The 60,948-nt window shown below is 43.8% G+C and overlaps 1 protein-coding gene across 1 annotated transcript; it reads left to right on the forward strand.

Moving 5' to 3' along the window:
- The first annotated feature begins 11,555 nt into the window (after positions 1 to 11,555).
- On the forward strand, positions 11,556 to 43,984 carry Ttc9 (tetratricopeptide repeat domain 9). The gene is made up of 3 exons (XM_047542449.1): positions 11,556 to 12,145; positions 38,384 to 38,566; positions 40,752 to 43,984. Exons 1-3 carry the CDS (start codon positions 11,740 to 11,742, stop codon positions 40,829 to 40,831), a joined length of 669 nt encoding a protein of 222 aa, XP_047398405.1. The 5' UTR covers positions 11,556 to 11,739; the 3' UTR covers positions 40,832 to 43,984.
- The last annotated feature ends 16,964 nt before the right edge of the window (positions 43,985 to 60,948 follow it).

Below are 60,948 nucleotides of genomic sequence, written 5' to 3' on the forward strand. Positions count from 1 at the left end.
ATAGTCTTTAAAATGAGTTGGGGAGTGGTTTTTTTTTTTTTTTTTTTTTTTGTATTAAGAAGAGATTTGTGGGAGTTAGGGCTGTGGTTCAGTGATAGAGTGCTTGCCTAGCATGTGTGAGGCACTCGGTTCGATTCTCAGCACCACATAAAAATAAATAAAATAAAGGTCCATCAACATCTAAAAAAATATTTTTTTATAAAAGAAGAGATTGTGTAAAGTCGTTGTTAATCATTTTCTAAATGATGGATAAAATTCAAAAGAAAACCATTTGGCCTAGGTACTTCATTGAGGGTAGATTTAAACTATTATTTCAATTTATTTAATGATTATAAAACTATTTCAGTTAACTTTCCACCTTGGTTGGCTTTTACAATTTGTAATTTTTAAAGAAATGGTCCATTTCATTTCATTTGTTGCATTTCTGAGCACAACATTGTTTATATTCTTTCATTATTACCCTTTTTGTTAATGTCAAGATGTATAGAGATATACCCTGTTTCACTCCTCAAAAAAAAAAAAAAAACTGTATACAGAATAACTTTCCTTCTAAAATGAAGAAAAGGAGTTGGGGACATAGCTTAGTGGTAGAGTGTTTCTTAGCAGGCACTGGGTTTGATCCCAGAGGCCCAGAGAGGCAAGGGGTGGGAGGAGAGGGGGCAGGCGGGAGAGATTGCGATTGATTAAGACTTTTCAGGGACCAAAAACTGAGGGAATTCATTACCAGTAGCCCTGCCTACAATAAAACTAAAGAAAGTCCTTCAAGTTGAATGAAAGGACAGTATGCAGCAACACAAAGCCATATTAAAGTATAAAGTTTTCTGATAAAGGTAAATACATAAACAGAGAAGCGTGTTATTGTGATTTTTTGCATAGAATATTAATAACCAAATACAAATCTATATTAATAAGTATACAATGTATAAAGTTATAATTTATAACATCAATAACTTCTGGGGAGGGTAGAATTGCAAGGATGTAGAATGTTTTCTGTATGCAGTTGAAGTTCTGAGTATGAGCTGTTATAAATTTAAAATGGAATCCTAAAACTTTATGATGTTTTTGTTGCAATGGTAATGCAAAGAAAATACCTTTAGCATATACACAAAAGTATATGAGAAAAGAATCAGAACATATCACCAACAAAAATAATCAACAAAACACAAAGGAAGAAAGTAAGAAGGGAAGAAGGAGGGACTGAAAGAGCTACAAGACACGCAGGAAACATTGAAAAAAAATTGTAAGTCCTTCCCTATCACTAATGACTTATATATGTATAATGGTATAAATGGATTGATCTCACCCACCAAAAAATGAAACAGTAAAACTCAACAAGAGTTTTTTTTAAAAAATCAACAAAATTAACAAATCCTTAGCTAGATGAAGGAAAAAATGGTAAAAGACCTAAACAACATAAAAAGTGAAAGGGGGAGCTATAAGCAATGCTACAGAAATGAAAAAGTTTATAAGATAACGCTGTGAACAATACATGCCAACAGATCAGATAGCCTAGAGGAATAGATAAATCCTAGAAATGCCCAATCTACCAAGATGGGGTCATGCATTAAAGGAGAATATGAAAGGCCAATAATAGAAAAGGAGATCAAATCAGTAATCAAAAACTTTCTAACAAAGAAAAGACCAGGACCAGAGGACTTCACTGTAGCATTTTACCAGACATTTGAAGAATCTAAAAAACTCCTCCTGAAACTCTTCTAAAAAATTGAAAATCAGAGAACACTTCCAATCTCATTCTATGAGACTAACAATACCCTGAGACCAAAGCCAAAGGGCGACTACCAGAAAAGAGAATTAAAGATTGAATTCTTGTCAAATTCCTTGACAAAATACTAGCAAATTGAATTCAACAGCACATTAAAAGGATTATATATCATGACCAAGTGGGGTTTATTTCTAAAATGTAAGGATAATTTAGCATATAAAAATAAAGCAATGTAAGATACCACATCAACAGAAGGCGGCCGGTGGGGGGTGTGGCGTATTATACTACTAATCAACATACAAAAGTCAGCTGTATTTCTGCATACTCATAATGGATGTACAATCAAAAAATAATGAAGAAAACAGTGCCATTTTTAACAGTATCAAAAACAGTACTTAAAAATAAAGTGAACCAAGGAGGGAAAAGACTTGTACACTGATAATTACATGAAGCACTGCAGAGAGAAACTAAAGATATAAATAAATAGAAAGACAACCCTTATTCATGGATCAGAAGACATAATATCACTTGGATGGTCATATCTGCAAAGAAATGTATAGAGTAGATGCAAACTCCATCAAAATCCCTAACAGTATTTTTTTTTTCAGAAATAGAAAAATTCATCCTAAAATTCATATGGAAACTCAAGGGACCTTGAGTAAGTCAGAATAATATATATTTTTTTAATTTTCTCTTTGTCAAAGAATCTTTATCTTCTTTATTTTTGTGTGGTGCTGGAATCAAACCCAGTACCTCACACATGCTAGGCAAGCGCTCTACCACTGAGCTACAACCCCAGTACCAGAATAATCTTTTAAAATAAAATAGCAGAGAACTCACTCTCTCTTCCTGATTTCAAACTACTACAAAGTGATGACTAAGCTATTTCAAAGCTACAGTAACCAAAATGGTAAGGTACTGGCATGCCAACAAATAGACCAATGGAATAATTCTGAAACAAATAAAACAAACAAAAAGTGGGTGGAGTTTCCTCAATAAATTAAAAATAGAACTACCATATGATCATAGTTCTGGGTATGTACCCTAAAGAATTGAAAGCAGGATCTCAAAGAGATATTTGTACACCCATGTTCACAGCAGCCAAGAGGCAGAAGCAACACAAGTGTTCATAAAGAAATGCACAGAGATGCAAAATGTGAATATTATTCAGCTCTTAAAAGGAAGGAAATCCTGTCATTTGTAGCAACATGGATGAACTTTGAGGACATTTTGTTAAGTCAAACAAACCAATCACAAAAAAAGAGAAATACTTACTGTATGATTCCCTTATATGAGGTATCTAGAGTAGTCAAATTTGAATAAAAACAGAAAGTAGAATGGTGGTTTCCAGGGGTTGGTGGGGGCAGAGAGAGGGGAGTTGTTTTTAATGGGTATAGAGGTTCACATTTGCAAAAAATTCTGGAGATCTGTTTCACAATAATGTGAATATACTTAATATAAGTGAGCTGTGCACTTAAAAATGGTAAATAAGGTAAATTTCATGTTATGTTTTTTATCACAATTTTTTTAAGGTTGCAAGTGTATGAGGGAAGATGGCGTTAGTGTTTAATGGTACAGAATTTCAATTTTGCAAGATTTTGGAGAGTTCTGGGGATGGATAGTGTTGACGGTTACACAATGATGTGAATGTACCTAATGCCAGTGAAATGTACACTTAAAAGAGGTTTTAAGATGGTAAATTTGACTTTGTGTATTTTAAGACCAAATAAAAAATAACCTGTGTCACCCTTAACCATAAATTCACTTTAATTCTAATTGTGTTCCACTTTTCTTGATGTAGCACCTTCAGACTCCATTACATAAAATATCCCCAAAGGTATGCCAATGTAAGTAAGTAAAATACAACAAAAGAGGTAGAGGCATGGGGCAGGTCAAGGAACCACCACAGGCTGGAAAACTAGATTTGAGACCACATACATAGGAACAATGCCCCAAATCATGTCATTAAATAAATCATAACCATTCATATGCCACTACCACCAGATGCTGTCACTAGCAATACTGTCAAAGCAGTCTGCAGTTCCCTCCTGCAAAAGATTAAAAATCAAAACAACATAATGTGGTAATAGACAGAACAGTCCAGTGGAAACTTCCTGTTATCAGAGTAACTTCAAAGAAAATTCCCAGGACCCAATAATATTTTAACATCTTAAAAATGCATTAATACTACTGTTAAACTTTAAAAACAAGAGATTAAATTTACAGAAAGACAAGAAACCTAAAGAGTGTTGTGTTCCAAATTCCTTTCAATGCCCTGAATTTCATCTGACTTTTGTAATAAAAATGCCTACTTTTATATGTTATTGTGATCACTGGTCAACTTATCTCCTTCTATTTTTCATTTGATGTTATACAAATGCCTTCTGAAGTTCTAGTATGTGGTTAGGTACAATGAAAAATATAATGCCTATTTTTCTCTTAAAAATAGCCAGCCTCTAAAATGCCCACCAATATTCCCCACCTTCTGGTACTCTGTGCAGTCTCCTACCAATGTGTACCCAGGTTGGTCTGCATGACCAAAATAATTCATCAGAAGTGATGATATGTCAGTTCTAAGACTGGGTTGTAGGATTATGGATCTCTGAGATCTTACTCTGCAGGAAACCAGGTACTGTGTTGTAAATACAGGAGACTGTGTTGAGGAACCAAATGAATATGTTCAGCCAATAGCAGGAACAGAGGCCTCCAGCAACAATGAGTGAATTTGGAACCGGACTATCCTTCAATAAAGCCTTCAAATACCTCCAGTTGCAGGTAACAGCTTGACTGAAACTTCTTAAAAGAACTATAGGCCTGGGCATATCACTCAGTAAGTACGTGCCTAGCATGCCCAAGGCCCTGGGTTTCACCCTAAGCAAAGCAAAAACAAACAAACTCACACAATTTTAGCTAGAATTACCCAAGTTAAAAGCTCCCACAGAATCTGTAGAATTGTTTTAAAAATAATAAATGATCATTTTAAGCTGCTAAGTTGGTGGGCAATGTGTTACACAGGTGAAGATAACTAATACATATCTCTACCACTTCTGGAGGAAAGAAAAGGAGAAGGAGAGAGAGAGAGAGAGAGAAGAGAGAGAGGGAGGGAGAGAAGAAAGAGAGGGAGGGAGAGAAGAGAGAGAGGGAGGGAGAGAGAGAGAGAGAGAGAGAGAGAGAGGAGAGAGAGAGAGAGAGAGAGGGAGAGAGAGAGAGAGAGCGCATATGTGCTGTTCATGCTATAAAATGTTAAATGCCTGCAGTCAGAAGCTGTAGCTCATCCTGTCAGAGGACCACAAAAATTTATGAGAAACAGAACGACAAAAAATCGACATGCTCACAACCTGACCTACTTCACCAGTCACCCCTGGCAGGAGTACCAAAAATTTCCAATGTAAAAGAACAAAAGAATGAGTGTTTTCTAGGTGGGGGGCATGATTGGTTATCAGTCACATGTGACAGCAGCCCACAGGGTTGCAGTAGGTACTGAATGAAAAAGGCAAATACCTGAAAAGGAACATATACGTCAATGTTTTTTGCATTATAAGCAATAGTTCAGAGTAGTTTCAGAATAAAGGTTAATTCTTTGGTTCACATACCTGGGACGTCCAAGGTTGTGCCTATCATTAAAAACCACTGGATCTTAGAAGTTAACTGATATTGCTGGAGCTCTGTCTCTCCCTCCCCTCTTTTTTGCTCTATTGTATTTAATTTTTTTTCAGATAGGCCTTCTCCAAGTGCTGAGCAAGATAGTTCCCATCTCACAGCCTCCCAACTTAATAACCTGAATGGAAAATAAACTTTCTCTCAATATCTGTGTATAAATCTCAGGGACAACTGTTTCTAGTCTGTTTCTAGTTGATTTGCCTGCCCCTCCCTGAACCAATCGTAATGGCACAGGAAGATGGAGGAACAGGATGGGTCTGAGCCTGGAATACGTCTAGTGAGTAGGAAATGGCAAGGGTGCAGGGAGTGGGCAGACAATTCCAGCCCCCATGGAAGAGGGGAACGAAGTGACCCCCAAGGAAGGGATGCTAGCAGGTCCAAATAACTAGCCCCCAAAGGGGAGTACAATTGACATTGGAGATGAGGGGCCTGGAGTGGTAAGATTGAGTAGGGAGAAACAAAGAGACCTTATTTTCTAAATAAGGCCAGGCTGGAGGGGCTCTGTAATTATAGAGATTTGTTGTTGGGGTGATGGGGGGAGATGGGATGGATTAAAATATGAGGCTCATATTCATGATACATCTATGTACCATGAAATAGTTTTAAATCTTCCACTGTAGAGGGCTATTTGAAGATTAAATATGAATAAAAATGGATGATGGGAGTGCTATAATTTTCTCACGTAAATCATGAAGTTCAGTGCCATTCGAAAAACATCCCCAAGATAGCTTTGATTTGGTTGGCATGTGACCATAGCCTGAAAAGCTTAGATCGTATCAAAGAAATTCAAATACATGTTTCGTGTATGCTCAAGAAGCTGAGCTGAAGGAAGAGACAAAGTAGCATCAGCCATCCGTTTAGGAGGTACGCAAGCTCCAGAGTGAATTGGGAAAGAAAGGGGACCTTCATCTCCTAAGATCAGTGGGCAGTGTGAGAGTCAGAGACTCCAAGAAACAGAAATGAGATCAAGAGCCAGGACAGATACAGTGCTTTAAACCCCTAAGTCCAGCAGGAACATCGTGCCTTCTGTCACTTACCACACAGCTCTTTCCTTCAAAATTGTCCCACGTGGTCTTCTCTAAGACACCCACCCACATAGCTCAGCAGTGAGAAGCTACCAGGAGTTGTGTGACCACCTTGGGATGCACTGCCATGAGTCAGGGGTTACCTGTTAGGAATGAAGGGAGAGGTTTTGAGGACCTTGGACCCAAATGAACACTAGACACCTGCTGGGACTCAATCCTCTTTAACGTCTGTGAGGTTCATGAGGAAGCAGCACATTCAAGACTCACTGAGATGAGAAATCAAAACACTATTTTATGTTCATCTGAATAAATGCCCAATTTATTGAGAGTGCAGGGGTCTAGGAAGCAAAGGTCTCCAAGGGTCTTTCTCTCCCTATGACACACCAGAATCATCTCACCCTGATCCTGCCACATTAGACAAGAAATACAGTCAAGCATGGTGATGCACACCTGTAATCCTAGCCGCTGCAGAGGCTAAGACAGGAGGAATGCAAATTTGAGGCCAGCCTGAACAAATTAGTAAGACCCTGTCTCAAAATGAAAAATAAAGGGGATGGGACTGGGGCCCAGTGGCAGAGTGCTTGCCTAGTATGTGTGAGGCACTGGGTTCCATCCTAAGCACTGCATTCAAAAATGAGCAAATAAAATAAAGCCATGCTGTCCATCTACAACTACAAAACAATTAAAAAGAAAAAGAAAAAGGGTTGGGATATAGCTTAGTGGCAGAGTGCCCTTCGGTTCAATTCCCAGTATGGTGGGCAGGGGCGAGAAAGAAAGAGATAAGAAAAAGATAAAATAAAGAAATGAAAGCAATAAAGCATGCTAGGCTATGTGTTTAGGGAAGAGAAAACAAGAGGCCACATTCTAAGAGGAGGCCCCGACTCAGCTTACCTGTTCCTGCGACATGAAGTAGAAGAGAAAGCTGAATTACTGCTCTTGTTAAGTTGGACCAATTTATTTCCTGGAATTTGACCAATCTGCTGAAAATTCCTCTGGGGGAAAAGGTAAAGACTTGAAGAGAATGGGAGACACAGACTTTCCTTTCCTCCAACACCAGCTCCTCCTAACAAGGGCCATGGACCCACAGTACCTGCATTGCCTGGTAGCTTGTTAGAAAGGCAGAGTCGTGGGCTGGAGCCTACACTGATGGAATTAGAGAACTGCCTTTTTAAGTGAGGTCTCAAGGCAATTCATACATATGTTGAAGTCTGAGAAGCACTGAGTTTCTGACTCTTAGACACATGCTCAAGTTTGCTGTCATTTGGATCTTTGATCAGGTCCTAAAACAGTGCTGTACATATGGTCAATAGATAATGAAAGAAGGTTTGGGAAATTCTCATTGGCGCTTATTTACTTCCATTTGAAGGGAAGAGATCATTTCTGAAGAGCTACAACACACTTACCCGTGAGTGGCTCAGAGACAGAAGTGTACTAAAAACAAGCAAATAAAACATTGTCAGACGCACACACGGCTCTGCCGAGTAGGACAGATGGGCATAGTAACTCTCCTCTCACTCCATCCTCCCGCCCATAATATTTCCCTCCCCTTTCCATTCGTGTTCTCCTTCATCTGAGCTAGTACTAAGCGCTGGTGTTGCATCTGCTTTGTACATAGTGTGGTACCACGTGGACTACCTGTCTCTTGCAGCCCTGTCCCTCAAAGTAAAACTCTCAGAATGAGGTACTGTACCACTGAGCCAGGACGTGGGGCGGGGGTGGGGGAATCTGTTGTGGCACATTGATACTTCTCACCTTTAATGATGGTGACCACCCGGTCATAGTAACCCGACTCATGTCTTATTTCCAACAGTACCAAATCCCAGGCCTGGATGCTCACCCAACATCTGTCTTCTGTGTCCCTTTCTACCTGAGTAACTTTGCACACTGGTAATGGTGAAGATTCAGAGCACCCAGCCCCCAGTTTCTTCTCTCTGCTCAACTTGATAGACTACTTAAAAGTCAAAAGGGCCAGGGGTTGGCAAACCTTTATGGATTAACTGGAGTCTGTCACAGCATTATTTTGGGATCCAAAGATGACAGAATTTAACCAGCAACAAAGTTACCACCTGTTGAACACTCACAAGGTGCTTGGCAACAACCCTATAGGTAAGAAGCATCCTCTACTTAAAAAGTGGAAAATTTTGAGGTTGTCTAAAGTTGAATAACTTGCCCAGGAAATAGCAAAGCTAGAATTCCAGCTCGCATCTGTCTGAGTCCAAAGCCTCTTAACCACTAAACTAAATGAGTGTCTCATTTGTCAGAAAGCACCACAGATTGGCTCTGTGAGTAGAGAATCATTTACCCTCTCTGGGGCTAATGTGAGGATCAAGTGGGATTAAAGATGTTAAAGCACTCAGAAAAGTAAGGTACTCAGAAAATGTAAAGTATGCTTTAGTGCATTAAGAGTGTGTCCAACTAAAAGCCCTCAGTTCTTTAAAAACAGCAACTACAATTGTGAAAAATATTCACCTGTACAGATATTCCAGTTAATCTGATAAACATTTTTGAGATATATATTTTTATTAATCAAATTAGAAAATATTTTTAACAGGTTCACCCTTTATATTGGTAACAATGCTGTGAACCTGTACACTACTAGCAGAAGCACAAGTTAGTACCACCTTTCAAAAAAGCAAACTGGTAATAGGTTTCAAGACTTTCTTGGTTGTCACAGTGTGTTTCCCAGATCTGCAGCATTAGCGTCACCTGGGAAAACTGTTAGAAATGTGAATTCTAGGGTCTCTCTCCAAACCGACTGCATCAGAAACTCTAGGAGTTGGGTACAGCAACTAGGACTTCCATAAGCCCTCTGATGGGTCAGATGCACTGCTCTAAAATCTTGCTACTCGAAGTGTAGGCCTTGGGTGAGTGGTGTCAACATCAATCAGAAGCCTGTTGGAAATGCAGAATCTACAAAATCCTCAACCTATTGACCTAGAAGGTGCATTTTAACAAGAATACCAAGTGATTCACATACCTATTAAAGTGTGAGATGCTGCACTGCTCTACAAGTTTTGAAAAAATAAGAGAAAAAGCACTCCAACCTCTACGTTGTCACATAGATGTATTCTTTATTAATACTTTGATATGATTCCTACCAATTGTTTATTATGTACCTGTATTTCTACAAAGTGTTCTAATAACAAACATCAGTGGTATGGGACAATACATATAATTTGTTCCTGTCTTTTAAAACTTTATACTAGATGTGATTGAATATCCCTGTAAATATTTTTTGTTGCTGTTGTTGTTGTTGTTTGGTACTGGAGATTGAACTCGGGACCCATGCTTGCTAAGCAAGGGGTAGTTCTACCACTGAGCTACACCCCAGCCCTTGAAGTCTCATTTTAATGACTGTATAATAGTCCATTGTATGTCTGTCCATATTATATGTAGTCAATTTTTTTATATCTAATCAGATTTTACTATTATGGATACCACATATAGAGTGCTTAATTTGTGTCAGGCACTGGATTAAGCAGTTCATCTATAATTATTAATTTAGTCCTCATAATGACCTTGTGAAATTGTGCTATCATCATCACTATTTTGAACAGCAAGTCACAGAGACTTGTCTAAGACCACACTGCTAGTAAGCAGTGTATCTGGGATTTAAATTCAAGCAATCTGGCCCCAGAATCTATGCTCTTAACTCTTTATATTTAAAAATTTGTTCTAATTTTTTTTCCTTATAAGCAATTGTCAATGTTTAAGAAAGTCCGTGTGTGTGTGTGTGTGTTGTGCGCGCGTGCGTTACTGGAGATGGAACCCAGGGCCTCATGTGTGTTAATTAACACTCCACCCCTGAGCTGGCATCCTGAAGGAAGGAAGGGCACTTAAAATATAGCTGCCTTCTTCACTCCCTACAAAATCAAATCCAAACTCCTCATCCAAAAGCCTCCATAAGGGATGGGGATAGTAGCTCAGCGATAGAGTGCTTTGCCTAGCCTGAGTGAGACCCTAGGTTCAATCCCCAGTACTGCAAAATAGCTCGATTAAAAATTAAATTAAAGTTTCCATAATTCATCAGAATCATTTCCCATTACTTAGGCCACAAAATCAAACCACTGTGTCCTAAATACACCTGAGATTTCAAACCTCATGATTCGTATGGGATTTCCTCACTCTGGTTGATATGTCACTCTCTTCTATTTTATGTCCAAATCCTACCCAGCTTTCAACGCCTCCAGATCCACCACTACTCAAAAAGCACCTCCCCCACTCCTCCTCAGAGGGCTGCACCCAGCACTGTCTATTCCTTCCCAGTGACACTTTTCAAACTCCAACTGGAGCAGTGACTACTGGTGGGTGGTGTATGTTCCCTAGTAGACAGGGAGTTTCTTGAGGGCAGGGGAGTAACCTGCCCATCTCCGTCTGCCTCTCCCAATCCCCAGCAGACAGCTGACCCTTGAGGATGACTAAAAGAAGGAAGGAAGGAAGTGAGCCTCCCAAGGAGGGGCACGGAACTGTCTAGTAATGGAAACTGGAACGGCAAACCCGCCAAGCCCGATGACCAACAGTAACAGGTGTTTCCATCTATGTGGTCTGTGATTCATTCTGCACAGCTGCGCACTCACAGAGCGTAAGCCTACAGCCTCCTGGAGTACAACGCCCCACACGCTGACGTGCACACCGTGTTCGGGCCGCCCCGAGACACACCTCGGCGACAACCTGGATCCACAAAAAACGAGGCCCTGCCCCCTTCAGATATTCATGCCTTACTGCAAAAACACCAAGAAGCTGTGGTTGTGTGTTGGGCTCACCGCTGCATCTTTTCGGTTTTTAAGGAATCTCTGGAGGGTGAGCCCGCATGCATCTCGTCGCTGCCCTCACACACACACACACACACACACACACACACACACACACCACCCTTCCCCCATTCCTCTTTCTGACTGGGCGCGCCTCCGATGGGTTGAATGGGAAAGAGCGAGGCCGTCTTTGTCACCAATTCTCCCCTCCTTGGAGCAAGCCAAGCTTCTTCCGGGTCAGTGGCAATCGCCGCCACCCCATCAAGCCCGCGGGTCCCCCAAACCGATTACCCCGGAGCGCGCGCGGGCCGGGTCGCCGCCGCCGGCAGGTTGCGGAGGGGAGGAGGGCGGGGAAGAGGGCGGGCTGCGCGCGTGGGGGAGGGAGGAAGGAGGGAAGCCGCCGAGGGGAGGAGGAGCAGCCTCGGCAGCTGACGAGGAGAATGGGAGTGCGGGGCGACCGACCGCCGCGGGCTGTCACGGCCGCTGAGGAGCCCGAGAGGCGCGGGGCCAGCGCCCGCCGCTTTTAAACCCGGGAGGGCGCGGCGGCGGGCGGATCGCGGCGCGCTCGGGCGGCGGCCGAATGGAGAGGAAGGGCTCGGCGGCCGGGGCCAAGGGGAACCCGAGCCCGCCCGCGGCCGGCGAGGGGCAGCGGCCGCCACCGCCACTGTGCGTCCCGGGAGGCAGCGGAGGAGCCCCCGCGCGGGGCCAGGCTGGGGCGGCGGCCGAGCCCGCCGAGCTCATCAGGCGCGCGCACGAGTTCAAGAGCCAAGGGGCGCAGTGCTACAAGGACAAGAAATTCCGCGAAGCCATCGGCAAATACCACCGGGCGTTGCTGGAGCTGAAGGGGCTGCTGCCGCCCCCCGGGGAACGGGAGCGGGACTCGCGCGCAGCCTCCCCAGCCGGGGCCCCCAAGCCCGGCCGCCTCACGGAGGAGCAGAGCAAGACGGTGGAAGCCATCGAGATCGACTGCTACAACAGCCTGGCAGGTGAGCCGCGCCGCGCCCCCGGCCCCTCCTCCGGCCGCCCGCGGGGTCTGAGGCCCGGGCCCCCGACCCAGCCTCTCGGGCGTCCGGACCGCTGCGGCGCACCGGCGGTGCAGCCTCCGGGCTGTGACCGTGCCGCTCTGGGAAGGAAGGAACCTGGGAGGGAGGCGCTTGGGAAAAAGTGTGACTTTCAAGATGATGCCTCCCAAAGGCCTTAGACATCTCGCGTCCTTTTCTTTGCATACATCGTTCATCTCGCATTTAAATGGCTGGACGGACAGAAGGCGACTCCGCTGGCTGGCGACGGCTGCTACTGCTTACCAGTGGACTTGGGTCCAAAATGCAGAAGCAGCGCCCTAGGTGGGGCCCCTGCAGCCACTGCTAGCCCAGCGTTTTCTTTTGAGTGGGTACTAAGGGTGGCCCACGCATCTGTCCACTCTCCTCAGGTATCACTGGCTCCAAAGTTGGCCCTCACCCTCCATCCCCAACTAACCGCATCCCTCTGGAGAAGGTCCTTCTCCAAGTTCTTTGACCCCAGCAGCAAAGGGGAGTTTGACAGGATGCCTTTCCAATCTTGAGCAAAATGGATTCCAAAATGCCACTTTCTTCTTTCTGAGCTCTGCTGGAGCTCCCGGTTGCCAGGTGAAGATAGAAGTCTCAAAGGAAACCTAGTTCATGGTTGGTCTTAAACTCTGCTGCATTCTTGCTCTCCTTTGGGCTAAGAATAGATGTACATCCAGAGTTCACTTTGGGGATGAGGTCAAAGTCAGGCATTAAAAAAAATTAATTTAGGCATAGAAAATTTTAAGTCTGTAAAACAAATCCAAAAAACAAACCAGAAAAACGAAGACCCTGGGTCTTCCCAAGGCCTTCTGTGATAAGGTGAGAGTTGTTGGAAGTGGCAACAGCTTTATATATGAATTACTCTCTCTTCTCCTACCCCTTTGGTAGGATTTTGTCATGGTCAAGCTTCTCTGACTAAATAAAAGTCCATTTCTCCTAGTTCCTGTCCCTTAAAGTTGCCTAAACTATCTAGCAACTGTTAGAATAGGGTAGCAGAGCTGTAATATGACTGGATGTGGCTGGAATGGTGGATGTGTCTGGGGGCAGGCACATGGGAGATGAAAATAAACAACTGCTAAGTCTGCTCTGTTCCCAAGTGCAGATCTGCTGTGTTCCCTTTGCAGTTTCTAGTACTCATCTACCTCTGCCTTCCCATAATGTCATGTGTAGTATCATCTTTAATCAGGTAAAACCCAGTCCAAGGAAGCACTTTGTAGTTTACAAATTTAAGGGATTAATAGCAATAGTAATAGTAGCAACTTGTAGAAATGGTGGTACTGATAGCATACTCCTACTAATAGCATCAAAGGAGTAGTATAGCAAAGATGGAATTTTTCAATCCATTACAAGATACAGCTTGACTCCTTTTATTTCCCATAAGTCTCTCGCATATTGGCTGCTGCCTGATGAATAGTTAAAGCGCAGAGCAGCTGTGGGTAAAGGAGAGGTGCTCTGGATCACTAATGCAGTGATTTCAAAGTAGTAATGGACCTTTATATTCAGTGTTATCCAGAATATTGCAGAACCATCTCTCACCCCTTATTTTTGGTTACCAGCCAGTGGTTACATTTCTATGGTGAAACCAAAGATGTGTCCTTGGTCAGGCCAGCCTAGCAGGGCGGGACTGATATCTGGACAGCTCCTCCACTTCCATCCCCACCCCCACGCACTTTGGAAAACTTCCGTGGTGAGAGAATGGAAAGCAGTAGTAGCAGATTTCCCCATCTGCTGCTTTTGCCAGTGCCCAAAAGTCTTCTTCAATGCCCACCACTTATTAATATTAATAATTTATTGTATGCACTACTAGATACCCTATACACATGGGCTTTTTAAATCTTTGTAATCTAAAAAGAAATACATGATCATCAGGTTTGCCTAGAAAACCCTGAGACTCCAGAATCATTCCACTCCAAAGGCAATCCTCTGGTCATCATAGACTGGTACACAATGTCAGTATTCTCTGGGCCCCTGTCTTCCATGAGCCCAGCCTCAGGTGGTCTGCTGAGCCCTTTACTTCAAAATTTCTTTGGTAGCTCTTAGCCCTGGTGACCAGAGAAAGAACTGCAGTACCTTGATTTCAAGGCTCTGTTTGGGCTACATACTTCCAAATGTTGTCATGTCTCACAAAGAATCACTTTTTGAGTTAATTTTTTGAGTGATTAAAAGATGAGCAATCTCGTCATCTGATATAGAGCCAATATCTGTGTCCTGTGTAGGAAATTCAGCAACTGGGAGGAAGATTCTGCAGAGAAGCAACTTTGGGTAGAATAGAAGCATGGTGTTGTTTTCCTTGGGGCGATGCATAAAATTGGTTACCACTATCTCAGAAACCCCCAGCTAATAGCAAAGTATCCTTCCTGTGGGATTATGGAAGTAATTTACAATATGTTTCCCTTTAGAAAATACCAAAAAGTTTAAAGAAGTAAATACAAAATTACTTCTAATCTCACCACCTAGAGAAATCCACTGTGGTATATTTCCTTCCTGTTTTTTTTTTTTTTTCTGCACATAAATGTAAGTTGTTTACAAAACTGAGAACCTCCTGTATGCACAATCATGTGTCCTGCTTTTAATCCCACTTAAATTATGTTAGAAGCATTTTTACATCTCATTAAAATATTTTCATAGTTTTAGATGACAACCTAAAAATTTTAAACGTGTTTACAGTTATTATTGGAGAGAAAGGAAGGAAAGATGATCACTGTTGCTAGAGGCGGAACAGTGCAGCCTGGCCCATGAGATATCTTTTCCCCTGTGTGCCTGCTAAAAAGAAGGGGACCAGCAACTGCAGGCTCATTTTGGCAGAAAGGCATCTGACCCTTCCATCAGGGCTGTGATGTCAGGTGGGAGCACATTGAAGGCTCTGTCCTCCTTCCACACAGAGCCATGGATAGAGGGAGAGGCTTAGGGTTTGGAAGGAACTTGAACTAACTCAGAAGTACCTGAAGAATTAGGCTGTGTTGCTAACGGCATCTGTGCTCCAACAAGAGGTAGCGTGAGGTTTCTGGAGGAAACTTAGCTTCAGTGAGCCCCTGTACTCTACCTGAAACCTCCGAAGGAATGGCAAGGGGGCAGCTAGAATGTACTAGGAGATGTTAGCCTAGAAACCCATCTGGTTGGCCTGAGTGGCCTGCATGAAACTGCAAGCAGTTTTCAAAAGGCCCCAGGTCATGATCTGCTCTAACTTGGATTTGTTTTTGGTGGGGAGGAATCCGGCTAGTTGTGCAAGACCCTTAGATGTGATTTTGCATGTCTTATTTTTAAGAACTTCAAGAAAAGAGATGGGAACCATTCTGTTCCCTGAGATTTTCATATGGTTCTGATGATTATTAGAGAAGATATTCTGAACTGTCTGGAGAGACTTAGGAATCTGTGCTTACCAAGGCCACAGAGGAAGCATGTATTGGCCTATTGAATGACTCTTGTTGACCTTGAACAAGAAAGAGGACTCCTCTGGGCCTTGGAACCCCTTGAAGGGCAGAGCCTTTTGCTGCACATCTGTTCCTGTGGTGGCCCCATCTGAGGTCTGATCAAAGGGATACAATGCATAATGACTTTGTTGGTGTCCTCCAGTGGTATTCAAGACTCAAATGCCAGCAGTAGAGATGGATGCCAACGGAGCATGACACTGAAACCAAAGGCTGGGACTTGTGCTTCTATCCCTGGCATGCCTTGTGACCTTGAATAAGCCCCTGCCTCTTTGTTTTACCCTTTTTTCTATCTATTTAGAGCTATGTCTGAGAGATTTTTCTTTTCTTGTTTATTTTACCAAAGGGGTAGAAAATACCCCTTGGTCTCAACTGAAACCCCAAGACGCGGGTATGACAGGGCCTTGAAAGAAATCCTCTGTCTGAAAAGGCCTGGGATGGTGCCTTCTGAAAAAAGCTTCATGGACAGAGCTTGAAGCCATTGGCCCTAGCATTAGGGCAAGTCATATAATTTGCAGGGCCCAGTGCAAAATGAAAACCTGAGACTCTTTGTTCAATAGTCAGGGAAACCATGTCATTAAAAGTCCTAAAAGATAAAACTTCTCTTTCCTTTCTTTCATGGTTTCTCTCTCTCTCATCTATTTTTTTATTTGCTCTTTAGCATCCCTACAAGTAAAGACAATTAAAATGTTAAATTATTGGCATGAATTTTACTATTCATCTGCATTTTGTGCACACGAGTTTCAAATGAAAATATCAGAACACTTGTATGTGGAATCATAACAATTACACAATTCATATTTTGTAGCTCATACACGTGTAAGTAATTTATTCTTACTAGGATAGTGAAAATGCTGCACCAAATGAACTCTTAAAATCTGTCTTCTCTGTATGCCTACTTTGTGGGCATATTTTATATGCACGCTTTCTGCCGGGCTTTCTGATGAGCAAGGAAAGGTAAAGGAGCTATAGGTTATCATACCCTTTCCTTTTGTCACAAGTGATGAACTAGTGTGGAAAAGTAACACAAATAAGGAAAGATGTGATGGGGATCTTGCGGGGGTTGTGTTTCTTAGGACACTGCATTTTCTTTCTGCATTTGAAGGAATTTCTGATTTAAAGGAAGAGTGTGCCCTCCTGCGACTGTCAGCATGTCCACTTACTTAGCTGTAGATAGAATACCTTTATCTTGAACTTCCACCGAGTCTTGAACTCTCATGCATCATGAGTCTACTGGAATTCTGTGTTCAGGGGGCGTTGTAAATGCATACTGAATGGGGCTACATTCACACCTGTTGCCTCTGCTCATGCCCATGTTTCACCATCCCATCACATTTCACACTCAAAACACAAGTTCAGTGATAAAATTACTAACAACTTCAAGAAGGCAACAGAAGTACATCAAACAGTAGAGAGCCCTTCCGAGTATGAGACCCTCTGCAGCCACATCTGTGGCCTACTCGTGAAGCCAGCCCTTTAGTGGGACACCAAAAAATGAATAAATGTCTACATCTGAGGTAGACAAAATGAGATACAGGTTCTGAGGCAGATTCCTAAAAACAAAGGGTACTCAACAGAAACTGGTATAGAACCAGAGAACCAAGCATGGAGATAGATGAATTACAAATGCAAAAACTCAGTATTGAAAAGAAAGTCAGAGCTAAAGGCAAGCAGTAGCCTTGTAGCTGGAAAATGAGTTTCTGGGGTCAAGATTGGTCAAAGGAAGTGCAAAAAAAAAGAAAGGGGGGTGGTGCTCTTACTTAGATGCTCATCCAGGATCCTGCCACTTGGAAGAGAGAGTTTGGCCAAGCATTGTTGATCCAGGACAGTTTCTTGGATAGTACCTTGGCCAATAAATCTTAAGGACCCTGTAAATGTAGCTTCAAAGACCATCTTCCAGGAAGGATGTGAACTCAAAACTTGGAGAATGCTTACTGGGAAGGTACTGGGAAGAGTATTTTGAGTTTAAACTTTGGCTGAGTTTCTGAATCATCTTAGTCCACCTCCAATGGCAACATATTAAGTGGCTTTTAGCCAGAAACTCTGTAGGACATCTCAGAATTAGACTCCCTACAGCCAAAATATCCAGGAGCACCCCATCCAAAATAAAAAGACTTGGCTGCAATGTAGACAGAGAGAATGACCAAGTTATGGAAAAGCCTAAATTTGCACCTAGAGCTTCTCAGGTTTTGAGTGATCTCCAGATACAAGTTCTCTCCATCCAGCTGTACTCTCTCACCACCAGTCTGTACTTACTCCAAAGAGCTAAGGTGAAAACAAAGCATTTTGAACAAACTACCAGAGAATTCCCAATTCCGTTTGGTATGTCAGATGTCCATGTTTGGAACAGAATTTTCCATTTTCACCCAAGTGATTAGGATGGATCAGTCCCAACCACTGAGCAGCAACACAAGTGCTAGCACAAACAATGGGATCAGACATTAAAAGACCAAAAAAAATACTACAGAAGATTAAAGCAGTTGAGCCTTTCTAATGAACTTGCACTACCTTGATATTGCACCCTTACCAGTGTAAAGTTCACTACCTGTCTCTTGTTCACATATACCGTTTCATGTCAGCATCAAAATGAGACCATGTCCAGTAGGACCCCCAACCAACAGTTCCTCAGTTGTTGTTGTAAGGGAGCAGGAGGTTAAGTGCCAAGAAGGGCTGACTTGATCTAGAAAAGTCCCACGTTGAAATAGATCCAAATGGACCTCCCCTTCACCTGTCTGTCTAAAGGACTTTAAAAAGAGCATCCCGATTTCACATAGGGCTTACACAGAGGAAACTGTAACACCACTGTTTCTCTTCCACGTCTTTTCTTCGTGGAAAGAACAAAAGTGCAATGTGGTGTTAACTAGTAGCTCAAATTATTAAAGTGAAAATTCTGATGGCAGATTTGGATATAATCCCAAACCTTACACAGGTGCATGATTTCCTTGTCAACATTGCCAGCTTGTCATCCAGCAAGAGCTAGGCATTTCCAGTAATAGGGGTACTCACCACCACCTAACGTGAACATTTGACAACCATCATTTCTAAAACAATAGCCATAAGAATAATAAAAGTAATAGTGATGACAGAAAAGACTACCATAACGACCTTGGCACATTATAGATATTCCACTAATGTGTTCGAAATGAATGAAAATGCCTATCTCCTGTTAAGGAGCCAATAAATCCATTAGTATTTATTGAGCACCTACCATGTGCTAGGTCCTGAGCTTGGGGACTGGACAGAGAGAAATGAAAATGATGGGCAAGGCCCCTGTCTTCAATGAGCTTACATATTTATAATTTCAAATTTCATTTGATCCATAGATCTTTGTAAGAGAGAAAGCTCAACCTTGGAACAGTTCAATCATTTGCCCATGGTCATGTAGTACCATGTGACAAACTGGGATTTCTTACCTGCTGGGTCTGTAATTCCAGAGCCTGCAATTTTAGCCATTTACCTCACAGCTCCTTTCTTAGGTACTAAGATTTTTCTCCTTGAAATTTCTCTTGATCCATATTCTCCCTCAGAAGCAACACGGAATACATCTGTTGCAAGGATGTATCACTGTTACGAGGACAAGCCTTGACATTTTGAGGACAGCTTCCTTGCCCATCATTTCTTCTGGAGATTAAACATTCCTTTACTGTGCTTGTGCCTTGTGGGATTAGGATTCCCATTCCATGGCCATCCTGGGTGGTTAAGTGTCCTGCATTCTGAAAACAGGGCATAGTGTCCCTAGGTTCTCCGCTGTCATTAAAAAGGTCACCTGAATTTGTGTGAATAAAGAAGAATGAGGAGCCATGAATCAGAACATTTAATGGGCATAGAAATTGCAGAAGCCCCAGCCACACCTTTCCCTCTTCCCTTCCTGCCTTGCTCCAGAGTGTGTGGATTCCAGTTGGGAAGACTTGAGAAATCTAAGTGGCAGTATGACGAGTAGGTGTTCATTTTAGCCATTAACCAAGGCACCACTGAGGAAATGCAAGGGAGTTGTTCTTTGAAGGTTGAAATTTCCCCCATTTTCTTCAAACATTCTCTCTCTTTCTCTCTCTCTCTCTCCCTCTCTTTCTCTCTCTGGTGCTGGGGATTGAACCCAGGGCCTTGTGCATGCCAGGCAGGCACTCTACCAACTGAGCTCTACCCCCAGCCCAAACATCCCCTTCTTTAAGAACACAGCAGAAGGGACTGGTGCTGTGGCTCAGTGGTAGAGCACTTGCCTAGCATGTGTGAGGCACTGGGTTCGATCCTCAGCACCACATAAATATAAACAAATAAAATAAAGGTATAAAAACACAATAACATAATTAAAAAAAAAAAAAAGAAAAAAGAAAAAAAAACACAGCAGAAGCCTGGCTTAGTATAAAGGGACCTGGACTACAAGTTCTGTCTTCGACTTGCTATGCGTCTCTGGTCTAGGAATTTTACCTCTTGGGCCGTGCATGCTTTTCTGATTTATAAAAGCCCAGGGTTGGATTCCAAGATCTCCAAGGTCCTTTACAGCTCTTAAAAGATAAATCCCCCATATTATTCTTTGCTGAACTATGTGACCATTACAGCATTACATAGAATGTAATTCTAGGTGTGCTTATAGAGACCAGTCTCTAAAACCTAATAGAACATAAAAAGGCAGAGTGCAGAACAGTGTTTGACATGACTTCCTTTACATAAAATTTAAAAAGAAAATAAATTTACATGCTATGACCCATATTTACATTAAAGAAGATTATCTGAATCATACCAGGGAAGCAGTTAATAGGTTGCCTTTGAAAAAAGAAACTGAACAAAGAACTGCTTTTTATTTTAAATCTTTCTGTCATGTTTGACTTTTCTCACTATATGCCACATGACTTCAATTTTTTAAAGAGAAATGATGACCTGGGTTGTCTATGTAGAGAAATTATGAGTGGTTTTTCTTTCTTTTTATTTACTTGAAGACAATCTAACTAATAAAAGCAATTTTGACTGCTATTCTGAGTCTTACCTAAGTCTTGACTATCCTTGTCAGACAGTAACAACAAATACGTCAAAGTTATCCCAGGACCGATAATAGGACTCACATCCTTTTCTGCAGTGCCCACCACCCCAAGCCACATACAGAGCTAGATCCTAGGAGCATGGTACCCCACAGAGCAGGGGATGCCCCCTCTGGGATTCCACTGCATATTAGCAACACTTTGAATCTACTGGTGAGGCAGGATAGAGAGTTAGGTCAGAGCCTGTGCTATAAACTGGTCCTGGACTTTACGATGTATCTCCAGTGTTTGGGAAAAAATGGTATGAGTGTCCATCCCTTGCACCAGCCCCTGCATCTAGGAGATCCTGCCTATAGGTAGCTCAGAAGGAGCAGCCAAGTCACCCAGAAAGAAGCTCACTTATGCACTGATCTTTACTGGACACTCGCCATGGCTCTCCACAGCCCAAACCTAAACCCCCTGTTCATCTCAAAACACAGAGTGGAGGCCAGAGTCAGGAGTCCAAGTTCTGCTGCTAACCTGCCCTGTAACTCAGCAAGTCACACCTCCCTGAGCTTCCTTTTCCCCATGGGTAAACACTGGGAGTTGAATCACATGATCTCCAAGTCCCCTTTCAGAAGCGTTGAACCATCCAGGATTTCAAAGGGCTTCTAACCTTTCTCCCTACTTTGACCTGTCTCTCAGGAAACAGTCAGATTCAGGGAGAGAATCTTCCAGTTTTGCTTGTGTGGTGACAAACAACAATTAAAAGACATCAACCGAGATCTCCAGCCCAACCCTTGCAAATCTGGGGCATAAACTAAAACCAGGACCTCACAACCTTCAATGATACTAGGATTGAACTTTAGGTTTCTGAGAAAACAACATAAAGGGGCTTCACTCAATATAAATTGTTATCTGAGCCCTGGAATCTAAATCAGTGACCCCAAATATTACCTATTGCTGTTATATCTTTCCACATGATTAAAAAATTCAGACTTTGACCAAGTAGTCATTCAGCATCAGAATCCTGGCAATACTGGCTACATTAGGCCAGGAAGTCCCGGTGGCAAGGAAAGAAAAATAAGCTTTTGAGAACTGGACAAATGAGGGCAAGCATTTTGGGGAACAGGTGCCAGCGTGATAGCATCTCAGAGAGCGGCCATCCTTAGCCCAAGGCTGGGAGTCCGGGCCAGATCTGAGGGTTTGGGGACGTGATCCTGGGCATAGGGTTTGGGGACGTGATCCTGGGCATAGGGTTTGGGGACGTGATCCTGGGCATGCGGCGCACACTGAGTCAGAACTGAGCTTCCTTCTCTATCGGACCTGCACCCCCTGGTCACGGAGACCACACCACACTGGAGACTTGAGTGGACTCCTCTCTGATAGTAATACAGGAAGGGCTGTATCCCCACGTGTGCCAATGGGGACAGGCAGGAAGAGACAGCACAGAGGAAAAGATGAGCAGCACGTGTCGACCCCAGGAAACCCAAGGGCCATGTGGCATAATGGGAAATGGTCTTTACTTAGTGTGAGAGGATCTGCATTTGAATTCTGGCTGCCCCACTCATTCCTCCATTGACCGGGACAGGTCAAAACCTCTATGAGCTTCTGTGTCCATTACTGCATGAGATGCAGGTCCCCACCCCAGGATTGTGCTGGTGGTTAATCCAATGATACAGGCTCATATGCCTAGCACAGTGCCTGGCCCATAACGGATGCTCAATAAATGATGATCCTGAGTAAATCTGACTCCTGCTCTAATATGTATGAAGACAGAGAAAAATATATGGCAGGAAAAGAAGAAAGGACACAGCTAAGGGAGGCTCTGGGGAACCTGGGGAGCAAGTGAGCAAACGAATGAGAAGGAAAGAGGGGTCAGGGAAGTTGCATCTCCTTAAGTGACTTGGAAGGTGTGCCAAGTGTGATCCAAAAGCCTTTTTGGTGTGGTAGTTTCCTTCAGAGCCAGGGAGGTGGAGGGAAGGAGCAGGTGAGCTCCAACAGGACCAGGGGCCTGCCCTCAGGGCCTGTGCACCCTCCATCTTTTCAGATTCAGGTCAGTCCAGAAAGCATTCAGTAACTGCTGGGTTCCAGGTAGAGTTGTCTCCAGCCTGCAATCGTGCGCATCTCAGTTCCTGTGCCTGTTCTCAGCCTCTTTCCATACTCTGCCCCGGGATCTTCCCTGTCCCTTCCTTTGAACTGAACCAACAGGGTAAGGCTTTCAGGGTCTCTCACAGGTGAGATCTGTTTGGAGTCTGACAGCAGAGCGTAAGGTTCATGGGGAGGATATAGGCTGTGATCAGCTGGGTCCGCAGGGGAGCTTAACCAGGAAGCAAGCGAGCACACAGGAAGGAAGGGGAATCCAGGAAGGCAGAGCCGGGGTGGGGGGTCATGAAGCCGGCTCCTCGTGCTTGCACTGCCTCCTCACTGGTGCCAGCTCCCTCAGAAAGTCCCGGCTTTGTCAGGCCTCCTGGGAGTGAGACCACTAGTGGTTAATGTCCCTTGGGCCCCTAAATGGGTGCTTCTCCACTAAAATGGCCCCAGACCTCTCATGACCCCAGATATCCCCAAAGCAGTGCCCTATGAACAGGCAGTGTGCTTTCTGATCACAAACTGCAGAATTGTTTTTCGTAGCTCATCTTCCCCCATCTTTAGGCCTGATGAGGTTTTTTGTAATTTCCAACTAGAAAAGTAAAACATTTTAAGTTAGGTCTGGGGATGCAGCTCAGTGGTAGCATGCATGCCTAGTTACATCCTGAGCGCAGCAAAAATGCCAGAATGTTGTCATTGGAGAAGTCACTGAAAATAGAAAATGAATAATAAAAATCACTTGTCAACCACTACCCCAGGATGACACCTCTTACCTATTTGGGTTTATTTGCTCCCCGTCTTTCACGTGTGTATATATGTAAACCTTTATATGGAAAGCACCAGTCAGTCCACTTCAAGATTTACCTTTCTCCAGTTTATTCAGGAAAGAAGTGGTTTGTCTTCCATGTGCTGGGGACATTTTGGGGACCGTCTCCTGGTCTCCTTTTTGCCCCTCAACCCTCATAGAATTTAAAACATGGAGAAGGATGTATGTAGCTTATCTGCAAATACTATGCCACTTGATATAAAGGACTTGAACATCCATAGATGTGGGTATCCACTGGGGACACTGGAATCAGTCCTATATGGATATCCATGGTGACCGGTTAACTTTTAAAATGACGGATCTAAAATCCTGTAAACCAAAAGCCTCCATTGATAGTCCTTGAAGGGTTACTGGGATGCCAAAGCCTGAGGTTGGTTCAGGTCCCTGGCGCCTGTCATGTGACACTGTTCAACAAGGAAGGCGCCTGCATGGTTGCTATGGCAGCACACTTAGAAGTTATCCGTCTATGGCGGCTCCTCACATTCAGTCTTGATCTCGAGGTGACAGACGGGGAGAAGGCAGGCGTGGGGTCACCCAGGCTCACCGTCCCTGAGTGTCAGCCGAGGACAGTTCTGTTCCCTCTCGCTGCTACTTCCTTTCACATTCCACGGTCACCACCACACCGGGCTGCAGAGTTACTCCAGGTTTCACCGGAGGCTAAGGGATATGGATAGTAGAAATGCTTACTCCTGAAACTCAGCTGCCCTCCGACTACCAGGGATTTCTTTTCAAGCACTTACCTTTTCCGTCAGGTTCCCGCGGCCTGCCAAGCTGTTGACTCTTCCTCCTCCAGCCCCTCTCTCCTTCTCAGGTTTCCCCACTCTCAAATTCCTCTCCTTCCATAGGCACCGCAACCTTAACTCTTTTTCTCATCTACCTTATTTGCCACTACTGACCTCTAAGCTTCACCTTACCCACCTGAAGCAACTCAACAGTGTTCTTGAAAAATAGAATTTCTTCCCTAAGGGGAGCTCTGATTCCAGCTATTACAAATTCTTTTCCCTGAGACAGACAGACAGACAGACACACACACACACACACACACACACACACACACACACACACACACGTCTCACACAAGTCATACTGCATAAACGTTCACACCCTTCATTTTCTCTGCTGACATTTTTCATTGAAGACATTTTCAGGGGAAGCTATTATTCTCAGCATGATTGTCGTGGTTCTCCAGTGTCCCACTGTTTATTTCACCCATCACTGATGGACATTTAGATTATTTCTAACTCTGCCGTGACACACAGGGCTGCCGCAGAGAGGCAAGGGTAGCGTCCCCTGCTCGCAACAGGTGCACCTGCAACTGACTTACCCTGAACCTATCTGATGAGATGTTAGGAGGGTGGGAGAGGCACGGGGACCAAGGGATATGTCACCAGGGTCACCAAGGAAGGATAGGAGAGGCAGTAAGAATGGGGGAAGCATTCTTTGATGTCTAAAAAGACAACGGGATGGCGCTTTGGCTTCTGAGATTCCCCCCTGACCCTGGCTCAGTGTTTCTGATAATGGGCAGGACATGTCTTGGCCAGAGCTGACAAGAGAAAGATAATAATGGGCAACAGTTTTCTGCTGAATATCCTCATCACATTCCAAATGACCGAACTGTCCTTTCCAAAGTCCCACTGCCAAACCCAAGAAGGAGTGTTAATAAGGACTTGGGAAACCCTGGTCCTGTCCCCCTCCCCCACCGCTGCCTTCTTCCTCCATCACACCCAGATCAAGAGTGAAAGGTAGGAGCCACAGATGGGATAACTTCTAAGTGTGCTGCCATAGCAACCGGGCACCCTCTTGAACAGTGTCACAGGACAGGCACCAGAAACCTGAGCCAACCCCAGGCTTTGGCTTTGCAGCAACTTGAGCAGATTCTAATGCCCCTCTAAGGACTATTGGTATATGCCGTTAGCTTACAGGATTTTATGTAGACTGGCTCTCCACCCTTGCTTTGTCACCCATCACTTTTACAGTTCTATGATCATCCCTGTGTATTCATATAGAATTGGCTCCAGTGTCCCCAGCAGGTACCAAAATCTATGGATGCTTAAGTCCTTTATATAAAATGGTATTTGCATATAACCTACACACACCCTTCTCTATACTTTAAATCATCTCTAGATTATTTATGAGACTTAATACAATGCAAATAGCTGTCACACTGTATTATTAAGGGGAAAATGACAAAGAAAGTATTACATGTTCAATATAGAAGTTAATTCTTTTCCCCTGAATATGTTTGATCCACTGTTGGCTGAATCTGCAGACTTGGAGGGCTGACTATGCTCACCAGCAGAGGGTGGATAGGAATAAAAACTCCTTGAAGATGTCAATATCTTCGAATGTTTTCCATTTTCCTTGTGAAGCCCTAGGTACAGGCCATGAAGAGTGAATCTTGATTGACTGAGTTTACTAAGAGCATTGACCAGAATCATGGAAAGATGGTGGGAGGGAAGCAGATGCTCTGGTAGGGACCTCATTGCTGCAGCATCCTTGTGAAGGATTCAGAAGGTGGGAGAACAAGGAATAGCTTGGCAATGGTGGAAGGAATGATTTCCAAAGACAGTGTTGCTGAAGCAAAGAAAACAGAAGAAACTTTGGCCGTGTGTTAGAGACCAGCAAGTCAAGGTTTCCACCCTTTACCTCTCCTCTACTGGAACGACTCGAGGTTAAATAATCCTGGCTCTCTCTCTCTCCAAGTTGAGTGGGCTTAGAAAGTCACTTAGCTTCCCAAGCCTCAGCTTCTGGAAACAGGGCTAATAATACCTATTTCCCAGAGCTTCTGTGAAAGTCAAGTGAGTTGTAAAACACTGCCTGTCAGGTGTTGCTACCTACTCAGCATGACCACTATGATAGGTGCTAAGTGTGGGTTTAAAGATACCCCAGAGTTGTTTGTCTGGAAGAGCAAAGAAGACGTATTTCTTTTTAAAATTTTTTTCATTCTTTTTAGTTATACATGACAGTAGAAGGTGTTTTGACACACATACATGGAGTATAACTTCTCATTTTTGTGGTTGTGCATGATGTGGAGTTACACAGCTTGTATATTCATGTATGAACATAGGAAAGTGATGTCCGATTCATTCTACTGTCTTTCTCACCCCACTCACTTCCCCCCACTCCTCCTTGTCCAATCTGGTATACCCCCCCTTCCCTCCGACCTATTGTGGGTCAGCATCTGCATATCAGAGAGAACATTCAGCCTTTGGTTTTTTGAGATTGTCTTATTTCACTTAGCATGATAGAGTTCCATCCATTTAGCGGCAAATGCCATAATTTCATTCTTCTTTATAGTTGAGTAATATTCCATTGTATAGATGTACCACATTTTCTTTATCTGTTCATCTGTTGAAGGGACCTAGGTTGGTTCCATTGCTTATCTTTTGTGAACTGAGCTATAAACATTGATGTGGCCATGTCACTGTATTGTGATGATTTTAAGTCCTTTGGGTATGGGATAACTGGGTCAATGATGGTTCCATTCCAAGTTTTCTGAGGAATCTCCTGACTGCTTTCCAGAATGGTTTCACCAATTTACAGTCCCACCAGTATTGTATGAGTGTACCTTTTCCCCACATCCTTGCCAACATTTATTGTTACTTTTATTCTTGATAATTGCTATTCTGACTGGAATGAGATGAAATCTCAGTGTAGTTTTAATTTGCATTTCTCTAATTGCTAGTAAGATGGAACATTTTTTCATGTATTTGTTGACCAATCATATTTCTTCTTCTGTGAAGTTCGTTCAGTTCCTTAGCCCATTTATTGATTGGGTTATTTGTTTTTCTGGTGTTAAGTTTTTTGAGTTCTTTACATATCCTGAGGTGCAGGTGGTAAAAATTTTCTCCCATTCTGTAGGCTCTCTGTTCACATTCTTGATTGTTTCCTTTGCTGTGAAGAAGCTTTTTTAGTTTGATGCCATTTCTCTTTTAGTCAGCTGTGTTGCGGCTGTAATGAAAAGATCTGACCAGAACAATTGTAGAGGAGGAAAAGTTTATTTGGAGGCTCACAGTTTCAGAGGTCTCAGACCACAGAAAGGCAGGTTCATTCCTTGGGGCTCAAGGTGAGGATGTACATCATGGTGGAGTAGTATGGCAGAGGGAAGCAACTCACATGGTGATCAGGAAGCAGAGCGGGGGGGGGGAGAGACTCCGCTCTCCAGTTACAAAATATATACCCCATAGCCATGCCCCCAATGAGCTGCTTCCCCTAGCAATACCCCACTTGCGTCCAGTTACCACTCAGTTAATCCCATCAGGACCACCTTGCTGATTGGGTTATAATCCAATCATTTCTCCTCCAAACCTTCTTGTACTGTCTCACGTGAAATTTTGGGGCTCACCTCACATCCAAACCATAACAATTCCATTTATTGAGTCTTGATTTTACTTCATGTGCTTCAGGATTCTTGAGGAAGTCAGTTCCTAAGCTGACATGATATAGATTTGGGCCCACTTTATCTTCTAGAAGGCACAGGGTCTCTGGTCTAGTGCCTAAGTCCTTGATCCCCTTTGAGTTGATTTTTGTGCAGGGTGAGAGATAGGGGTCTAATTTCATTTTGTTACATATGGGTTTCCAGTTTTCCCAACACCATTTGTTGAAGAGGTTATCTTTTTTCCAGTGTATGTTTATGATGCCTTTGTCTAGTATGAGACAGCTGCATTTATGTGACTTTGTCTCTGTGAAGAAGATATTTCATAAATAACTGCAAAGATGGGCATCTCCTGATTTGAGAATGTGACTATGAAAAATTACTTTTTGTAAAACGGAAAGGGCCTCCTTGATGATTGCACCTGTGGATATGGCTTTATTAGAGAGTCCCCAACATGTTCTGCAAAAGCCTTACCATTTGGCAAGAGTGTGCTACAATTTCTAGGTATTAAAAAAATAAATTAGAAGTAGAGAGAAATTCCCTGATCTTGATAAGGAGCATCTACAAGCAAACTAAAACTCACTTCATGGTGAGAGACTGAATGCTTTCCTTTACGACTACTCTCCTAGGATACCATGGTCATTAACTTAGTTCCTACATTTTTGTTTGTTTTTGTTTTTCTTTTCCTGTCCTTTATGTATTCTTGGGCATTTTTACTATGAAAATAAAAGCTATAAATGACTGTTCCTATCAGCTCTATTCATAATAACTTATAATTATGAATATTTATAATTTATTCATAATTTATAAAACTTGAAACAACCCAGATGTCCTTCAGCAGGTAAATGGTTAAACAAACTGTGGTACATCCATGCCATGGCATACTACTCAGCAAGAAAAAGGAATAAACTGATAAATGAACAATTTTGATGAATCCCAAGGGAATTAGGCTGAATGACAAAGAGAGTCCCAAAAGATTTCATACTGTATGGTTCCATGTGTATGTTTTTAAAATGACAAACTTTTAGAAGTAGAGGACAGGTTAGCAGTTTTCAAGGGTTATAGAGGAGATGGTGGGACAGGAGAAAGTAGTTATAAAAGATGACTGAAGGGATTCTTAGAGTGATGAAACTCTTTCATAACTTGACTTTGGAGCTGGAGAAAGGCAGCTACTCATGATGAAATTGTATATAATTGAGCATATATATACATGTAAATACAAATAAAGCTAGGGAAATCTGCATAAGATCTCTGGATTGGATCATGATCTGGATGCTGTGCTATCATTTTATAAGATATTACTATTGAGGAAACTGGATAAAGGAAAAGGCGATCTCTATTATTTCTTACAACTGTATATGAATCTTCAATTATCTCAAATATTTCAAGTGAAAAAATAATAATAATAATTTGGGAGTTAGTTTCGCAAGTACCAGCTAAGGTAGGGGCTGTTTCAGGAAGAAACCAGAAACGTGTCCTATCAACTCTAATAGTTTAACAGTAGACTCTTTCTTAGTGGAATTGGAGATGCTGGTGGTTTAAGAACCTGAAAGCACGATCCCGTAGCAGTGGAAACTCCACACTTGGTTTTGTTTACTTGTTTTTTGCTTTTCTCTCTGAATACAGAGAAGGAGTGGAGTGGGAGGTCCTGGAGGGTTGTTAGGAAGCTTCCAGGGAGAAGTATTTACGTGTAGAATGAGTACAGTGTGCCATCGTTAGGGATCACACTTGAGTCTCAGAATCGTGGATGAGACAGACATCATTACCTCATGTACGTGTAGGATTACACAAACGGCATGAATCTACATCGTGCACAACCATAGAAACAGAATGATGTACCCCATTTGTGTACAGTGAATTAAAATGCAGTCTGTGAAAAATAAAGAAATAAATATTAAAAAAAAAAAAAGAAGAGGCAGAACCAGTGCCTCAGGAATGCTAATGTAGGAACTGAGTTAATGACCATGGTATTCGAGGAGAGCAGTACTCATCATCATCGAGAGCACAATCTTAGGTGCTCAGCTTCCATCCTGACTTTGACACTTACTAGCTTTGTGACCTTAGGTAAGTGACACAGCTTCCTTTGACCTCTTTCCTCCATCTAAAAAAATAAAAGGATAAATACTAGAACCTACCTCATGGATTCATGTCAAGGTTAGATGAGTTGGTCCTTAGAACAGAGCCTGGTCCACTTGTGCTTATCACAGATTCCCTGCTCTTCCTCCTCTTATGCTTCTGGGAGAGAGGTGGGCACTGCTCACTGGTGTAGAGTCAGATTCTCCTGAGCTTACCATGGGCGCCTTATCCTTCTCCCCGTGTCCCCATGTCCTGGACGCGAGCTCCTGTGCTACAGTGAGAAATCTCAAATCATTAAGAAGAGAAATGTCTAAAATGGCACAAGTTGACAGACTGGGAACAATGGTCTGCTTGTGCAGATTTCCTCACTCTAGGACTTGGCCATGTGACTGTGAGCCCTGTGGGTAATCCTGGGCTCTCCCATTGTGACCAGCTGAATGGTTCTCAACACACACACCTCTAGGATGCTCTAGGATATAGGTGAAGAGGCCCACTGCAGAGCCACTGAGGACTTACCAACGTGGATTACTGAGCTCCATCTGAGCCCTTCGGAACACATGTCTCTGCAGGTGGAGCCTGGAAACTCCATCTTAAACCCCCACGTCATGGTGACTGGAGAGAAGCTCACTCATCTGAGGGTTCTCCGGATGTCAGGATCTGGTACTGATGCAACACTGAAATTGTTTCTTCCTGCCAACATGCCTTGAAGGAAAAGGCAGGTAGCAACCATTATTACCTTTTTTTTTTTTTTTTTAACCATTTCACACTGAAACCCTGAGAGGTGAGGTGTTTTAACCTAGGAACACAAGATGAATTGCTGGGCTGGAGACATTGTCTTTCGCTAACCAGCTCTGAGGCACCTAAACTGGCAACTTCTCTGCCTCATAGGCTCTCTTGTGCCCTAGAGAGTCAGGAAAGGGCCTAGTCATTTTATTTTTCCCTGCTCCCTCTGACTTTCTGAGCTCCTAGCTCTCCCGAATTGTCAGGACTCCAGGGGAGCTGTGGAAGCCATTTATGGTGAAGGAAGGGCCTAGGGCAGGCAGCACTAGTGTCTGAGTTTAGAGGTGTGAGGGGTGGGGGTCGACCCAGCGGCTAATCTGTAAGAGAAGGAGACAGGCCCAGAACCCCCTCCCATCCCCAGCACCCAACCCCTTTCTGACTTCAAAGCTGCTTTGGTAATATTCTCTGTATTTACCCAGCCCAGTATGGAAAATACCCCTTTGGAAGGAAAACTGAAAGTAAAACCAAGCATCAAACCTAGATTTGAGAAGCATTTGGAGCAAGTAGGTGTTTATGTATTTCTAGACCAAGAAACAAAAATGGGAAATCACTGTGACTGCAAGGGTTTTGTGTACGCAGAAAAGAAAATCAGCATTGTCATGGAAAGGTGAAATTGTATTTATCTGACCTATTCTTGAAAATCTGCCTTAAATAAGCCACAACTTCATGTACATATCATACACTGTGTTTATGACTCAAGATGGAAATTTTCTCCAACTCATGTCCGCATGGCTGTGCAGATCAGAGTTAGTAAGTGTCTTCCTCAAGATCCAGTATTTATGAGCATCAGTTTCGTCTCAGCACTGTGTAAGGCATGCACCATGCGTTGATCACCTCATTTTGTCATCACAAGGGCTCCCACAAAGCAGCTGTTACTATCCTCAGTGAACACAGGGAGAATGAGACCCAGGGAGATCGTGCCTGTGCCGAGGGCCCTGCCGGGAGGTGTAGCGCTTGCGTTCCAGGCCAGGACTGATCTGCAGCCAGGCAGCCAGCGCTGGCACAGTACCGTGTGCCTGCTTGGTTTGGTTATGATCCGTTCCGGGTGTTAAGTACTCTGTAGGTCATCTCTGTCCAGGTCCCAGTCTTCTTCTCCTTTACTACTGTGCCCTTGCCCATTGAAATAAACGTGACAAGAAATCAAGTCATTTGACAAACCTGGGACGCATCATGGCCACTTCCTAGGCCTGCCTCACGGGGACCAGCAAGGTGTATTCGTCTCCTAGGGCCGCTGTAATAAATCAACACGAACCGAGTGGCTTGAAATGACAGGAATCAGCTCCCAGTTCTGGAAGGGAAGAGTCCACAGTCAGGGGTCAGCAGCAATGGCTCCTTCGGAGGGCCGTGAGGAAGAGCAGGTCCTCGGTTCTCTCTGAGCGCCTGGCAGCCTCAGACACCCCCGTGTGTCTTCGCGTCAGCTGTCCCCTGTGCCGCAGTCTCTGTGGCCAAATTTCTTTTTATAAGGACGCCAGTCATAGAGGATCAGGATCTACTCTGATGGCTTCCTTTTAACTCGATCGCCTCTGTGAAGACTCTCTCCCCCCAGAAGAGGCCACGTCCTCAGGTACTGAGGGTCAGGACTCCGACCCACAGCAGTGAGACCACCTTGAAGACCAGGCTCCTCTTCCTCACTCCCAGCCCTCGTGGGCCCTTCCTTCCCGTCCAGCCCCTGCTTCCCGGCTCTTCAGCGGGTAAAGGCAAAGCACAGTGAGTGAGTCAGCCGGAAGAAGCCAGCCAGCGACTCCATGGACTCGTCCCTCCGCACGTCGGGGTTCCCTGCCTCGCATGCCGCTGGGTGGCATTTTGCCCAGGCAGCCACTACGCCCCGCATGTACCAGGAAAAACAAGAATCTGACCGGAGCCAGGGTGAGGAGGACCTGGCAGGCCACAGCCGGAGGTCTTGGCGCTTGCTCTGGAGAGCACGGAGCCAGGGCCCTTCCCGCCTGTATGCGCGGCCGGGCAACAGAGCCTTCAGTCACCGACTCTCCAACTTTTTGTGGCCACAGATCCCTTTGTGGAGCTAAGGAAGCCTGCAGTCTCTTTTCACAGAATCATACCCTGTCCACCCAACTTGGCCATAGAGGAGGAGGCTCCCTGGAGGAGAATAGTGGTTAGAGATTTACAGCCCCGATTCTGGTCCTCCAAGTTCACCTTTCTCTTCCAGGTTGCCCACCATCGCCACCAGGCTCAGGGAAGTCTGCGTCCCCTTCTCACATTCCTTCCCAAGTGTGGAGAGAGGTTGTCTCCATCCTCTCTGGCTTGGCCACTTCTGGCCACAGCATTCATTCAGACTTTTTAGCAGACCCAGAGACCAGAAGGTCTACAACCTTCCAGAGTGCTTCCAGGTGTGGTCATCTGGGAGCCCAGGCTGTGGTGGCAGGTCCACTGCAGACTTAGCTCCTGTCCTGCAATTCCAGATATATATTCAGAATTCTGACCAAGTTTACTCTCCTGTTTCCAGGAACAAGCTCGGTGCCCAATCAGTCCAAGACCTGCCTTACCAATTCCACAGCCTCCCTTCAGGAAAAATCCTGCCCCAGAGCCTTGCCTTAAAAAAACCGCATCAGATACTCATCCAAGCTCTCTGCCAAGAAATCCACATAGCAGGAGGGGAACAGCCTTAGAGAAGCCCTCCTGACCTCTGCCTTCCCAGTTCTGATGTCACTCCAACAGAAGATGCCACACCTTAACTAATAAGGAGGGTGGAATTCCTTTTGAAGAGGAACCACAGAAACAATTATGTTCTTATGTTAAGCAGCAGATGTTTGTATTTATAAACTGTTAGATCTAAAGGGAAAGAAGAGATTATTTAGTGAGGTGTAGGCTCCTCATTTTGCCCATAGGAAATCAAGGCTCAGAAAGGAAAAGTGTTTTTGGTAATGTTGGCTAGTAGCAAAGGTGCAACAAGAATCCAGCTCTTTCATTCTTCTTTATGACTGAGTAATATTCCATTGTGTATTTAGACCACATTTTCTTTATCCATTCATCTGTTGATGGACGCCTAGGTTGTTTCCAATGCGTGGCTATTGTGAGTTGAGCTGCTGTAAACATTGATGTGGCAGCATCACTGTAGTTTGCTGCTTTTAAGTCCTTTGGCTAACCCAAAATAAGGGAGGTTGGGGAGGGGAATAATAGAAATCCATTGGATTAGACAAAGGGAAACCAAGGGAAGGGTGGGGGGAGGGGAATAGGAGGAACAGTAGAATAATCGGACATAACTTTCCTAGCCTTGTATTTGAATACACAACCAGCGTAACTCTGTATCACGTACAACCACAAGAGTGGGATCCTAAATAGGATAAGTTATACTCTATGTATGTATAATTTGCCAAAGTACATTCTACATCATGTATAACTAAAAAGAACAAATAAAACATTTTTTCAAAAAAGGAATCCAGTTCTTCTCTGCCCAGTCCAGGACTTTTTAAAATACTGATACGTGGCAGGTAGCCGAGGATGGAAGCCTCATTTCAGAAACAGACCAGGTTGTGGCCACGTGGAAGGACCCTTCTTGATTGTCAGTAAATCTTAAATGACAAGAAAGATCTGGATGAAGGGCTCTGACTTTGCAAATGTGACACAGAGGGAGAGTCAGTCTGAGCCGCTCTGACCACGCTGGCCAACTTTGCCTCCGGGATGCACTAGGTCAATCCATCCCAAATCCCGCTTGCGGCCTCCACCCAAGTCACCCAGTGGTCACTTCCTCACCCAGTTCACCCTTGCCTTAGGAGAGATCCCAGGTGCCCAGCTTGGACAGGAAGTGTCTGAGTGTCCTGGTTTCCCGCTTTTCCAGAATCACCTTCTCTCATCTTTCCCCTCCGGCTCTGCTGAACCTGTTATGGCTTCTCAAAGTTCCTCTAACAGGCCATGTTGGTGCGCTCTCTCCTCTCTTTCTCCTTTGTCCATTTCACCTAGCTTGTGATTCTCAAATGGGTGATTTTACCTCCCCAGGGGATACTTGGCAATGTCTGGAGACTTTGGTTGTCACAACTGGCACCTAGTGAGAGGCCAGGGATGCTGCTAACACCCGCAATGCCCAAATCGTCCTCCCATAGCAAAAGATTATCCAGCCCCAGATGGTGCTGAGATTGAGAAGCAATCAATCTTTAGATCTCAGCCAAAATACCACTTCTTCCAAGAAGGCTGCCCGTGACACTTGAGACAAAGCTGAGGGCCCTTCCCCGCTTGGTGTGCTTCCACCCACCCTTCTCCTTCCTGGCACTCAGCTCCCGGGTGACTGAGATCATGTAACATCTGCCTTCCCCACAAGTCTGTTGGTCCAAGAGGTCAGAGTAGGCTCTTGGTCATCACCTGATCCCACTGTCCACTGTTAGGCATCTTTTGGGGGGACCCTGAGAATGGTAGAGCACAGATAACCTTTCTTTCTCCCCAGGGGTGATGAGGGTTCCCAGGGGTCCCAGATGCAGGCCACAGTCACCCCAGAGGTCAAATGCACAATCCTGGGAGACTGACAGAAATGGGCTGATATCATAACTCCACCACCCTCTAGCTGGGTGACCTTCAGCAAGTCGCCGAATTTCTTTGGAACTCCATTTTATCATCTATGAAAGAAACATAAAAATAGAAGCCGTTTCACAGAGTTGTGAAGATGAAAAGGCATAGAGTATGTGAAATCCTGAGCTCCAGCTCCGACACTGGGTATGGGATGAATCTCTGTGAGGAGGACATGCTGGGGGACAATGCCACTTATTTTAAATACCTGCTGCAACCAGGTCCTGGTTAATAGCCACAGGGACTGAGTTGGAAGGCTCTAGAAGCAGCCTGTCAACCTCTTCTTTTTAAGTCCCTAACTCTCAAGTGTGCCTAGGAAAACCCCCATCTTCCCTAGCCCCTGGGCTTGTTATGTCTATCAACAGCTCCCCACCCAAAGCTGAGGTACCTCCACGTCACCTGCAGGTAGGGCTGAGTCCAGACTGTCTCTCCCTCCTCCACCCCCACACCCTCTTAAGAGCCCTTACCTGGCGCCATGGCTTCTTATCTGGATTCTACCTCCCAGCCCACCTTTCCCTGGACCATTTCTTAGTCTCGCTGGGCCCTGCATGTGATGTCAGTAGGAGCCCCACCCCCTGAAAACCATCCTGGTCCTGCCACTAACCAGGTCTGAACCCTGGCCACAGTCAGGTACCCCACTTCCCACAGCCTTCCCTGCAGGGAATTGGAAACAATTTCAACAAATGAATCCCAGAAATGGATTGCTAGAGTTCCTGTTAGCCTTGGGGGCCGGTGGAGGGAAGAGAGTTTCCCATTTCCAGCCCTCCGAAAGCTTCCTTTCCCACTCTTAGACGTTCAGAAACTGTTTTTAAAAGAAACAAAGGTCAGGTTCTACACTGACCAGGTCAGCAAACAGAAGCACGCGTTTGAAGATGGAGGGCTGGACCGGAAGAGGCTGCCGTGCCTGCTCAGAGAGATATCAGTCGGGCACGGGGATGCTGCACGCAGGAAATCCTTTGGCTCCGGGAGCAGATGTTGGAGCCAAGTCTGGCACAGGTGGCAGTCAGTGGTGTTCACACCCAGGAACCTTCTAACAGAACCCCTCCCTATCTGCAGAGCTCCCACAGCCTCAGACCCCCAATCCCAGTCCCCACCCTGCTGGGAGACCAGGAGGGGAGCTTGTGGCCTTAGCTCCTGGGAAAGGAGCCCTAGTGCCCCAGTAGATGGTGGTTCTGGGTGAGCAGCAGCTGCCCTGGGGGTGAGCACCCTGCTGCCTGGGAAGTCGGCTGGCTTGGCTTTCTGCCCTACAGCCTGTGAAACCGGACAGGTCAGTTTCTGGATCGCAGCTGATTCCCTTTCCCTTCCTGGTTCTCATACCTGTGACTTGAGAGTTGATGCGGTTTACCTCCTCCTCACTCTGCAAAAGGAGGTTTTTCGTAGTTTTTGTTTTCACAAAATGTGTGAGGAAAGGTCTGCTCTCTTAAAAATAAGCTTAGTGATTCTGACACCTGGGAAGTTATTTAAAGAATCACAACAACTGAAGTTAGACCCCTCGAGAGAAAAATCAGTGCCTCATGTCTACCCTGAGGACACTTTTTCTAATTGAGTACAGAGAAGGAAACTGGCTTCAGCGTCTCCCCTCATCCCACTCCCTGCCCAACCAGGTCTTGGGGGAACAAAAAGTTTTGCCCCCAATGTCTCTTTTTAAAATTTATTTTGAAGAATAGGAAGTTCCCTCTTTGTCCACTTGGTACCCAGCACAGTTAGACATCTCCAAAGTGCACACGTCTTTGCCCTTAGTCAGTGCCTACTAAATATACGAGTGATCTAAGGGAGGCGGAGGTGGCTCAGCAGGCCCTTAGAGTGACACATCTAGGGCCCAAATTTTCAAATACTTTCCAGGGTTGTTTAGTCCCTCCAGGGACAGCCTCACCTTGGTCCCAGCCCTGTGGCTCAGACCTGGTGAGGAAAACCTTCAAGGAGAGACAGTTTAGCCAAATCTGTCTGTTTATGGAATAGAGAGAGGTCCCCACTATGGGCACCTGCCAGCCTTAGCTTCCCCACCCTGGTCACACAAGTCTCTCGTGTTCAGAGGAGCACCTTGTATGAGCTGGCCACTAGTCTATCAGAAGGTCCCTGTTCACGGGAACTGCAGAGACAAATAAGTGTGAAAGGGAAAAATAAAGATTTTCCTTGTGGGATGTCAGAAGCAGAATTCTAGTGCTATTGACCAGTAACTGTCTGAGCACCGGTGCCAAGCCCCATGTTACATATACTTTGTGGTTATGATTTTATATAATCCCCCAGCAACTCTATAAGGAAGAGCCAGACAGCTTGGTTTAAATCTCATCCTTGCCTCTTTCACACTGTGTACCCTTGGGGAATTTCTCCAGCTCTCTGAGCCTCGGCTTCCTTACTTATAAAATGGAAATAATGAGAGTACCTATAGCCTAGTGTTCTGAGGAGTCCATCAGGTAAGAAGTGACGGAAGGTCAGCATTCAACGAGTATTAGCCGTGGTTATTATTGTTACTATTTTTATTGCCTACAGTAACTTATTCCTAGGGCTGCTCCAACAAGGACCCACGAACTGGGTGGCATAAAGTAATAGAAATGTATTGTACTGGCAGTTCTGGGGGCTAGGAGTCCACCATCATGGTGTTGGTGGGGTGGTTCTTTCAAAGGGCTGGCAGAAATCTGTCCTGTGCCTCCTAGCTTCTGGTAGCCTCAGGTATTCCTTGGCTTGTGGTGGCTGTCTTCTACCTGTGTCTCCTCATATTGTCTTTCCTGTGTGTGTGTCTGTCTCTGTGTCCATATTACCCCTTTTATAAGGACACCAGTCTTATTGGATTAGGGCCCACCCTAAAGACATCATCTTAACTTGATTACCTCCGTAAAGACCCTATCTCCCAAAAAAAGTCACATTCTCAGGTACCAAGGGTCAGGACTCCACCATGCCTTTTAGGGGTGACATCACTCAACTCATAAGGCAAGGCTACATCACGGGCTCCAGGTCACATAGCTTGTTGGTGATGAAACTGGTCCTGCAGCCCGGGGATGATTAGATGTCACATTGCAGGGTTTAATCCCAGTGGAAAGCCCGACACTGCCAACCTCCTCTGGAGAGAAGGAACTGAGGAGAGACAGGTAGACGGCTGCCAGCGCCTTGACGGCACGTTCCGTTCTTCTCCCTCCACAGCCTGCCTGCTCCAGGCTGAGCTGGTGAACTACGAGCGAGTCAAGGAGTACTGCCTCAAAGTGCTGAAGAAGGAGGGGGAGAACTTCAAGGCCCTCTACCGGTCGGGCGTGGCCTTCTATCACCTTGGGGACTATGACAAAGCGCTCTACTACCTGAAGGAAGCAAGGACCCGACAACCAACAGGTAAAACTGTGGTTACCGCCTTCCATTGGTGCCCTCTGGCAGCTCCTGGGGCTGGCTCCCTGCAGCGCATGCGCGCAGCTCCCATGGCTAGCAGGGCCCAGTGGGGGCAGAGCTGCAAATCAGGGGTCCCGTGTGTGGTGAGATCTGGAATGAGGAGAGCACACAGCTGTGCATTCACCTGGGGTCTGGGTTCCAGGGAGCATGGGCACCTTTCTCTCCCAACAGACTACAGAATGTTTTGCCTTTTCCAACTCAGAGTCCAATTATATTCATATATTGACTCAGTACATGTTGAATTCGTTCCTTGTACCACAATTGTGGGCACCAGGGATGGAGAGGAGAAGACATGCTGCCTACCCCTGAGGAGCTCACATCTGGGTGGCAAGTGAGCGTGATCCCTACCATTCGTGTCACGCACATGCGCTCACCCAGTCATTCACTCTTTCGCTCATTTCGTGTTCATTGAGAGCATGCAGCGGGCTGGGAACTATTCTTGGAGGAGAGTAGTGGTGGCTCAAGGAATTCATGTTATAGTGGAGAAAGAAGGACAGTTTGCAAATGGACAAATAGATGATATAGTTTTTAGCAGTGGTAAATGCTCTGAAGAAACTAAAGCAGGGAAAAAGAAGTTCTGTTTTAGACCAGGTGATCAGAAAGAGCCTCTCTGAGGCGTAACATTCAAGCAATGCCTTTGATTTGATGTTGCCAATTGTTGTTGTTCATATGGTACATTTTTTTAAATGCAATCCTCCTTCCATGAAGTCTTTCAGAACTTTAGGATCCATTTGCGAATGTCCATATGAATACTTTTCTAAGAATATCTCTTTATTTTTATGTGATATTAATTTGAGTTCTGTATATAAATTGTGTTCCAGCAACTATACTGTAAGCAACTTAAGGACTAAGAACTGGACTCAAGAGAATTTTCTTGAGCACCTACCATGTGCCAGTACCCTTCTGGATGCTGTCTGGCACTTTTAAGCATGATATAGTATTCATTTCTATTTCTGGAAGTAGATATCCTGAGTAACTCTGTAACTATTTTCCTCTGGTGTATGCAGGGCTAAGCAATTGTTCCATGTCATGCTCTGCTCAGTAATTTGAGGACTGGAATTGAGGGGAAATGCCCCAATTGTGGAGAGGTGGTTGTCTGACCCCACTTATAAAGATCAAAACTAAGACATGAAACAAAGTCATTATAAACTCTTCAAGTTAAAAAAAATCACATTCAACTAATATTTATTGATCGTTGTATTAAACACTTTTAGACTTATCTATCTTGGTCCTCGTGGCAACTTTGTGAGGATAGTATTCTAAGCCCCAGGAGAGCCAGGCTTTGGAATCGGACACACCATTTACTGTGCGTCTCCTTGGGCATCTTTCTTGATATCCAGGTCCCAGTCTTCCTTTTGTCAGTGACGATGAGGATAAAAACCCTGCAGAAGTATAGTGAGGATTAAATGAGATAATGGAGGTTTAAAAGCTGACACAGCCAGGCATGGTGGCGCACGCCTGTGATCCCAGCTGCTCCAGAGACTGAGGCAGGAGGATCATGAGTTCAAAGCCAGCCTGAGCAACTTAGTGAGACCCCCGTCTCAAAATACAATTTTTAAAAAGGACTGAGGGTGTCAATCAGTGGTAGAGTGCTTGCCTAGCTTGTGTAGGGCCCTGGGTTGATCCCCAGTACCTGGAGGAAAAAAAAAAAATCCAATGACAAGCAAACTAGCAACATGAGGTAGGCATTCAAAACAAAAGCAACATGAGGTAGGCATTCAAAAATGAAGGTCGTTTCTTGCAGGTGAGACTTTAGGATCCAAGAAATTGGTAATTTATCTAAGGCTAGTCTCCAAGTGGAGTTGCAAGTAACTGTGCTGATTTGGGGGTGACTGGGATTGCTCCTGCATAGAAATGGAAAAGAAATTCTCCTCTCCTCTCCCTCCTGCCTGTCCCCCCCAACCCCCTGGGTCACAGTGAGCTGTCCACATTTGCTAGGGGAGGTGGTGAAAGAGAAGGCCCATATCTGGTTCCCCTCTCAGCCACCACCGCCACCGTGGAGGGCAGAGGGACCTTGGTTGAGTGAGTCGCCTGCCCTGTCCCCGAGCTGCAGACCAGCTTTGCCCTAGTCTGTGTAGATGTAGTAGTCGCCCTACTGGGTGTTCCCTAAGGTATGTCTCTTCCCTCACAGACACCAATGTGATTCGGTACATCCAGCTGACGGAGATGAAGCTCAGCAGATGCTCCCAGAGGGAGAAAGAAGCCATGTAGCCCGGAAGCCTCTCCAGAGACACCGCGCCTGACTGCGGACTTCCAGGCACCCCCTGATGGAGAGCCCCACCCTCGGTTCTGTCCCTTTCCCCCCACATCGTCCAGCTCCCCTTCTTCCTCCCATTGCTACTCAACTCTGTCGACTCCCAGTGTGAAGAGACGGTGAGAAGCACATTTGGAGTCTGCTGGGCTGCCCAGACGTGGAGACATCCTCTTCTCTGGCAGGTCAGCGACGGAGAGGGGCCGTCTTCTGGAGAACACCCAGTAGGGCAACTACTGCATCTACACTTCTGCTGGGGAGGAGCCTCACAGGCTGGGAACGCTGGGAAGGCTGCAGGCACAGAGCCACGGTCTGGACCCTGCGGTGTGCGCCTGGCGGACCAGGGCATGTTAAGGCAACTGCACCAAACCCAGGGCCGAAGCAAACGCCAGAAGCACAGATTCAGCCAGCCTAGAGACTGGACTTGTAACTGGAGTCCCCACCCCTGTCACCTGAGCCCCTGCCACCCTTCCTCACTTGTCTTGGCTTGTGCTTTCTTCTCTCTGCCAGGATTCACATGCCATTAAGGCCCACTCTCCGTGCCCTCTGGTGACCACACACATACCATTCCCCCAACTCCTAGCCAGTAGGCAGCTGTGACAGCAGAAGGGCAGGGTGAAGTGGGCCAAGGGTTGGGGCAGGGCAGACCATGCCGGTGACAGGGGAGGGAGAGACGATGTGTAAGGGAAAGCGCATTGTGTAGGCTGGGGGATCCACTGGTGGGACTTAAGTGTAAATAAAAACAAATTCCCAGGCAGCAGTTGCTGTCGTTTCTGTTGGGACCTCCCACCCCCTCATTTTACTTCCTCCCCAATCCTCAGCCAGAGCTGCTTACAACCAGGCAAGATGGGCTTCCCCCAAAGCAACTGGTCATTTGTCCAGAGCTGTACGCAGTGCTGACTGCCGTCTTTGTGCTTCACAGAGTGGGCTGGGATGGTGGAGACTGCCCTGGGGCTTGGCTTTGTGGGAACTTGTACAGCCTCTTTTTGAAGAAATTATCTGGACTCCATATCTAACACACATAAAATGTGTTCAACAAATATTTGTTGAATGAATAAATTATAACTGCAGACTGACTCTCCTGCCTTAAACTAATTTTATCCCAGCCTAGTCTCCCGATACCCATACTCTTTATACCTTGCCATGTTCAGTCAAACAGAAACACTTACTGAGGGCTTGCTGTTTGCTCATTGTCATGCAATATGCTGTGGGACGCAGGATGTAGTCCCAATCTTCAAGGAGATTGGAAGAGTTGAGAAATGCATGGGAGATTACTACCAATCACACCTTTAATTTATACGATGCTTAAACATTCTCAAAGCACTTTCTGTGTATTTTTCGTGTGATTAGTGAGACAATATTGTACAAAATTAAGCTATATACAGATGCAATAATGTGAATAGTTAGGATTTATTAAATGCACTATCTTCAGATCTTTACATGGACAATCTCATTTCTTCCATACAGCTACTCCGTGAGATACTATTCCCATGGGATGGATGAGAAAACTGAAAACCAGAAAAGTTAACTACCCTAAGGTTGCATGGCCTTAAGGGACAATAGCTAGGTTTTGAACCAGATCTGACTCCAGAGTTCTAACTAGTAATTATGCTATACTTAGTTGACTCTATACATAGTATGTTAGGGGTTACAACTATTTGAGAACAGGACAATAGGCATTAAGTTGAAATTTTTTCACTATGTCAGTGGTGGTTCATGGGCCCCCTCCTGTATTTATCCAAGGCAGAAAAAGACCAGAGACCAGAATCTCCAGTGCTCAGAGCAGTGACAGGCCAGCAAAGACAGCTGAGATCCAGCAGTTTTTCCACGTATTATCCAGTCTACTTACTGATGAGGCCAGCATGTATCTAAGCAACCCACCTAGCATTCCCCACCCCATCCCAGCACTGGGAAAAGATTACAATTATAGGTACAGACAAAAAGGAAATGCAAAGTTAATTATGGGTTATTTGTTTAAGCGGAGGCTCTGTCACTGCAAGATCCAATCACTGCCCAGGGGCCCACAAGCCAGCAACACAGGTTATATTCACATAGCTCCCCAAAGACTTTCAAAGGGAGCTGCAGGAAGGTGCTAGAAATATCCAGGGGTCCACAATTGCTTACCTGTAACTCACCCTCTGGAGAAGAGGAAAAGAAAAAAGCCATTCTAGATGCCACATTCCCTGCTTCTGTTCCCCAACCCTTACCACATCCTTCTCTCCTCTTCCTCCAAAACGGCTTCAATATGACCCCAACCCCAAACTACCCTCAGGCTGAGCATCAGCATATGCACACAGCTCCCGCATTCCCAAGCCTTCAGCCCTTAAAGTTCATGAGTTGACAAACTGTTTGTTAGAAGATGAAGGATAAAGATGAGATCAGAGGCAGCCTGCCAAACCAGTTCACACTGGCAGGGTCTTTGTTCTTCATGCAGCTGGAAGGACTCTGAGTAACTATTTCCAACATGGAGGCAGGAGAGAAGTCTTGCTTAAATATGTGCATTGGGACAAGACTGTTACCATCTCAAAGAGAACACTTAGAAACCAGAACTAGGTGAGGACAACCTCTCAGAGGCTCACAGAACAAGAACACAAGCCATTGTCTTGTCTGGTGACTTAGAGACACATGTTTAGTGGAACTCTATTCACTGTGACCCAAACTTGAACAAACTCCCTGCAAAAAGCTGCCTGGTGATGGGTTGATGATGGAGGTGGTAGGGCCGAATTTTCTGTGCATTTGTCCAACATAGTGCTGTTAAGCAAAATCAGGTTTCATTTGACTTCACTAACACTCCAGCTTCCTTCTCTCCACCCCTCTTAAAAACAGGGACTGTGATTTAATTACACACTTTTCGGATGTCACTGTTGAACTATAGATAGAACATTAATCATGGATCTGACCTGCATCATCATCTTCTGCCTGGACTTTTGGGATAGATTCTTTGAGGAAAAAATTATACTTTTTGTTTAATTATGAAAGTCTCACATGTGTATTGTAGAAAATTTAGGAAAAGAAAAAAGAAAAAAATGACAAAATTCAACTCATAAGCCTACTACCCAAGAACTGTATCTTTTGTTCTTTTCGGTATAAATATATGCACACACATGCACAGGTTTTTTGTTTGTTTTGTCTTTTATGAAAAAAAAACTGGACCATACTGTATATAATCTTTAATAGCTTACTTTTCAAAATGCATATTTATATTTTAGAATAGGTAATACATACACAGATACAAAATTGAAAAAGTACAAAAAGCTCTATAATTGGAATAACTCTTCCTTCCCTGTCTGCCAACATCTAGTTTGCCTCTAATTCTGGAATATCCTTTCAGAGATACACATTTTTGAACATATATATATATATATATTCTTTTATCACACACAGTGGTAGCATATTGGACACCCTGTTGGTTTTTTTTTCCTCCTTTTGTTATTTCACTTAACATATCCTGAATGCTTTGTGCATGTCTTCCAAACTTTGGCAATAGCACCTTCACTGTATGGATGAAACCTCATTTTGCAATCAACACCCATATTTCTTTTGTTCCCAGGCTTTGTTGTAAATAACAGTGCAACAGACATCCCTGTAGCTGATTTTGCACACACCTATGACTATTTCCTTAGGATATATCCAAGAAGGAAATTGCTTGACTATTTTGAAGAATTTTGATACATGTTGCCAACTGCCCCCTAGAAAGTTTGTACCAAACCACTGTCCTATTTGCAGTCTCCAGAGTGTCCTGATTCCTGCAATCTCTACCAATTTGACAAACAAAATAATAGTATGTCAATCCTATTTTAGCTTGGATTATTAGTGAATAACATTTTCATATGCTTATTGACCATTTGTACTTCTTTCTTTGTGAATTTTCTATTTATTTGATATTGGTATGATTATTATCAATTTGTAAATTTAAGAATATTATTTTTGTCAAGAAATGCTGCAAATATGCTTTCTAAGTGCTTTGCTTTCAAATTTTGTTTATGGTGCTTTTTGACATACATAAATTCTTAATTCTGCAATTAATTTGTTCCTCTGTTGCTGGCTTCTCCTGCCTCCAGTTTTTTCTCTCAGTTCTACCAGTGTGACCCTTCTCAAACATGATCTGATTGTGTTGTTCTATAGCTTAAAAAATTTTCATGGCTTCTCATCACTTTTAGGATAAAGGCCAGACTCCTTAACATATAGCTCCTTAACATATTTCTTTCATGCCTTTGCTCCCTCTGACTTTTCCAGGCTCACCTCCTGGTCCTCTTTCCAAGGGACACTGCGTTTTACTGTCCCAGAGCCCTGAAACATTGAGCTGGGTCTGGGGGACTCCTCATGCTGTTCCCTCCACCTCCTTGTCATTCTCCATCCCTTCCACCCTCTCTTTGCCTTGCTAATCCCTATAAATCTTGATCTGGGTTCACTGCTCCCAAAGCAACACCAGCCTACCTCTGCCCAGCATGTGCTTCAAATAATTGGAATTGCCTAGTTGGATTCATCTCTCCTACCATATGGAGGCTCCTCAAGGCAGGAACTGTGGTCGATTTATCTTTGCAGTCAGAATTTACAGAGGTTGGGGGTGTAGCTCAGTGGTAGCGTGCTTGGCTAGCACGTGTGAGGCACTGGGTTGGATCCTCAGCACCACATTAAAATAAATAAACAAATAAATAAATAAATAAAGGTATTGTGTCCATCTAAAACTAAAAAAAAAAAAAAAAAGTTATAAAGATTTTTCAGCCCAGTGCCTGGCACATTATAGGTACTCAAAAGCTATTGGGCATTGAGCCTGCCACAGATGAATAATGGATTCAGCAGCAAATGTCACTTGTGGTAAATTCAGGACTGGACTAGATCTGTGCTTCTGAGAAATGAAGAAGTCCTGGGAGACCTGGGTCAGCAGAGAAGCCATGTGCTCCAGCCCTGTGCCTCCAAAACATCACAATCACTTGCAAGGGCTTTTTGAAAATATATCATCTCAGGCTCTGCTCCAATCCCAATGAATCAGACTCACAGGGATAATGCTCAAGATACTAAAGCTTTTTAAAACGTTCTGAAGTATTTCTGATGACCAGGCATGTTGAGCAGCCACCACTGAGGTAGACCAGCAGACCCATTTTAGAGCACTCAGCTCCATCATTTCAAATCATATGACCTTTTGGAAGGATCTTTGTTTGAATCCAAGATTTACCATCGATGAGTGATTGTGACCCTGGGGAAGTGGCTTAACTGTTCTGACCCTTTTTTTCCTAACCTGCACATGGAGATAAAGTTATATCCCTTTAGAGGATATGGACAGGATTAAGAAATAACTGTCTCCCAGCTCAGTGCCTGCTACAGAGCAAGCACAGAACAGATATGCATTTCCTTCCCCACACTTCAGCCTTCCCCACACAGTGTGGCTGCTGATCCGTGTGTGTTTGCCTTCCATATCCCGTACTCTCCACTCTAGGAGAAAGGTCCTTCCGACCAAGCCCTTGGATTGCTCCCTGGTCAAACAGGACAAGTGCTTGGGAGTTGAGTAAGGGACAGAGGAAGGCCTGCACTCCACCCCATGCCCTCCCCCAGGCATAGCAGACACTCTCCAGCAATCAGTGGGATGATTCTGATGGCTTTCAGAACCTACTGTCCTGTCACATCCAAAGTGCAACATGGGTTTCTTCCAGACAGTCCACCCTGAGGCCAGCAGTCTCTGAGCTACAAGAAGGCAATTGTCTGGAAACAGAGTGGTCATTTCCCACTCTCCTTCCAGCGCCCTTGGTATCCTCATCACATGCCTCAGGGCAGGAAAGACAAGACTGGTTGTGAGGTCAAATAGCTGATAGGCAGCTGCTTTGATTCGGATGTCCCACCAGCTCCCGGTTCCCATGCCTACACCAGCCCAGGGCGGCTGCAGAGGCGGGGAAAATGCCTTCAGTCCATCAGGCGTGGCATAGTTCAAATCACCAAGTCAGCATGAAAAGTCCCACTCTAAATGGACTGAAATTGGATTCTATTAAAAACCACATTCAGTGAGGCCCTTGGCTATTAATATTTGCTAAGACATGGAGGAGGGAGAGGAGGCGGAGGCCCCTGAAAAAGGCTGAGGATCTCAGCTTCTGTTAAATTACTTGTTTGGAAGGGAGCCTACATTTGAAATGTAGACTTGCCCTGTTTTCAAAGTCTCACGGAAAGTATCAGGGCTGGAGGGAAGCTTGAAGTTCAATAATTCCACCCTCTTTTCTTATGGATGATGGATCAAATCCAGAGAAGGCTAATGATTTATTCAAGGTCACACGGCCTGTAAGTAAGTAGCAGAGTCAGAACTGGAACTCAAGTTGGTTTCCTGACATTAAATTTAGTACTCTTTCCTCTAACCCAAAATGCACTTGCAAAGCACCTAACTTAAAAAAAAATTTATATATATACACACACACATATATATATGTGTGTGTGTGTGTATGCATAGATACACATATGTGTGTATATATATATGTAAATGCTGTAAAAATATTCTCTTCTAAAGAAAGAGGTTGCATTATAGTCACTTATTCCTTCACTCAATTTATCTTTGCAGTCACTTTCCTAGGGGGTTCAATGGTTAAGAGTATTTTCTCTGTTTGAGGGGCTTACAATCTACAGGGGAGAGAGAAAAGTAAACAGGCAGGGCCAATTCTGTGTAAGAAATGTTACAAAAACATCATGGGCACAGATGAAAGGGAGCATCTGTACCAATCCTGGAGGATCAGGAAAGATTTCCCAGAGGCAGAGCCAGCTGGGTGGAGCGGGAGTAGCCAGAGATGGGCAAGCTTCAGAAGAGGCTCAATGACAACACTGTGACTCCCTTTCCTGGACATAACATAAAAAGGTGTGACGCATCAGGAATTGTCTTCCAGTATTTTTCCTGGGTTTTCTATGCCTAAGCTTAAGCAGTGCCACTTCTATTACCTTCATAGGTCCAAGGACTGAGAAATCACCTCAGACCCTGCACCTGACTAAACCCCCTCCTGGCTAGCACAGGGACAAGTGGCTAGGCATGTTTTCTCTGAATGCAAACAAAAGGGCTTTAAGATCTGTGATTTTCATACAGGGAAAATCCTACACCAGGTTTCACAAATGTAGGTCTAGAGGCACAGATCACGAGCACCTTGGATGTACCCCGTTGTTTATGGCCCTTCCGTTTTCTCACATCGCAGCCTCTTTATTTAGAACAGTGTAGTCCATTAGGAAAATAAAGTAAACCACCTATGTGATTTTAAATTTCCGAGTACTCATAGCTTAAAAAGTAAAAACAAAGAGGGAAATTACTTGTAATAATGTATCCTGAACAAAAAATAAAATTCAGAAAACAACCGAAAAGAATCAAACACTCAGGAATAAATTTATCAAAAGAAGTATAAAACTGCTGGGCATGGTGGCACATGCCTACAATCCCAGCAACGTGGGAGTTTGAGGCAGGAGAATGGAAAGTTTGAGGCCCTAAGCAACTAAGTGAGACTTTGTCTCAAACTGAAAACTAAAAAGGGTTGGGGTAGCTCAGTGGTAGAGCAACCCTGGGTTCAATCCCTAGCACCAAAACAAAACAAAACAAAAAAAAAAGAAGAAGAAGAAGAGGAGGAGGAGGAGGAAGAGAAGGAAGGAGGAAGAAAACTAATGCTCTTGAAGATAAAAAAACATTGTTGAAGGAGATTAAAAAAGGAAACTAAATAAATGGAAATATAACTCATAATAATTGCAAGACAATATTATTAAGGTACAAATATTTGGGCTAGGGTTGCAGCTCAGTGGTAGAGGCTTGCCTACCATATGTGAGGCACTGGGTTTGATCCCACATAAAATAAATCAATAAAATAAATGTATTGTCTCCATCTACAACTAAAATTTTTAAAAAATACATCCTAAATTGATCTACAGAGCCAACAAAGTTTTATCAAAACTTAAACTGATTTTTTTTTTTTAGCAGAAATTGACAAACTGATCCTAAACTTCATATAAAAATTAAAGGAACCCAAAATACCTACACACAATACAAATCCAGAAAAATAACAGAGGACCCATACTTCCTGATTTCAAAACTTCAAAACTTACTACAAAGTTACAGCAATCAAGACAGTGATACCAGCCTCAAGATAGCAGTAGTCAACAGAATAGAAATGAGAGTCCAAAAATAAATCCTTGCATTTACAGTAAATTGATTTTCTATAAGAGTAACAGGACAATTCAATGGGGAAAAAAAGAATCTTTTCAACAAAGGATGCTGGGGCAACCCAATAGTCATGTGCCAAAAAATGAAGTTAGATCCTGGTGCAGTGGTGCACACCTGCAATCCCAGCAACTTGGGAGGCTGAAGTGGGAGGATTGCAAGTTCAAGGCCACCTTCAGCAACTTAGTGAGACTCTCAGCAACATAGCAAGCTTCTGTCTCAAAATAAAATATTTTTTAAAAGACTGGGGATAGGTGGGGATAGATATAACTCAGTTGGTAGAGTGCTTGCCTCACATGTACAAGGCCCTGGGTTCAATCCTCAGCATCATGAAAAAAAAAATGCTGGGGATATAGCTCACTGGTAAAGTGCCCCTCAGTTCAATCCCCAGTACGCCCCAAAAAAAGAAAAAGAAGGTAGACCCCTGCCTCACACTATATACAAAAATCTACTTAAAATGTATTAAAGGCCCTAAATGTAAGAGCTGAAATTGCAAAATTCTACATGACATTGGATTAGGTGTTGGTTTCCTAGATATAACACCAAAACACTAGCAACAAAAAAATGACAGGTTGGACTTTATATCCATTAAAACTAAAAATGTGCTTCAAAGGACACTTTTAAGAAATGACAACCCAAAGGATGAAAAGAAATTGCAATTATATAACTGATAAAAGACTGTCTAGAAATATAAAGAACTATCACAACCCAATAATAAAAAGACTACCCAATTTAAAAACAGGCAAAGAGTCAGAACAGATATTTCTCCAAAGAAGATATGCAAATGCCAATAAACACATGAACAGATGATCAACATCATTAGCCATTAGAGAAATGCAAATCAAAACTAGAATGAAATACCACTCCATAGCCATTAGGATGGCTATCATCAGATAGACCGAGAGCAAGGGTTGTTGAAGATGTAGAGAAATTGAAGTCCTGCTGGTAACACGATATGGTCCAGCAGCTGCTGGAGAGAAAAGTTTGGCAGTTCCTCAAACAGTAAATCATAGAGTAACTCTATGACCCAGCAACTCTACTCCTAAGTTTATGCCCAAGAAACCTGAATCCATATCCATACAAAACCTTTCATGCTAAGCTGGGTGTGGTGGTGCATGCCTGCAATCCCAACTACTCAGGAGGTGAAGGCAGGATGATTATAAATTTGAGGGCAGCCTGGGCAATTTTGCAAGATCCTAACACAAAATAAAAAATAAATAAAGTTAGGGATGTAGCTCAGTGGTGGAGCATTTGCTTAGCACTCGCAAGGCCCTGGGTTTAATCCCCAGTACAGAAAAAAAAAAAAAAAAAGAAGAAGAAGAAGAAGGAGGAGGAGGAGGAGGAGGAGAAGAAGAAGCACACATATATATACATTAATGTTCATAGCAACATTGTTCATTATGGCCAAAGAGTGGAAACAACCCGGATGCCCAGCAAATGAAAACTGGATGAATAAAATGTAGTATATCCACATATCATTCACAATAAAAAGGAATTAGGTACCAGTACGTGATAAAAACCAACCTTGAAAACATTATGCTAAGTGAAAGAAGTCAGTCACAAAGTATCACTTATGGAATGATTCCACTTATATGAAATCTCCAGCAGGTACATTGTAGAGACAGAAAGTAGATTAGTGGTCGCCCAGTGGAAGGGTTCAAAGAGATGGAAAGAATGGGAAGTGGTGGCTGAGGGGTGCAGGGGTTTCTTGTTGAGGTAATGAAAAGTGATGGTGATGATCGGTGCACAACTGTGAATGTTTTAAAAGCCATCAAAATGTACATTGTAAATGGTGTACACTGTATCGCAATAAAACTATTAAAATATTTTATTTAACCCAGTGTATTAAACCATTACCATTTTAGCACAGAATCCACATAAAACTACTAGCTCCATGCCCTACCTTCCTTTTTTCATGATGCAGTGTGTAATTCATACTTACAACACATTTCCATTTGGATCAGCCACATAGGAATGGCTCAGCAGTTACATTCGGCTAGAGAATGCCACTCGGGAGAGCAAAGTCGTAGCCCTTCAAGGAAGATCCTATGAGGACTGAACAGTCACCAGATTGCCAGAGCCTTCCTGGTTCTTTTAATCCTGCTCTTTCTGGAAGTTTCACCGGCCCCACCCCAAACCCTCCTCTGGCAGCTGCCATTGAGGAGAGGCAAAGTGAAGACTGCCGCCAATAAACGCAGCGGGTGAACAGCTCTGCTCTGCGGGCCTCCCCGATGGCCGTGTGCTGGCCCCACGTCCCTTATCAGGGTTCAACTGTAGATGTCAACACTATGGGTTATTCGTCTTGTTTATGGAAACGGGGATTCTAACAGTAGCATTCTCCGAGTATTACCACAAGGATGAAGTGTGATCAAGTACAGAAACGCTTTGGATGGAATCTGGGACAAAGTAAGCATTCTTCAGTAGAAGCTAATTACCAGACAAGGAGAGTAATGATGTCATTCATTTTGTCTCCCAGTTTTAGCAGAGTGCATGGCACATGGTAGACTCTCAGGAAACTATAACTCTCCGCATTGGAAGCCTAAGATATCCATAACAGGTGGTTCTCCAGCTGCCCCCTGACTACTTCCAGGGAGTCCTATGTCCAAGACAGCCCATTCCGTTTTTAGGTAGTTCCACTTATTGGAATCGACTCCCTTACACTGGGCTGGAATCTGTCTTTCAGTAGCTTCCATTCACAACCTGCCTTTGATCTGTCTAGAGCAAGATCATCTTCTCTTCAGCATGACAGTGTGGCAGATATTTAAAGACAGCCATCTCCGCTCTCTTTATGATCTGTTTTCCCAGCCTGAATGTCCTTTGTATCTTCCATTTCCCTGCTTCTGACAGGTTTTCCAACTCTGAGGCTTCTTTTTCAGTCTTGCAATGTGGCACATTGGAACCATAAAAAGACCTTCATCCTCTCCCTCCCTTTGGACTGCACAGGTGCCTAGCTTTTCAATTTTTCTTTTTTTAACCATTCACAGTGGGCATATATGACTTTATCTTCCAGTTATATCATTGACTTAAACATTTTAATATTATATTATTGAGTGATAATTATGTACATTAGTTCCCCACGACCACATCCCCATCCACAATTTCTCACTTAAAAAATTTTTTTATTTGTTCTTTTAGTCATACATGACTGTAGAATGTGTTTTGACATATCATACATACATGGAGTATAACTTCCCATTTTTGTGGTTGCATATGACAATCCACAATTTCAATCTCTGCTGTTTCAGTTATTTGTGATCAACTGCAGTCTGAAAATATGAAATAGAAAATTCCAAAATTAAACAATGCTGTTAAGTTTTAAATTGTGTACTATTCTGAATAGAGTGACAAAATCTCACACGGTTCTGTTCCCATCTACCCAGGAAGTGAATCATCCCTTTGTCTAGTGTATCCACACTGTATATACTTCCCACCCATTAGTCATTAGTATTTCATTATCAGATCAATTATCATGGTATCACAGTGCTTGTATGTAAGAAGCCTTTATTTTACTTAACAATGGTCCCAATGCACAATAGCAGTGATGCTGGCAATTTGGATTTGCCAAAGAGAAACCACAAAGTGCTTCCTTTAAGCAAAAAGTTCTAAGTACAATAGAATATTTTGAGAGAGGTCACATTCACACAATTCATTACAGAATACATAATAATTCTTCTATTTTATTATTGGTTATTTTCATTAATCTCTTACTGTGCCTAATTTATAAATTAAACTTTATCATAGGTATGTACATATAGAAAAGAAACATAGTTATGTAGGGTTTAGTACTATCTACAGTTTCAGGCATCCACTGGGTGTCTTGGAACATATCCCCGGAATAAGGGACAACAACTGTACTATAAATGAATATACTTCTGCACCAACACACCAATCATAAAGTGGACTCTCATGTTGTCATCCCAATTGATCTACCCAAGCCCCTAAAAACAACTCAATTCTGATTTTTAGTCCCATGGATTAGTTCTGCAAAGACAAAAATTATTTTCAATATTCATATAAATGAAATAATATAGTATTACAACTTCTATATTTTAATGCAAAATTTTATTCCTATTAAATTTACTCACTGATTTCAGTCTTTCCTTATGGTCCGTGAGGGCATTTTGGTCCCGATTCTACCATTCCTGTCCGCTCATTTCCTCGGCTTCATGCCATCTACAGATTTAGTAATAATTCTTTGTGTCCTTAATCTGACATAAGACAAGAACAAAGATGGAGTCCCAGGGTACTTAACTAGAAACCTCCTTTCAATTTTCAAGTTTAGCAGATGAGAGCTGTTCCAGAAGCATGGGCCAAAAGAAGGCACAGGAAGAGGGTCTGGACTGATGATCAGGATTAATTTACAGGGGACAGGAAATGGCTCCCCTCCACCCTTCTAGCTTCTTTGGCTGAGCTACGAATTAAATTGACATAAGGCAAATTAACATGAGAAAAAACATTTTAATTATCTACATGTGCACAAGAGTCCCACAAAAAACATGAGATTCCAAGAGCTAGATCTTTGGAACTTATATAACATCCTGAGTGACAGAAAGGAATAGGGGCCTGGGGCTTCTGCAGGGCAGAAGTGGAGGCAAAATATGGAGCGGGGGTGAGTAGATGTTGCTTCATTATGCAAGAGAGAGTGAGAAATGTCTAGAAGCCTCTTTCTGGTGTAGGTACCTTTAGTTAATGAAAATTTCCTTTATAAATATAAAATCCTTTTACATAAGGGCAGCTGTTCAGAGCTACCTTGTATCTGCAGTTTCCCAAAATAACCAGCTAATCATCAATACAGCAAAGTGGTACATTCTGGGGTGACATGATCTGGTCTGCTGTCATATTTTGGGGTATTGTGTCCTGAGCACCAGCACCTCCAAAGAGGGAGTGAGGCCCCCCAGGGGAATGTGTGCTGGGGAGAGGGCAGGCCTCAGAGAAAAGTCTAAGCAGTCACACACATAAAGTGACCCCTCATGTGGAAGGAGGAAAACACCCCAAGGGGAACTGAGGTCTGGTCAGTCACCAACAGGACAGGGCCTTGGAGGTTTCCAAGGTCATCTGAGGAATCATGAGCTAAAGCTATTGTCTGGTCTGGTTTTATGTTTTGTTTTGTTTTGATTTGTTGTTTTGCTAAGTCCTAAATGGGGTCTGGCATCTCATAAGGAAAACTATTTTCCTAGACTTAGAAGCTACTGAAATTGTGAAATCGTGGAGAGCGCTTAGTCCCTTCCCTCAGCCTGACCTCAAAGCAACCAGGCTGTGGGTACAGACTGAGTTCAGGCAGGGAGGTGAGAGTGGGAGAGGGTGTTTGGAAGATATTGGTTCTCTCAATCCTTTAGGGAAGAACTCAAATAAAGCAAAGGCCACTTTATTAAAATGCTCCTTAAATTTTGGTTTTGCATTACTTTTTTTTTTTTTTTTTTTGATAGTGGGGATTGAACCTAGGAGTTCTTCACTGAGCCACCCCAACCCTTTTCAATTTTAATTTTGAGACAGGATCTCACTAAGTTACTTAGGGTCTTGCTAAGTTGCTGAGTCTGGCCTCAAACTTGAGATCCTGCTACCTCACTCTCCCACATTGCTGGGATTACAGACATGCACCACTGTGCCTGGCTCATTTTGGTTACTTTTCATCTAGCATGACCTGTAATGTTTCTTTGGTACAAACATGGGCTTAGCAATGCAGGTTTCCTCTGACAGTAAATCTCAACTTGGATCTGCCATCTTTAAACTGGAGACCCTGAGTTTGTGGCAGACTTCATTCACCTTCCTTTATGTCACCTAGAAATGGGTGAAGGTAAGTTATAAATCCGTCAGGGTATCAGAGTCACCCAGGAAGCATTTTAAAGACTATAGATCCAGGAAACAGTATTTTTTTTAGAAACTGAAATTCTGATCCTTGTTCATAAACCGATATTTGGGAACCACTGAAGTACTTTAAGATCTCTTGTAGTTTTATTCATTTGTTTGTTTTGAAATGGGTCCTCACTAAGTGGCCCAGGCTGGTCTCAAACTCCTGGGCTCAAGCAACCCTCCTATTTTAGCCTCCCAAGGAGCTGGGACTGCACAGTCCTTGGCTTAGTTTCAATATTCTAAAAATGTATGTTGGAATATTTATACTAGCTTACCCCAAGGAAAATTGGTCCTTCTTGGTCCAGACATCTATTGGCATGAATTAATGTGCATGAGGGTAAAGGGATGAAGATAAAGACAATAGCATCTGACCATCAGGCACGGTTACAAGTTCCTGGTAGACTGGCACTTAATGGAAACGTCCATTGTAAGAAATGATGAGATTGTAAAAGCATGTCAGTGGCCCCTTGGGCACAACGTCAGTAAGCAAGGTACTAACTCTTCATCCGCAGAGGCTCACGAGGTAACTTAAGTTGCCATCAGAGCTGGCCTTGAACACGTAGAAGGGTAAATTCTTTAGCGTTCTCCATTCCCCTTCACTCCTTGCAACCACAGCTACCTTTTGAGCCATCATGCCCTGCTGTCCTAGCCTGTGTTTAACCCCAAACCTGCCCAGATTTGCATAAGCTTCTAATTAAAAGATCCCAACAGTCTCTTTAGAAAAAGGTTAAAGCAAAAAGAGGAAAGAAAACTGAGAGTGTGTTCCAAAAGCCAAAACCCCCTTTGTCGATCATGTTGCTCACTTTGCAGATGACAGAACAAGGCACAGACCACTGGCAGGTCCAACGAGCATGGTGGACACAGTAAAAGCCCTCTTAACCTGATTCCCAGTCCTTCTGGTGCCCACTGCACAGAGACCTGACAGCTCCACCCGGGACTGCTGGAGTTTGCTTGAACTGATTTCCTGCATCCCCTTGCAGGTGGCAATAAGGGAATTTTAAATAAGACTATTAATAGAAGTTATGCATTAGGGAATGCATACTGAATCCACTAATGTAGGAACTATATCTGGTGATTGAAACTTATGATGAATATTGCTGGTGTTACAGGGTGTGTGTGTGTGTGTGCGTGCACATGCGTGTGCCAAGGTCAGGAACATTTGATACATCAAAGGCATATGGATGATGTGGTTTCCTCCTATAAAAAAGACTTTATTCAAAGACAACTCCACTAAAGCATAAAGGTCATTAAAATTAGAATGTAATCAGGTTCTTGCCATTACCTGATAGTATTGACCTGCTGTAAAGAATTTAAGAATCTCAGCAGTTTTCACCCACACCCCAACAACATTAATGTACCCATGAGTCACCTGGGGATCTTGTTAAAATGTAGACTTTGATTCAGTAAGTCTGCAGCAGGGCCCAGGATTCTGCCTCACAAGATCCCAGGTGATGCTATGCAGCTGGTCTGTGGACCACACTCTGAATAGGAGGGTACCAAGTGGCCTGAGTCCCCAGCAGAGACAGACCGCCTGCGGAGTCAGCTCATTTCCATTCCTATATCCAGACACTCCCTTTGACCATATCTCTATCTAGCCACATGATGTTTATAAATAAACTACGGTATTCTTAAGTGTCACTGAGACTTTGGGGCATTTCACCACTCCAAACATCCTGGGAACCCAAGTAGAGAATTTCACATTCCAGCTGCACCTCCACCCCTCCTAACTCCTAAGTCTTCTTCACACAACCCCAACCCATCCCTTATAACCTATGCCCCTAACCCTGCCATTTACCTCCTTATTTTCCTCCCTCCAGAATAATCCAGCCCTATAATCAGAAACATCTGTAGTGACCATGTGCCAGAGCTGTGTTTTGCTCTCTTTCTTTGGTTTGTAAATGTCACCTTATGAGGTAGCTATTATTTTAACCTCCATGTTACTGACGAGGAACTGGAGACCCAGTGGAGTTAAATAAATTACCCAAAGTCACACAACTAAGTGGAAATACCAAAGTGTCAGCACTAGCTGTCCTACTCCAAAGCCCACATTCTTGGCCCAGTGTGAAGTGCAAAGTTGTATCCTGGAATGTCAAGGGCTCTTCTCAGCCTCACTTGTACCTGGTCCTAACTACTCTGGCTACTTTTGACCTCTCCTTGGCTGGAATAAAACTGCATTAGGTACTGAATGTGCAGGATGAAGGCCTGACTTTAACTTTGTGCATCTTCAGCACTTGAGAAGTTAGTTAGCTGAATTGATCTCTGAGATTTCTAGCCTCCCCTTCTTGAACCTCAGGGCCATTGTCCCTGGGACCACCTGATAACTCTGTTTCCACTCCCTGCAGAAGCCTATGCCTTCCTTTGTTCTCCACCTGGGCTTCCCTTCTACATCAAAAGTGACTTCCAAGGAAAATCTGACACGTGTTAGTGCCTCCGTGTGTGTGAGGATTTTTAGGGAGTTTGCATTTTAAGACTTATCACTAACCAAAGGAGAAAAGTCTCAGAGAGCTGTGGCCTGAAGGGTAAATCGTTGTTATAAAGGGGAGCAGGGCATGGTGGTGGTGCACGCCTATATTCACAGCTAATCTGAAGCCTGTAGCAGGAAGATCACAAAGTCAAGGTCAGTCTGTTTCAAAATAGAATTTTTTTTTTATTGTAAACAAATGGGATACATGTTGTTTCTCTATTTGTACATGGTGTAAAGGCATACCATTTGTGTAATCATAAATTTACATAGGGTAATGTTGTTTGATTCATTCTGTTATTTTTTCCCTTCCCCCCACCCCTCCCTCCCCTCTTTTCCCTCTACACAGTCCTTCCTTCCTCCATTCTTGCCCCCTCCCTGACCCTAACTCTAACCCTAACACTAACCCCTCCCACCCCCCATTATGTGTCATCATCCACTTATCAGCGATATCATTCGTCCTTTGGTTTTTTTGAGATTGGTTTAGCTCACTTAGCATGATATTCTCCAATTTCTGAAACTGTGGTATATATATATATATAATGGAATATTACTCAGCCATAAAGAATGATAAAATAGAATTTTTAAAAGGGCTGGAGATGTAGCTCAGTGATAAAGCCCTTGCCTAGCATGTGTGAGGCGCTGGATTCAATCCCTAGTACCACAAAATGAAAGGGGCTTGGGGAGATGGATATTCCAGGCAGCAGGACCTATTCTTATATGTGGTAGTTACTCAATAAATGCGGATGAGGAAAGGGGTACCTTCATTTAGGTTCACTGGGAACCCATAGGGAGAACTCCCTGCAAAAGCTCTGGCCTCTCTTCTTGCCTTTAATCCAACTCTAAAAAAAAAAGAGTTAGTTGTTTTGTTTTTTTAAATATGTACTTAAGTGTAGAGTGTCTTCTTTTCTCTCCTAGCCATATGAGTTGATTTCGCCTTTAATTAGGTGTTTTACAAGTAAAAATAATAATTCTACCAGGTGCCACTTAAAGAGGAAATCTGTGATTTCCAACCAAAAGGCACTTGTTACGAGCAGAGCAAACGCGTGGGATCTACCTCCTTTACCCGCCCCAGGCTCGTTTGCCAGTTCAGACCTATACATAGCTTCTCCTTCTGGAATTGCTGGTAGCCACTGGGGTCTGGCCTCTGACCTCTGGAGCCCTGTCAGGAAGGGAACCAGAACCCAGAGCTTTTGATGGGAAGGCCACACGTTGGTCTCGTGTGGAACCCGGGAACGCCAGCCTTTCTCTCTGTTCCCCGACCCCTTGACTACTCTAAGCTATGGGGAGCTGGGGCTGGCCTCCTGAGCGTGAGCAAGAGGACAGTAGCACGATCAGCTCCGGGGTGCAGCTGACGCAGCTGAGAAGGTCTAGAACTGGCTGGTGCCTTTGCACCGCTGAAGAGAAGCCTACAAATAGAAGAGTAGCACGTAGAAGAGTGAGGAGCGGGAGCTGGGATTACCCTGGGAAGCCGCGACCACCAGTACAGGCCAAGAGCAAGGGCCCAACCAAGAGCTCCCTTTCATCCACTGAAACATCCCCTTACCTCTTGGGGCGGGCACTCATCTGACTGATGAGTGTCACTCACAAGAACACTTCCGCTCAGGCTCAGAGGGGAGGCCCACTGACAGGAGAATGACAGCCGGGTGGAGGTGTGGGCAGGACATTCAGCGTGTGAGTTTTTATGTGGGCAAGTGTGGGATTAGAACCCGGGTCGAGCGTTGGAGCCGAGCATTTAGCCAGTGCGTCGCCTTGCTAGAAAAACGAAAGGGGGTCACTTGGTCAGTGACCTGGATAGGACCTAGCTTATTTGCAAGAAGTAAAATCAAGAATCAATAACTGGGATGGAGTCAAACTAAAAAGCTTCTTCACAGCAAAGGAAACAATCAAGAATGTGAAGAGAGAGCCTACAGAATGGGAGACAATCTTTACCATCTGCACCTCAGATACAGCATTAATCTCCATGATATATAAAGAATATATCTTTAAAAACTTCATACCAAAAAAAAAAAAACAATTGATAAATGGGCAAAGGAACTAAACAGCACTTCACAGAAGAAATATGATTGGTCAACAAATATATGAAAAAATGTTCCATCTCACTAGCAATTAGAGAAATGCAAATTAAAACTACACTGAGATTTCATCTCACTCCAGTTGGGATGGCAATTTTCAAGAATACAAGTAACAAGAAGTATTGGCAAGGATGGGGGGAAAAGGCACACTCCTACAATACTGGTGGGACTGCAGATTGGTACAATCACTCTGGAATGCAGTATGGAGATTCCTCAGAAAGCTTGGAATGGAACCATTTCACCCAGTTTTCCCACTCCTTGGCATAAGCCCAAAGAACTTAAAATCAGCATATTATAGAGATACAGCCATATCGATGTTTATATAGCAGCTCAATTCACAATACCTAAGCTATGGAGCCAACCGAGGTGCCCTTCCACAGATGAATGGATAAAGAAAATGTGGTATATACACATAGTGGAATATTACTCAGCCATAAAGAAGAATGAAATTATGGCATTTGCTAGTAAATGGATGGAACTGGAGACTACCATGCTAAGTGAAATAAGCCAATCCAAAAAAACCAAAGGTTGAATGTTTTCTCTGATATGTGGATGGTAATCCTCAATAAGGGGAGAAGGGTTAGGGAAGAATAGAAGTACTTTGAATTAGACAAAGGGGAATAAACGGAAGGGAGAGAGGATGGAAATAGGACATTATTCTCCTATATTCATATATGAATACAAGACCAGTGAAATTACACATCATGTACAACCACAAAAATAGAATCTTAATTAGAATAAGTTACACTCCATGTATTTATAATATGTCAGAGTACACTCTACTCATGTACATCTAAAAAGAACAAGTAAAAAAAAATGGGAAAAAAACCTAGCTTATTCTAAGAATAGTCACCCTGAGTTGTTTTTAAGCAATCTCTAGCATTCAGCAAAGTATTATTGAGCATGCAGTTACTTGTTCACATGTGTGTGTCCCCTTTAGACAGGAGTTCCTCAAGGACAGAGATGGCTTGTTCACTCTTGCATCCTTGATGGTAGTAGTGTTCATAACCCAATGGCCTCTCAACATTTCATAGGCAGGGGAAGGTTACAACAGTAAAGATCAACAGGAACAGGCAGTTGAAAGCCAGCGCTACTTACCTCCCCATCCCAAGCCTTAAGGTGAGGGCGGACTGCTCCCCAGGGGCCCTAATGAAAGTCTAGCTCTTCCTGGGCCTCCACTGCTCACTTTGTCCCACCCAGCTCCTTATCGTCTAAACACACAGCTTTTGCACCCAAAAGCAAAAATCCCCAAGTAATCTCTAATTCCAGGCTCTAATTCTGACCACGTTAAGTCTCGATGGGGGAGAAACAACTGTGTGGTGTGTGTCTCCTCCTCTGATAACCCCATACAGAGCACCCCAGAGACCAGCCTCTCTCCTACAGGGGATCTTCAGGAAATATGGTCTTAGAGGCCTTGGTGTCCAGTTCAGGAGGACTGGGGTGAGAATTTGAGAATTTGGGCTTTCACATCTTTGGCTTGAAGGAGTGACTCCCAGGCTGCTAGGACCTGGGATACCACAGAAG

Source organism: Sciurus carolinensis, chromosome 2, assembly GCF_902686445.1.
Source record: "Sciurus carolinensis chromosome 2, mSciCar1.2, whole genome shotgun sequence".
NCBI classification, from domain to species: Eukaryota; Metazoa; Chordata; class Mammalia; order Rodentia; family Sciuridae; genus Sciurus; species Sciurus carolinensis.

Bases quoted from the DNA above. Each gene is read 5' to 3' on its own strand.
- Ttc9 (XM_047542449.1), top strand. From the start codon at position 11,740: ATGGAGAGGAAGGGCTCGGCGGCCGGGGCCAAGGGGAACCCGAGCCCG. The intron at 12,146-38,383 runs GTGAGCCGCGCC...CTCCCTCCACAG, and splicing joins CTGCTACAACAGCCTGGCAG to CCTGCCTGCTCCAGGCTGAG. The intron at 38,567-40,751 runs GTAAAACTGTGG...CTTCCCTCACAG, and splicing joins AAGGACCCGACAACCAACAG to ACACCAATGTGATTCGGTAC.